The sequence below is a fragment of the Camellia sinensis genome, chromosome 5, assembly GCF_055761805.1.
Source record: "Camellia sinensis isolate YWXY chromosome 5, ASM5576180v1, whole genome shotgun sequence".
NCBI classification, from domain to species: domain Eukaryota; kingdom Viridiplantae; phylum Streptophyta; class Magnoliopsida; order Ericales; family Theaceae; genus Camellia; species Camellia sinensis.
Genome location: NC_138965.1, coordinates 169,104,866 through 169,176,954, shown reverse-complemented (window position 1 = coordinate 169,176,954; position 72,089 = coordinate 169,104,866). Strand labels below are relative to the sequence as shown.

The 72,089-nt window shown below is 35.7% G+C and overlaps 3 protein-coding genes across 3 annotated transcripts; all 3 read right to left on the bottom strand.

Moving 5' to 3' along the window:
• Positions 1–28,566: 28,566 nt before the first annotated feature.
• Positions 28,567–31,670, bottom strand: LOC114310830 (putative xyloglucan endotransglucosylase/hydrolase protein 26). Its single transcript, XM_028256915.2, has 4 exons — positions 31,277–31,670; positions 30,247–30,347; positions 29,726–29,919; positions 28,567–29,069 (listed from the first exon to the last, which is right to left on the bottom strand). The coding sequence occupies exons 1-4, from the start codon at positions 31,446–31,448 to the stop codon at positions 28,661–28,663; spliced, it is 876 nt and encodes a 291-aa protein (XP_028112716.2). The 5' UTR covers positions 31,449–31,670; the 3' UTR covers positions 28,567–28,660.
• A 4,557-nt stretch (positions 31,671–36,227) lies between these two features.
• LOC114310859 (putative aldehyde oxidase Art an 7) lies at positions 36,228–40,620 on the bottom strand. Its single transcript, XM_028256960.2, has 4 exons — positions 39,949–40,620; positions 39,004–39,167; positions 37,617–38,086; positions 36,228–36,919 (listed from the first exon to the last, which is right to left on the bottom strand). The coding sequence occupies exons 1-4, from the start codon at positions 40,618–40,620 to the stop codon at positions 36,228–36,230; spliced, it is 1,998 nt and encodes a 665-aa protein (XP_028112761.2).
• Positions 40,621–64,030: 23,410 nt separating this feature from the next.
• On the bottom strand, positions 64,031–64,854 carry LOC145791860 (uncharacterized). Its single transcript, XM_082872316.1, has 2 exons — positions 64,501–64,854; positions 64,031–64,342 (listed from the first exon to the last, which is right to left on the bottom strand). Exons 1-2 carry the CDS (start codon positions 64,852–64,854, stop codon positions 64,031–64,033), a joined length of 666 nt encoding a protein of 221 aa, XP_082728442.1.
• Positions 64,855–72,089: the final 7,235 nt, after the last annotated feature.

Here is a 72,089-nt window from a genome sequence, read left to right as displayed (position 1 = left end):
TTTATGATGTCAAATCATAATAAAATGACCAAACTACTCCCATTTATTTAAAATATTTACGACTTCACCTATGCAACACATTTTGACCCATGAGGGTAAAATTGTAATTTCACCGTTGGCTAAAAACCAACTTCCCAAATGAAAAAAAAAAGACAAAAAAGCCAACTTTTGGCTTTTGCTACAAACCAAAAAAAATGGCTTTTAGCCAACTTCCCAAAATAGCCCTATATGTACTTGCGTAAGTTCTCACAAATATATGTATATATATATATAAGTTACCTCACAAAATTGTGTAAGTTCTCACAAATATACGTAAATTGTGATTTTTCAAATTTTTATGGGTTAACTTACGTATGTTTATGAAAACTTACGCGATTTTGTGAGATAACTTATATATATTTGTGAAAATTTATGTAAGTGCATATAATATGCACTTGCACACTTAAGAATAATCCTAAATGAATGGTTTTTGAACAAAACTCGAAGTTGATGAACTGGTTTTTTGGTGATCTTGTAGCTACATTCTAAGGTGTGGTGAAAGAAAGATTAGGAGTTCAAATTAATAGAGAACTTAGTGTAATTATGTCAAATTTGTGAGGTTTACTGTATTTTTTTTTTCAAACCTTAAGGAGAGTCACTATAATTTACCCTAATATAAATATTTTCCAAAAAAATAGAAAAAAAAAACTATATAAAAAAAGCCTCATATAGTTTGACATTTACGGCTCGTTTGGAAATTGACATTAGTAGTTTTTTTTTTTTTTTTTTTTAAAAAAAATCGAAAAGATGTGTAAAAAGTAAATAAAAATAATTTGACAACTTCTTGTGATTTTTTGGTTAAAACCTAAGTTGCTAAATAAGGCCTCATAACAAAATAAATTTTTAATTTTGTCAATTCAAATCATAATTTTTTGATTTATTTTCAATTTAAATATCAACTTATTTTCATTACGTAAAACAGATGAAAAAATATTTTAATTATTAAACTCAATGTAAATGTACGTAAAATGTTTAAGATACTCATTTTCGTTTTATTTAATGGCTAAAATATTATTTTTTTCGGTCGGTCTTATTTAACTAAAATAAACAAGTAGTTTAAATTGAAAATAAAAATAAAAAATTAGAATTTAATTTGATAAAATTAAAAAATGAGAGTTTATTTTGTTACAAAAATCAAACTTTTTAAGGGCATTTATTCATAAATCCCTCTTCACCTACGTATATTCCACTTAGTCTAATTTATTTTCTTATGTTCCAATAAGTCCTATAAATGACATAGTTACCGAAATACCTCTACTAATAATAAGGCAAAATGCACATTAATATTCACATTGACAATGTAAATGTTTCGTGATATGAACATTCACACTGTCAAATATAAATGTTCACATTATCAAATTATAAAGGATTCAAAAAATATTTATAAGGGTAAAAGTATTCATAAAATACATTAAAAGTGTTGTTATTAGCACCTACATAATTTTTTTCAACCCCACAATTCTCACTTTTTTTTATATTATAATTATACTCTAAAGTAAAATTACATTAAATGATAACTTTTAACGGAACACCCACCCACCAAATGAAAACAATTAGAATGACACTCTACAATATTGCACACCCAACTGCATCCCCATCTATACGTATTCCTTACTAACCTAAACTGTAATCGTACTCTTCTTCATCACCATCCTGAATCCACATATTCATCTTTAATGTAAAACATTTGAAACCACCTACTTAGTTAACATTTTGTTTGGTGGTTTTAAATGTGTTCGGTATTTCAAATCAGTTAATGATGCAAACAATCTTATTATAGACTCTGCGTTTCTACATTTGTGGTTGTTTTCACCATTCATTATAGAGCAATGGAGGATGATAACAACTCTGATGAGGTTGGCATTGCATTGATAAGTTTTATTTATCTTGCATTTACGATTCTGGGTTGTTTTTGGTTCGGTATTAGTTTGCTGACTATTAAGATTCTATTCAGCAATACAGTGTTGAACATAAACATTTTGTTCGACACTGGAACGTCGAATGATTCCATTTTATAAGATTTTTTCCATATTTTTGTTTTTCTGATGGTTTTTCTCTCTAAAACCCTCTATATCGAAGGTTTTACCTTGAAACATATAAAAATAATAATACGTGATGAGGAGTTGGAGGTTATTTGAGAGAAGAAGAAATAAACCAACAAAAAGATTTCTAATGAGATTTCCAATGAGATATTTGACTAAAATATCGTCGCTTACGGTGATAAGAAGAAAGAGACCATCATTTATGAGAGAATGAAAAGAGAAGGACAGTCGATTCATCTCTCAATCATTTGTTGTTCTCAATTGTCTCTCAATCGTTCATTGTTTACTAAGAGAAAAAGCATAGAGAGTGTGCAAAATTAGGTAGATGTGCACTTGGGTGTGATAATATTATGAATATGGATAAATTGGTATTAAGTGTAATATTCAAAAAAATCTTATTAAAATTTAGGATTTATGGTGGCGGTTTAAAGAAATGATGAGTCTGAAGAAATTAAGTAAGTGGTAATAGCAGTCCTCTATATTAAATATGAGAATTATGATTTGGTGGATCAAATGTCCAAATAATAAGGTTTATTGAAATATAAGTATATGTTATGAACTAATTAAGATGCAAGCACTTGAAAGAGAATTTCTTATTAAACTCTCATAAATTAGTTGTAATCAATGTAACTATGGTACATTTAAAAAAATAAATAAAAAGAGAAAGAAAAGAAAAAAAAATACAATTCTTGCAAAGAATTCTCATCCAAAATGATGTAACAACGACATTTAGTAATTATGCTATTTTAATTTGATTATTTTTATTTTTATTTTTATTTTTTTAATGTTAAGTTCTAATATAGCCACAACATTCTAATATAACTTTGATATATATTTTATTTGTATATCATTATTTCAACCATTAATGGAAAGTGTCAAAAGTGTGGTGAGGTTTTGAGGTTTCTAGGTTTGTATGTAGTATGCAAATTACCATTAAAGAGAAAATAATTGTGTTCACATCCTATTAAGGTTATAATGTTCACATCGCACAAAATAATCATCATGTTTGGGTCTAAAAAGTTGAGTTTTTTTTTTTTTTTGGTGAATTTTTTAATATTTCACATAATTTTTTATTTTTTAGATACAGTTAATTTAAATACGCTTAAAAAGTGTAATATCTGTGAAATTTTTTTTAAAAAAATTTACAAAATAGAAAATATACAAAAGAAAATGAAAATCTAATATATATATATATATATATATTTGTTATATTCAATGAATTTTTCAAAGATTTTTGTATAAATTTTTTATTTTTTAATATATTAAGATTAAGTGAATTTAAAAATTTTAAAAATTGATTAAAATATTTTTAAAAATTATTAAAAATATGAAAATACGAATTGAAAATTTTAAAAATTATTTTGAAAACTGAAAATCAAACTGGTTGAATAACTTTCACCCAAGCACATGGATTGTAATGTTCGTATCACAACTAGGGATGTGAACAAAATTCGACTCCTTTTACATGCGTGTTCCAAGTTCAATACCAAAACGTCTGACAAACTACGCCCCAAAATTGCAGTCCAAAGTTTGGGCTTAGGAAATGATAATATAGTTAAAAGAAGAGAGATGACTTCTATGTGAAGTGGAGCGTATTGTTAGACTCGTAAAGTTTATTATAGGTTTTGTTTTAATAATTTGAACTGTTTAATATGTAAAATTCGTTGAGTATTTTATGTCTGTAGAAAATTACATTGATCAGATATCGGTAGTCCTATGATCGAAACACATTTTTGTTAACAGTTTATTTTTAAAATCATATTTACCATTGACAAAAATATGTTCCAATCAAGGGACTATGAATATCCGATTAATATGATTTTTTGTAGATATAAAGTACTTGACAATCTTTACCCATTTTATGATCCAAATCATCGAAATGGGACCTGTGGTGGATCTCACAGACCCAACAGTATGCTTCAATCCACTATATAAATTAGAGAGAAGCCTCCCCTAAAAAAACATTGCCAAGTTAAAATGGGCTCATATCCCCATGAATAATTTGTTATTCGATTAGATATTTAAAAAGATATAAAGTTACTTTTAAAACTAAAAAAATAATTTATAATTTAAATAAATTTCAAAAATACATATGTGATGTGGAAACATGTTATTGGATAAAGCAGGCAATGCTCTACCATGATTTTTCATAGAATAATGTTAGAGTAATTTTTTAAATGATTGAGATTTAATTTTATAAAAATTGAAAGTATAGTATTAAATTGATGGTACAATACTATTGTTAATAATCATTTTGAAAAAAAAATGTCAAACACTACCCTCCAAGCCCCTACCTGAATACCCTCATTGCGTCTGAAGCTAAAATTGGGTTTGTGAGTCATTATATAGCTGCTTTGTGTTTATTCCTTCCGTCAATTCATATTAAAAAATCAATAATGATTGAGACATTTTTTTTAAACACTCCACAATTTCTTTTTAATCTCAACCATTGATAGTATAAACCTTAAACATACATGAATGAGTCTCATACATACATTAATAATTTTGAAATTGTGAAAATCTCTATAAAAAAAAAAAAAGAAAAAAAAGAGCGTCCAAGTATTTTTCTAAAAAAAATATTCTAAAATCTTACAAAAAAATCAGAATCCAGACATTTATTGCCATTCGTGGAGGAGGACTAGCCGAGGGTGTATGCTCGTCTTTCACATGGGACCGCAATTTCGCAATTTTCATTAGGTCACGTTTGTTGGGTTTTCGCATTTAATTCAGGAGTGGCTGTTGGATATCGGCCAACTGCTTCTATTTATACCACAAAAAAAGTAATTTATTCTATTTTCCTATTTTGGTCTTTTCTAAAAAGTGAATTAAAAATTTCTTTATAACTTTTAATTTATTTAAATCACATTAGCTCTCATATTTTTCCCTTCAATTAGTAGCTAGAATTAATTGGGTGCAAGGCTTTTGGAAACTATGCAAGGAATTTTGGTTAATTTTGGTCAATTTATAATTAGACTCAATACAATGGCCCACCATATGTGGACGGACCCATTCAATGCATTAATTTTAAAACTTCACTGATGTAGGGATGGTAATGAATAATCTATCCTGTGGGTATTTATGGAGACCCAACCCAAATATATGAGTTTCTCCTTTTTTTCTTATTCATTGGGTAGGGTAAGTGATATTCTTTAAATATCCATAGAGGATGGGTTGGGGATGGGTAACCACTAATTTCCCTTTTTTTTTTTTTTTTTTTTTTTTTTTAAGATTTACAACCAAAACTAAATATACATTCAATCTTTTTTCTTTTATTTATTTATTTATTTTTTCAGGTTCACAACTATTTTTTTTTTTAAAGATCCATAACCAAAGCTAAATATACATCTAATTTTTTTTTTTATTTTTAAGGTTCACAACCATTTTTTTTTTTTAATTTTTAAGATTCACAACCAAAGCTAAATATACATTCAATATTTTTTCTTTTATTTTTCTTTTAATTTTTTTTTAAGGTTTAAGGTTCACAACCATTTTTTTTTTTTTTTTTTTTTTTAAGATTCACAACCAAAGCTAAATATACATTCAATCTTATTTTATTTTATTTGGCTCAACAATAAAATCAAATAGACATTAATTAACATTGTTACATTATTCTTGTCAAATTTTATGCATATCTAGAATTTTTTAAATTTATTTAAAAAAATTAAAGACATTGTCTAGTGCAGGTTTCGGTTTGCTTTTCTATGTTATTTTATTTTGTTATGTATTGTAATTTTCAGAATGGCTATTTGTTTTATGTTATCACACAATTTATACAATATATATATATATATATATATATGAATGTATTTGAAAATAAGGAAATTGTAGAGAATCAAACAAGCATGAGTCGTGATTGGTTAGAAAGGATGGGTACAAAGATTTATTTGCTGGAAAAATAAAAAGGGATACAAAGTCTTACTAAATAATTTTTTTTAAAATAAAAGAATTTTTCTTAGTTATGAACAGATTTAACTGAAATCAGGTTGTTTTCCAATGTTATGCTTCATTTATTTAGATAGAAAGTATTTTTTAATGAAAAATATTTTTTATAAAAAAAATTAAAAATATATTTTTTTATATTTGGTGGTGGTAGTGATGGAACGAAGGTGAAAGTAGAGATTGTGACATAGTGGTGGGGTGATGGCGGCAGTGATGATGGTAGTGGCTATGGTGATGGTAGTGTAACAGTGAATGTGAGAATAGTGGTGATGGTGTTGTGAAATTAGTAAAAATTTAATTGAAAAAACATTTTTTGTTTTTTAAAAGAAACAAACAACAAACTTCGTGGGAGGCTAAAGGAAGAAGATGGAGGATGGATTGGGTGTGATAAGACATAGATATCTTAAAATGAGTGGTTCAGATTTGTTAAAGGTATAATTAGATTTTGGATAAATTGAAATGAATGGTTCAAATTTGTTAAGAGAAAGATGGTTTAATGTCTAAAATATCCGTGGCTAAGAGATCAACAAACAATTCCTTATTTATGCCCTGATGCAATTTAATGTGGGTCTTATAACACTTTTTAAAAACAGGTTCTTTCATATTTTATTTCTTCAAACAGACTCTTATAACATTGTAATCAGGTTCTTGTAACATGTACGAGAGAGAGTGAGAGTGAGAGTGAGAGAGAGATGGTTGTAATTTTTTTTTAATCTTCCACGTTCTTCCACATTTTTTTTTTCAATTACTAAAACTTATTTGATTGTCTTAAAATTATATATTTGATTATTATAAAACAAACTTTTTAATTAATTAATTAATGTGTATTTGATTTTGTTGTTGAACCAAATAAAATAAAATAAGATTGAATGTATATTTAGCTTTTGTTGTGAACCTTAAAAAAAATAAATAAATAAATAAGTTGTTAACATTAAATATATTAAAAAAGAAATAAAAAAGATTGAAGGTATATTTAACTAAAACCTTTATTAAAAAAAAAAAAAAAGAGAAGGTTGTTAACATTAAATATATTAAAAAAGAAAGAAAAAAGATTGAAACTATATTTAACTTTTGTTGTGAACCTTAAAAAAAAAAAAAAAAAATTGTTGACATTAAATATATTAAAAAAGAAAGAAAAAATATTGAAGGTATATTAAGTTTTTGTTGTGAACCTTAAAAAAAAAAAAGTGGTTGTTAACATTAAATATAAAAAATAAAAATAGGGATTAAAGTGAGTGGGGGAAAATCCATACCCATTAAGAAATGGGAAGGGTGGTACCCATGAGAAATGGAGAATGGAAAAAATTTATTATAAAAGAATAGAAATGAAAAATTAATATCCATCCCATTGCCCCATTGTCATCCCTACACTGATGGCTTAGCTTAATAGTTCAATACATGGATTTGACTCAGTAATTAGAGACCATCAATTAAAAAAATACATAAATAAATAACTACCTATAATTAAAAATTAAGATTTTTCAGAGTCATTTTTTTTAAAAGTGATTTTAAAGTAATTATTTGTATAGTTGTTACACTCTTAACTTTTTGACTACTATATTTTCAACTTTTATAGAATTAAATATTACTCATCTAAAAGAAAACTACAAAACCACTTTAGATAATTCAGACTCATAACTAAATTCATAATAAAGGCCCATGGTTATTACCCCTTGTTCCCAAAAAAAAAAAATAAATAAATAAAATAAAAAATTGACCTTTAAAACAAATATATATATATATATATATATATATATAAGTTTTTAATTTTGTCAATTAAAATCATATATCATTAAGTGTGTAACAACTTAAAAGTTAATACCTATTATATCACATAATTGTGGATCGAATTGTGTGAGTTTTTTTAGGTCTTAAACATTTTTCAATAATGTGATAAGAGAGTTTGGTCCAATATCGTTGGGTATGTAAGGGGTTGTTTCGGATGTCATAAATAAGTGTACTTTTTAATTTTCTGGACTAAAAAGTTAAGGAAAAAAATATGATTGTTTAGGATAACTTTATGACTTTTAACGAAAAAATATGTATTAAAAAATTATATAAATTAGTGTATAGAAGAAACTTAGGATAGAATAGGTAGTATGGTGGATGTCCTAGCTAGCAGCGTGTGCAGAATAGTGTATAGGAAATGGTTGCGTCCTTTTTGGGCATTGAATTGGACGGTGTTGTTCGGCCCGTGGGGGCCCATCACGGATCCCGTTTTGCTAATAAGAACTGTTCAATGTATAGAACCTGTCCATTACTATATACTTGTAAAAAATCACGTTGATCGGATATCGATAACTATCTGATCAGATTAATTTTTTGTCAACCGTTAACTATAACACTATCTATTTTTTATACAAAACTGATTTGATCATGTAATTAGCGATATCCGATCAACGTGATTTTTTTACAAGCATATAGTACTAAATGATTTTTACACATTGCACAATTCAGATTATCAAAACGGGACTCGTGATGGACCCCTATAGGCCGAACAATACCGTCTTGTTTGCTTCTCTGCCTGTTCCTTTTGTACAAACGGTGGGCAGCTAAAGTACAACTCACGTGACATGTGAGTTATACTTTTTTTTGTAAAATTAATTTTTTATATTTTTTTGATAAATAGTGATAACTTTTTGACTTTTTTGAGATATGTCAAACCATCCCTAATTACAACTTTACATCTATCATGCCATAACAAATTTTGAGTAGTTAGACATATTATTATGGGTTAAATTGTGAAAACTTTTTGAGAGTATTAAACATGTTCCTTGCCTATTATAATTTACAGAAATTGTTCCTTATTTTTTTTCCTAAAACAAACATTCCTATCAAATTAAATAACGTTGCATATTATACAATTTTAATGCTAAATTGTATAATATTTTAGTTAGTATGTTATTATAATATTTTAGTTAGCATGCTATCATAAAAATCATAAAAAAATATTAAAATAAAATTTTAAAATAAGTTTCAATTTTTTCAAAAGTCTTGATAACTAAAACTAATTTCTTTTTTGAAAAATTTCAAAAACAAAATTGAAAAAGCAAATAAACTAGACTTTTTTTTAGAGAGGGAGAAGCACCTAAACTTTTTTAAAAAGCAATTCACTAAAAGCAAAAAAAAAAAAAAAAAAAAAAAACTTTAAAAAAAGTCGTCAAATAAAAAGACGCAACTTTTTAATGTTCTTTTCCTTTTAATCAATCAATTCCCTTCGAATCTTAAATCCAAAGAAGCCAAAAAGAGAAGGAAAAAAAAAAAAATTCATATTACAAAATTAAACTGCAACAGAATCTCACAAAAACAATAAAAAAAAAAAAAACAAACAAAAGTATTGACATAAGTCATCAAACATTTCTATTATTCATAACAAATATATCATTATTGTGATCAATAATTTCAGCCCACAGAACCTCTAAAAATTTAATAAATATATATCAAGATACATAACCATACACACTATATTATACTTCTCTTTAAACTAAACATTAAATGCTTAGTGTTTAACCTAATTATTGAAAGTTCAACATGAAAATTTCTAAACATTAATGCTGTGTTTAGTTGGGGGATTTAGGAAGGGATTTGGAAAGGGAAAGGGAAAAGGTGTGTGAAACTATGTGAAATGTAAGTATATTTTTTTCACATTTCACCTACCTTTTTCATTTCCCTTTCCAAATCCCTTATCAAATTCCTCAACCAAACACAACATAAAGAAATCTGAGAGTGAATTCATTAACCCAGTTAATGAAAATTCATTACTCTAGAACATTAATTAAAATTCCAATTAATGTTTACATTCACTAACTCACTATACACAAGTAAACTGTAAAACATATTCAGTGGTATTACATATATTAATTAGTGTACTAACTAGTGTACTAACACTAGTTATGACATTATTATTGACTTCACTCATTAATTACATTACAAATCTAAAAGCCTCTTAAATTATGTCACATCATCAATTGATATAATAATTAGTGCATATAACATTATTTAAACATATTACATATGATATAAGAAGATGTTAAATATATTTAATGCACGTTTACGTTCATTAAATAAATATATATAGAGAATTTGCTTATATATATATATATTTGGAGAGTTTTATCAATAATATGTTTGATGAATTTTATAATATAAATGGTTCAATTGATTTAATCTACTATTTTATTCACTTTCAAAAAGAATTTTTTTAACATAATAATTTCAAATAATATTTAATTAATTGAAATGAAGGTGGAATGCCATTAAATTGAAATGAAATTATTCTTTGTTAACCTCTGCCAAATAATAACTCCATTATATTATGCTTCCATTAAAACAAACACTACCTTAAAGTTGTTTAAAAAAAAAAAAACCACCAACTAATTCACTAGTATATATATGGGACAAATTACCAATAGATCTTAATAATTAGATTTAATTTCCACCAAGTTCTATTGAAAATATTTCTTAATAAAATTGTCCCCAAAAATAATTTATTGTGACGATTTTTTAGATATGTCGTTAAAAATTGACAATTAGTGATTTTTTTCAACAATATTTATAAATTGTCGCTAAAACTTATAATTAGTGACTTTTTTGAGATAAAATTTTCAAACTGTCACTAAAAGCAAAAAATGGTGACTTTTTTGTGACTTTTTTTTAAACTACTGCTAAAATTTATAATTAGTGACATTTTTTGTAAAATTAACAATTAGTGACATTTTTTGATAATATTTGATGAAAAATACCATTAATTGTCATAGGACTAATTGGACAAAAAGTCCACTTATTATAAATTAATATATGAGATTTGTTTCAATTACATATTATTTCATGTGATTTTAAAATTACATTCAATCCTTCCAAATTTTTAATCGCATAACAAATGACATATTTTATTAATAAATTATCATATCAATTGACACTTTTTAATAATGTCAAAAATATATTTTAATTAACAATTCATGTAATTTTATTGTTGTATAAAAGAGTTACAAAATTTTTTTATTATTAATTTTGTTAAATAAAATTTATGAAAAAGAAACATTTGTAAGGACAATCTATATTTTAAATAATCTTAAAAGATATATTTATAATTTATCATATAATTTATTATTAAAAATTCAAATCCAGTATATCGACAAAAATCATGATTATGACCTCACTACTATTATAAATCCATTTACAATTAAATAAATTTACTATATATTTTAAAAAAAATTTAGCATCCATTTTTAGAGAAATTAAATTTTAAAGTGATAATAAGCTTAATAAATTTACACTTATTACATTCAATTTTAAATACTAAATTACATAGTCAAATAAGCTTAATAAATTACATCTTTGCAGTACAAATTGTGTATATAAATTTTCCATAGTTTTTACTTCGGCGTGCTTTTGATTTGATTTTTCTTTATTTGATATAAGTTTATCAGTGGGATGAATTCCTCTTTCTAAAGTTTCATTTGGCTTCAGTAAATAAAATTTTTTTCTGATAAAAATAAATAAATAAAGCTCGTCCCTCCAGAATTGGCTCAACCGTACATTCCTTAATTCTTCTTTATTGCGCTCCATATTGCGAAAAATTCTTAGGTGTTAGAAGAGTATGTCACATGTCATACGGTGCCTTTAATTAATTACAAATATTATAATCTTATAAATGATCAAATATTTTACATGAGTGTGAGATTCACAAAAGTATAGACTTCACACTCAGATAAAATATTTGATTATTTAGTTAATATAAAATTTATGATCTAAAACATTTACCTTGTATAATAGGTGTGATTTATAATTTAAAAATCGTAATACTATGATATATGTTAGCATACTAATTGATATAGTAATTAATATGTATCACACCACTTTTTATATAAGCATGAGTTGTGTTATAGAACATTAAATTATTATTATTATTTTTTGATCTAACATTAAAGTTTCGTTTGGCAATTGATTTTTGGTTAAAAAAGTTTCAATACAAAAAAATTAACTAAAAAAATCAATGCTAGACGAAGGTTAAATTACATATTTGGGAAGAAAAAAAATAGCCAAATTTAGGCTAAAAATCACAAAAAGACAAAATAGGCTAAAATAGCTAATAAGACAAAATATCACATCAAACCCATAATCATTTCACTTTTTCTCTCACAAACATCACATCCAACCACAAAAAAATCCAATCATCTTCCCAAACACAAAAATTTTAACCTATTTAAAATAGTCAAAAACTAAAATAGCTTACTAAAATAGTCACTTCCCAAACGAGGCCATTATGGAAAGACTACCCGTTTGGTTATGCATGAGTTGTGTCACTTAGCCTATCCACCGCCCCTTTTGATTATGCATGAGTTATGTCACTTAGACTATCCTTTTTAAAATTATATTTTATCGTTGACATAAATGTAATATGATTAGGTGATTATTAATATTCGGTTAATTTAATTTTTTAATAATAAAGTCTAAAATAAATTATTAATATAAATATAATTTAATCAGATGATTATCGATATTCGATCAATATAATTTTTAATAAAAATAAAATACTTAATAAATTTTATACATTAATGATTTAGATTATTGATGGAAACTCCACAGCAGCCACACATAGACATAACAATACCGTCTAATATGATATGGATGGAAAGAAAAATGTTTGAGGGCTACAAAAAGTGTGGCTCAAATAGCTCAAAACTGTTAAAACGACGTCGTTTTGCATCGTTTTTTGCCCAAAACGACGTCGTTTTAACAGTTTTGAGCCATTTGAACCACACTTTTTGTGGCCCTCTACTATTGCTCTGGATGGAAAAGAAACCATCTCCTAAATTAATTACTTAAAGGTCGTACTTTCAAAAGTCTTTTTTTGGTGAATACTACTATCCTTTAGAGCCTGCGTTTGGCAAGATGGGTTTAGTGTTTTTTTTTTGGCTAAAATAGTCGAAAAAAATAAAATAAATTTTTAAATTTAATAAGATAAAACATCACATGTAACCTATAATCATTATATTATTTCTCTCACAAAAAAGTCAAAAAAGTAAAAAAAATGAAAAGTTCTTCCTAAACCAAGCTTTTTAGCTCCAAGCTAAAATAGCAAAAAAGTCAAAAAGCCAACTCACTTTCCAAACGAAGCCAGAATCTCATTTTAAAATTATTTAATTTGTTAATTATATAAATAAAACAATAATTTTTTTTACATAAAAAATATATTTTATATTATTTATTTTTATATTTTCGCACCAGCATTAGTTTCGATACATTTAATTTTATCAAAAAAAAATTAATATAATTATCCTAAAAGTCTGTATAATTTACCATTTTATTAATTGAGTAATGCTAGAGATTCTAAAATTCTACTAAAATTATCAAATGTCTCACATGAGTGAGACTCATATCATATGAATCCCATGTAAGTCTCACACCTATATAAAATATTTCGTAAAAATTTTAATAAAACTTTTAAAATTTCTAACATTTTTGTTATTAATTTGGTGTTAGATTGGTGACATAGGCCTCTCACATAATGTAATAAATTTATTGGGGTAAATTACATTTACTTTCCCTCAGGTTTTTGACAAATACAAAGACTTTCCATGTGGTTTAAATAATTACAATAACCTCTCATACTTTACCTGACAATGTCAAAATTCTCTCAAACCGTGACTGCCGTTAAAAGATCTAACAGAGAGTGCTGATGTCACTCATTATAAATAATGAAATGTCAAAAATACCCTCACTACTTTCTAATTCATCAAAGTTCTACAGCTTCACTGCCTTCTAATTTACCTTCTACTCCTGCAACACCATTGTAGCAACCCATTCACCATTACAGCACCTCCCACAAAATCAAAAATATACATAAAGGTATATATATGTAAGATATTTATGTATATATATATATATATATGCATGTGTACGAGTGAGAGAGATATGTATTGATTCAATTCTCAGTTTTTTTTTTTTTTTTTAATTCAAACAAACATATATATATATATATATACACACATGTGTGTGAGAGAGATATATATTGATTCAATTCTTTGTTTGTTTTTTTTTTCATTCAAACAAACATATATGTATATATATATATATATATATATAAATATACATAAAGGTATATATATATAAGATATTTATGTATACATGTATATATGTGTGTGTGTGTGAGCGAGAGATATATATTAATTTAATTCACTGTTGTTGTTTTTTTTATTATTTATTATTCAATCAAACATATATATATATATATATATATATAAATACATAAAGGTATATATATGTAAGATATTTATGTATATATATGTGTGTGATATATATATTGATTCAATTTTTTGTTTTTCTTTTTAATTCTCTGTTTTTTTTTATTCAGTCAAACATATATAAGATGTGGCCTATAGGATTAAGGCGGGATGGTGTAAGTGGAGAAGTGCGTCTGGGGTATTGTGCGATAAACGAATATCCACTAGACTAAAAGGTAAGTTTTATAGAACGGCTATTAGGCCAGCTATGTTGTATGGGACGGAGTGTTGGGCAACCAAGAAACAACATGTAGATAAGATGAGTGTGGCTGAGATGAGGATGCTAAGGTGGATGTGTGGTAAGACTAGACAGGACAGGATTAGGAATGAGTGTATTCGAGAATGGGTAGGAGTAGCACCGATAGAAGATAAGTTAAGAGAGAATCGTTTAAGATGGTTTGGTCATATTCAACGGAGACCAACAGAGGCAGTAGTGAAAAGATGCGATGCTGTAACGGTAGATGGAAGTGTTAGAGGACGGGGTAGGCCTAAATTAACGTTGACTAGCATTATAAATAGATTTATGAATCTACTTAATTTGACTAATGAAATGACCTTTGATAGGGCCGCGTGGAGAAGAAGGATTCATGTAGTCGACCCCATTTGATGGGACTTAAGGCTTGGTTTGGTTTCAAACATATATATATATATATATATATTACATAAATGACCAAACGCACCACACAAATCTGTCAAACAAGGCACCTCTTTTCTATGCTCTTCTTTCTCTTACTTTTTTTTTTTTTTTTTTATCTGATCACAATCCATATTGCAACCAACTGCCTCAAACTCAGATTGTGACCCAACATTGTTTCCATCACTGCCCACCACCACACTCAAAACCATATATCTAGGATTAGGGTTTTGAAAGAAGAAGAAGAAGAAGAAAAGGAAGAGAAGAAAAGCGGGCGACAAACGATGAAGGAAGAATAAGGAGAAAAGGCGGATGTGGAGGATAGAAACGACAGACGACGGAAAGGAGAAGAGAAAGAAGATGTCCCAATGTCGCCGGCGATGAGGAGCTTCTCTATTTCATCACCTTGTTTTGATCTGACAAGAGAGAACAAAAACGAAAAACAAAGGTTGCGTTTGGAATGATTTCCAAAATATAATTCTACCCACACATTCTAACTTCATGTTTAGATACAACTTTCAAATTGTATTTCCACAACAAAGAGAAAACTCTGTCTCGGGTGCGATTTTCAAATTGGCCTAACTGGTCGTCTCACCGGACGTCCTATCGGTCGTCCCATCGGTCGTCCAGCCGGTTGATCGGAACAGTGCAAATTTTTTATTTTTTTTGCAATTGACGTATGTTAATTTTTATATATTCGAAAAAAATATTTTCTAGATTTTAAATTTTTTTTTTATGTGTTTTAATAGATTTTTGAGTTATATGTTTGGTTATGAGTTGTAAGTTTTTATATCAAATATCATATGTCACATAAAAAATTCCCTACTTAATTCAAAATTCTTTTCAAAACTCTTTTGCCAAACAAATTTTTCATACTCAAATTATAATTCCAAAACTCACAAGCTCAAAATACAACTTCTACTCTCAAATCATAGTTAGAAAGCACTACCAAATGCAACCAATTTTCTTTTTTTTTTTTAAAATGAAAGTTGAATATGGTTGACAATCAAGGGTATTTTTATCTTTTTGCGCTTAAATAAAAGGGTAATATGGTCATTTTATATAGAAAAGTAACGTTGTTTGTGCAAAATTGACGGTTTGGGGGAATCTTGACATTGTCAAGTAAAATAAGGGAGGTTACTATAATTATTCAAACTACATGGGAGGTACCTATATTTGTCAGAAACGTGAGGGAGGTAAATGTAATTTACCCATTTATTGGGGACAAAAATATATCTCTCTTTTTATTTATTTATTTTCTATTTTATTCAATGTACCCTGTCCCTTTGTTGCTGAATCAATCGGTCTCCGTTACTTTCTTACATTAGCGACAATCCTCCATTCTTCTAGCTGTTCCGGAAGAGACCCATGTTGGGTTGGCTATGTTTGGCACATTTCGTTCTTGCTATCTATGTTTATATCACGTAATTAGCTTCAGACTCTGAGCGTGACAGTGATTTTAGGTTTTTGATCGAGTTATTTAATCAAACCCTTGTTTATTTTCGGGATTTAGACACTCTGTTTGGTTGCTGAGAGAATGTGAAAGAAAAGGGAATGAAGATTTTATTGTTTTGACCTCTAGTTTGTGGTTTTACAGCTATCTGCTTTGGTTGCTTGCTTATAGGATTAAGAAAAAGAAAGGACAAGATGTTTTGAAATCTTATTGTGGGGATATATTTTCTGAATACCAACACGTGGCATGGTGACGCCGACGTGTCAGCCGAGGTGCCACGTGTCGTGGTAGTTAGGCCGAGATGATCTCGGAGTTGCCGAGGTTATCTCCAAAGATATCGGAATCCGAGATAAGCGAATAAGGGACAAGAGTCCTAAGACGAAGAGGGGACTTAACCAAGATAAGGATAAAGCTCTTAGGGAGTTTATCTTTATCTCTTAAGGAGTCCAAAGTAAGCACTGAATTGGAGTTCATAGAAGTTATACTTCTAATAGGACTTGGATTGAATATATTATAAAAGAGAGGCACCCCCGTGGGTCTAAGGTATGCAATTTATGTTTTGAGTATTAAGTTTAGCACTTGATTATCTTTGAGAGATATACTGACTTGATCGTCGGAGTGCCCCCGGGTGGAAGAACCACTGCCGGAGCCTTTTCTTTCTGTTACAGGTTACTGAAGCCATCTATTCTGCCTGTGCTCTCCAGTTGATCACTAAGCAGACAGTGTGGTCAGATTTTCACCCACACAATTTGGCGTTGTCTGTGGGAACGAAGGAAGAATAGATGGCCAGTAACGGACAGCAGGAAAAAATTGGGGATGACGCTCCCGCTGGGAGTGGCAGACCAATTGACCTTGACATTGAAGGAGACAACCACAATACAGAAGCCCGTGACCAGGGTCACAGAGAGAAAGGCGTCTTCCAGGAGGGCGACACGTCAAAAAGGACAGACCAAGGAAAGTACTACAATGAAGATAACCTCCAGGTATGGAGGGACAGGTGCCTACGGAGGGATGAGGAAGTGAAAAAATTGGCAAACAAGTTGGCAGACCTTCAGTCAGTCGTCAACTTCATGATGCAGAATAATGTTATGCAGCCACCATACCCGCTGCAAGATACGCCGATGCCAGCAATCAACACCTAGAAGGGTGGAAGAAAAACAATCCCCGAGGTCCCTCAGCATACCAGGAGCGGAAGGCATTCTCACCGGCCTTCCAGGGAAGTCGGACGAGAAGAACCGAGGCAAGAAGAGTCCCGAAGGACGCACCACATGAAGAATCCAGAACCCAAAGAACATCGGCATGTTCAGGGGCAAGCACTCTGCTTTGACACAACCCATGGAGAAAGATCCAAACGGGCCCACCACGAGGCCGAAAGCAGTGTACCAAAAAGACTAAAGTCTAAAGACAGCCGAGCTCTGGGGAGGAGCAAAGAAAACCTGAGGGACTACCTCAAAAGGAGGCAGCAGAATGTTGAAGCCGAGGTAAACTTCCCAGTAAAGCCGAAGACAGCCTTCTCGGTGGAACTGGACAAATTCGAACCACCAAAGAGATTCAGTATGCCGAGGTTTCAAATTTATGATGGTAAGTCAGATCCAAACTTTCATGTTGGACTATACCTGAATTCAATGGCATTATATAGCGGGAACGAGCCGTTGCTCTGCAAGGTATTCCCCTCATCCTTTGGGGAAATTGCATCTGATTGGTTCCATAAATTACCAAAGGGAAACATAAAGACATGGGAAGGCCTGGCCGAGATGTTTGTGGCCAGGTTCGTGACCAACAAGCTGCAACCCCTGAGGGTTGATGCTTTGATGGCTCTAAGAATCACCAAGGAAGAAGGCCTTAGGGCCTATGCAAAGAGGTACTACGAGGTGTTCAACCGAATACCCGAATGCAACCAAGAGGTAGCGGTCGTATCTTTCAAGAACGGCCTGAAAGATGACTGCCCACTACGGAAGTCTTTGGCAAAAACATTGCCAAAAAGCATGGAAGAACTCATGGCAAGAATTGAGAAGTACGCCAAAGCCGAAGAAGATACATCGGGAAACAAAGAGGTAAAGCAAGAAAAGGGAAACGGCTCGCCGAAGAGAGGCCGAGGCAACAATGGGCCGACCAAACAAGAAACAGAGTTGAGAAGTAAACAGGCGGTAACGACGGTATTCCGAATCCCAATCCATAAAGTCCTAGATCAAATTCGAAACCAACCTTATTTCAGGGCTCCAGCAAGAGCACCAGGGGAATTCATGGGAAGGAACGTTGGTAGACGTTGTGCCTACCACAATGAAGAAGGGCACCCAACTCAAGGTTGCAGAGCCTTGAAAGCACACTTGAAGGACCTGGTGAGACAAGGCCTTCTGAGGGACCTGGTCGATGAAGCCAGGACAAGAGAAGAACAGGCAAGGTTGCCTCAAGCACCAGCAGCGCCGCCTCCCCCAGCACAGCTACCACAAGCAGGAGGACCAAGGGTGGTTAATGTGATCCACTCAAAGGTCAACGAAAACGAAGTCAGAGGGGAGACCCAGAGGGTAAGACATTTACAGCATATCTACCAAGTCGGGGAGAAGAGACATCGGCCAGAAGAATGCCAAGGGCCGATGATAGCCTTTACTGAAGCCGACCTGGAATTGGTCCAACATCCACATAATGATGCCTTGGTAGTATCTCTCCAGGTTGGGGAGTGCCAAGTGAAACGCATCCTAATAGATCAAGGCAGCTCTTGTGACATCATGTATGTCAGATGTTACAAGGAGCTGGGCCTTCACCCTGATGACTTAGAACAATCCAGCGGCCCGATGGTTGGCTTTAATGGAACGCCGACATGGCCACTGGGCGCAACAAGCTTGGAAGTACAAGCCGACACTAAGAAGATCAAGACGGAATTTCTGGTAATTGACATACCCTCACCATACAACATCATCTTGGGAAGGCCGTGGTTGCATGCAATGGGGGCAGTTCCCTCAACGTTGCATCAACTACTACGGTTCCCAACAGAGCATGGGATTGAAGAAGTCAGAGGAGATCAACTGCAAGCAAAAAATTGTTCCATGACAGCAATGAAGTCCACCTGTAGTATACGGGAGCCAAGGAAAGCAGAAGTTGAAGATGAGGACATGGAGGTCCTAGAAGACGTCGGGAAAGAACCAGTCGAAAAGAGCGAAGAGGCACTAAAAAAAATTTTCGTCCAAGAGGATGACGAAGAGCGCTTCTTTCTTCTCGGCTCAGGCTTAACTAGAGAAGAAGAAAAAGAACTGGAAGATTTTTTGAGGGCAAACATAGAGGTGTTCGCCTGGACACCTTACGAAATGCCTGGCATTGACCCCGAGGTCACTTGCCACAGACTGAATGTCGACAGGTCGGCAAAACCTGTGATTCAACGAGCCAGAAGACCAACGTTGATGCACGCCGAAGCTGTAGAAGAAGAGATAGACAGACTCCTGGAGGCCATGGCCATCCGAGAAGTTCAGTACCCAACATGGCTGTCCAACACAGTAGTAGTAAAAAAGAAGAATGGCAAATGGAGGGTTTGTGTAGACTTTACCAGCCTCAACAAATCCTGCCCCAAAGACAGCTTTCCTCTGCCCAAGATCGACCAACTGGTAGATGCTACTTCAGGACATGAAAGGATGAGTTTTCTAGATGCATACAGAGGGTACCACCAGATTGCCATGTACCCTCCAGACGAGGAGAAGACCGCGTTCATCACCCCTAAAGGCCTGTACTGTTACAAGGTAATGCCTTTTGGGTTGAAAAACGCAGGAGCAACCTATCAGAGGTTAGTGACAAAAATGTTTAAGCACCTGATTGGCAAAACAGTAGAAGTCTACATCGACGACATGGTCGTGAAGACCAAGGAATCAAAGGGTCATCTTGCCGACCTAAAAGAGGTCTTCGACATACTCAAAAGATATCGGCTCCGACTCAATGCCTCGAAGTGCGCCTTTGGAGTTGGATCAGGTAAATTTTTGGGGTATCTGGTAACAAGAAAGGGCATTGAGGCCAGCCCCGACCAAATCAAGGCCATCCTGGAACTACAGAGCCCGACATCGGCAAAGCAAGTTCAAATGCTTACTGGAAGGGCTGCAGCCCTAAACAGATTCATCAGCAGAAGCTCAGATAAGTGCAGACCCTTCTTCAACCTGGTGAAAAAAGCCACAGACTTCCTATGGACAGAAGAATGTGAAGCCGCCTTAACCGACCTAAAAAAGTACTTGACCACAACTCCGGTTCTTTCCAACCCAGTACCAGGGGAGGAACTGTTTTTGTACTTAGCAGTCTCAGAACACGCAATCAGTGCAGTGCTAATCCGAGAGGAAAAAGGGGAGCAAAAGGCTGTTTATTATGTAAGTAAAACTTTGGCCGACGCAGAAACAAGATACCTACCACTGGAAAAATTAATGCTGGCCTTAGTAATGGCTTCAAAGAAGTTGAACCATTACTTTCAAGCACATAAGATTGTGGTCCTAACAGAGCACCCACTGAAATCCTTGTTGCAACAAGGAGACTTAACAGGAAGGATAGCAAGATGGGCAGTAACCCTGGGCCAGTTTGACCTGGAGTTCAGGCCGAGAACAGCAATAAAGGGTCAAGTTTTGGCCGACTTCGTCGCAGAACTCACACCTGAAACCATCGCACATCAGGCTCCGTCGAGCCAAGATGAGCATTGTCCCAACAAGCAAAAAGAATCCCAGCCAAAGACAAAAAAGCAAGAGAAGGAGAAGCTTAGACCCTGCAGCATCTACATCGGCGATTCATTCAGACTATTCGTCGATGGAAGTTCAAACCGCCAGGGAGCAGGGGCAGGAGTACTGCTGATATCTCTAGATGGAGAAATAGTAGAACAGTTTATCCGTTTGGGGTTCAAAGCCTCAAACAATGAGGTAGAATATGAAGCATTAATTGCAGGGCTAAAGCTGGCAGCAGCAGCAGAAGCAGATGAGGTAATTATTTTTTGTGATTCACAACTCATTGTTAACCAGTCAACAGGAGAATTTGCAGCCAGGGACGAAAGAATGTCGGCATATGCAAAGGAAGTCATCAGATTGGCAGCCCTATTTCAGAATTGCAGATTACTCTAAGTTAGCCGAGATGACAACACCCACGCCGACGCGTTGGCTAACCTGGCCAGTTCAATTCAAACTGAAAAAACAAGGACAATTATGATCGACTACATGTCGGCCCCGAGCATAGATAAACAGAGAACCGAACAAGAAGCAATGTGCGTGGACTTGGGACCAAGCTGGATGGATGCAATCATTGCATTCCTAAAAGAGGGGAAGCTGCCAGAAGACCATAAGGAAGCACATAAAATCAGACTGAAGTCGGCCAGATTCAGTCTAACAACAGAAGGCCATCTCTACAGGAGGTCCTTCACTGGGCCGCTTTTAAGGTGCGTACACCCTTTGCAGGTTGAAGATTTTCTTTACGAAATTCATGAAGGAATTTGTGGAAGCCATGCTGGGGGCAGATCATTAGCCCACATGGCCATTACCCAGGGGTATTGGTGGCCCTACATGCAAAAAGATGCCGAAGCCTATGTAAAGAAGTGCAAACAGTGCCAAAGGTTTGCACCTTTGATACATCAGCCAGCTGCTGACCTGAACCTAGTATCCAGTCCTTGACCGTTTGCCCAATGGGGCATGGATCTGGTTGGACAACTTTCCCAGGCAACTGGGTAGAGAAAATACTTGCTGGTAGCAACAGACTACTTTACAAAATGGATAGAGGCAGAACCTCTTGCCAAAATCCGAGATGTGGACGTCAAGAATTTTATATGGAGAAACATTATCACCAGATTTGGAATTCCAAGAGCAATAGTTGCCGACAACGGAACACAGTTTGACAGCAAACTCATCAAGAACTTTTGTGCAAAATTCAAAATCAAGAATTATTTCTCAACACCAAGTTTTCCTCAAAGCAATGGGCAAGCAGAGGCATCCAACAAAGTAATTCTGGATGGAATAAAGAAGAGGCTGCAGGCAGCAAAAGGAAAGTGGGTAGACGAGTTGCCCAACGTACTTTGGGCATATCGGACTACGCCGAGAAGATCAACAGGAGAATCCCCCTTTGTCATGGCTTATGGCACAGAAGCAGTCATCCCATTGGAGATTGGCATCCCAGGGATCAGAACCCAGGGAGTAGAGAATGACACCAATGACGTACTCTTAGCCCGAGATCTGGATTTGTTGGAAGAACGAAGAGAAAAAGCTACAATTCAGCTTGCAGTATACCAGCAACAGCTTGCCAGAGCTTACAACAAGAAGGTCAATCCAAGAGATTTTCAAGTCGGCGACCTAGTCCTGAGAAAAGTCGTCGGGAACAAGAAGGATCCCAGGGAAGGCAAGCTTGGCCCAAACTGGGAAGGACCCTACAGAATTACTTCAGTATTAGGCAATGGAGCTTATCGGCTTGAGGACAATGAGGGCAAAGCATTGCCCAGACCTTGGAATACTTGTAATTAAAATTTTTCTATCATTAGATGTGCATCATTTTTTGGCCGATATCATCAATAAAGTCTTTTCAGAATTCTTTCAACACATATGATTGATAAAGTTATGCATTGATGTTTATTGAAGACATAATTAATGTGAACCCAAGTCAAACTCAGGTTCACATTGGGGGCAAGGAAAAGGTAGAGATTATTCCTTAATTCACTTGTTAAAATTTGTAGCAATTTACAAGTTGGAATTAAGCTGATTCCTTATCTTCACTTGTTGAAATTTGTAGCAATTTACAAGTTGAAGTTAAGCCGAGATTATTCCTTAATTCACTTGTTGAAATTTGTAGCAATTTACAAGTTGGAATTAAGCTGATTCCTTATCTTCACTTGTTGAAATTTGTAGCAATTTACAAGTTGAAGTTAAGCCGAGATTATTCCTTAATTCACTTGTTGAAATTTGTAGCAATTTACAAGTTGGAATTAAGCTGATTCCTTATCTTCACTTGTTGAAATTTGTAACAATTTACAAGTTGAAGTTAAGCCGAGGTTATTGCTTAAGTTCTCATAGCAATATATGGGTTGCTTAACCCTAAGGAAGATGCTTAAACACTTGTTAAAATTTGTAGCAATTTACAAGTTTATGATCACCCGCTGAGGTATACAAAAATTTACAGGTTAAAGTAAAGGCTAAGTATATTGTTTAAACACTTGTTGAAATTTGTAGCAATTTACAAGTAGGTTAGACCGAGATCACTGTTTAATACTTGTTGAAACTTGAGAAGAAGCTTGCAAAGTTTACATTAAGTAGTATATGTTTTATATCTGTTAAAATTTATGAAAGGTTTGCAGGTCAGTATCTTGCCGAAATAAAAGTTTTGTAGTTATACCCGAGGTATGTAACCCCGAGAAGGTTGCACAAAGGAAGAAAAATGAAAAAGCATGCAAAAATTTCTAAGTATAGAACTATGCAGAAGCAATCAATAGAACATCACAAGACTAAAAACATCCATAGAAAGAACAGTTACAGTTACATATTGAAAAAGCTACGTCGGCCATAAGAAGGAGTTTTGCATTATCCAGAAATTGAAAGAGAGTACAAAGTACAAAGTGCAGAAAAAGAAGGAAAAAGTACAAAAGACATTTTAAATCAAGACTCTTCAGTATTAGCAGCTGCAGGGACTGGGACCTCGGACGATTCTGGTGGAACCTCCTCGGCAACCTTTTCTGCTTCAATTTCAGCATCAATCTTAGCCAGCGTATTGTCCAGATTTCTTTCAGCCAAAAGAAGGTCGGACGATAGTTGCCCGATGGCAATTTCATTGGGTGCCTCCCCAACCTCATCACCCTCCTCATCCAAGGTTAAATCCATGACTTGCTCAGCAGAAGGAGGGGACTTGGCTTCAGCAGCATCTTTGGGTTTCCTCACCAAGGCCTCATCATCATTTTTCCCTTCATCCTCATCCTCGGCATCAGCCTCAGTCTCTTATTCGTCTTCAACCTGACTTGGAGGAGGAAATGGTAAAGGAATAGCATCGGCATTACGAAAGGGCGAGTCAACAGGGAGATCAAGTTTTTTTATCAAGGACATCCAACCAAGGGAAAATCCCCTGTTGCATGCCTGCCTGACTTGAAGTTTATAATCCTCTGTGACGTCGGCCATACCCTAGGCATAGGCCTTTTCATCAGCCTCTTTGACTTCGGCCTCCTTGGTGGCCAAAGCCTGCTGGAGCTCCTTCTCAGCCTGGGCCTTTTTCGCTTCGGCCTCCTTCTTCTCAGCTTCAGCTACTTTTCGAATAGCCTCAGCAGACTCCACTTTCTCTTCAGCCATCTGCTGGGCCTTAGTCGCAGCCTCGGTCTGGTCCTCCAGTTTTCTCATCTTTGATTCAAGAGATTTGATCTCCTTCTTCATGGAAGATGCTTCCCTCTTCATATCAACCAATCTTTGCCGATTTTCAAAAGATTGCATTGAAAATGAATGGGCGTGCTGAATGGCCTGAAGAGAAACAGAAGTGTCAGAAAATATTCTCTGTAAGAAATAGAAGGAGAAATCACAAGTGCAAACAGGAACACTTACTTGAACGGAGTGTTGGAGCATAAGAGCGTAATTCTCATACTCACTGAGCTCAGCATTTCGTTCCAAATCCTTCGGAAGGAGAAGAGCAGTGCTGAGGGCGACACCAACGTTAATATCGTCGGCACTTTCACTGGCTATAATAGGCCTATCCTCCAGAGTTAGATCAGGAGCCCATGGAACGTCGGGCTTCTTGGACGCCGAGGTCGTCGCAGACGATGACCTCGGCTTTTTTGATTGTGTAGACCCTGAGGGTTGGGCCTCAGCAGACCTCTTGGTGGAAGCAAAGGTTGATTTTTTGCTTGCTGCCAGCTGAGAAATAGGCAGAGCATCCTCGACCTCGGTGTCAGTAGCCTTGGCCTTGGGCTGAGCCTTTTTTACTCTCTTCGGCTTTGGTGGGGGCATCGCATGCGTTGGTACAGCATCAGCGTCGGTTGGAAGGTCGGCAAGAAGATCTTGAACGACAGGCCTTGGACGAACCATCTCGGCAGTCTTTACAAGTCTTCGTCGACGTTTACGTTCTGGAATTGGTATTAAGTAGGGGGCCGAAGTGGATGGAAGATCGGCTGGATCAGAGGTGGATCCTTGATTTGTTCGGGATGAAGACGCGGTTACAGTTGTGGCAGTAGGTGGAGAAAGACTCTTTTTCTTCCTTTTTGGGACGTCGGGTAAAGTGGATTTATACATCGGAATGAAGTTCAGCAACATGGGAGCCTTGCGCCTGTGGATAGGAAGACCAAGAAGCTTCTTTAAGTCTTTTCCAGGGAAGAAGGATTGACGGAAGTTCTTTGGTGGTTGATGAAGATCTGCAGGACGAGCAAACAGACTTTAGAAACAGACAAAATTGTAAAGACTTAAATAAAAACAACTAAGTGTTGGCACTGGGCTCTTACCCTTGCCCTCTTTAACTGATCGAGGAAGAGGGTAGAGATGGACATCTTCATCTGGGCCAAATTCCCAATTTCCCGAAGTGATAACAAAGTCATCCCCAGCCCCCTTGTTGGAGTCTGGGAGGTTGGCTACAATTTTGAACTCGGTAGACCTCGGCTTAAGGTAATAAACAAAGCCCCTTTCCTTCAGGTTGAGGGGGCACATTGTATAACAGTACTGAAGGTCGGCCAGGGTGATCCTAAGATTCTCCTGCCTAGCTAAAGCTATAATACCGTTAATCACCCTATAGGAGTTGATAGTAAGTTGCATGGGGTTCATCTTGTAGAAATAAAGAACTTCACGAAACAGGGGATTAAGTGGAAGCCGAAGTCCACATTCAGTGAAAGCTACTATAGGAAAGGGCATCGTATGATCTGTGGGCATAATGGAATCGTCATCCCCAGCTAGTCTGAGGTGAACATCGGATGGGATAGAAAACTCCTGCCGAAAGTATTCGAGTTTTGTTGGGGTATTTACCCTATGCCTCCACATATCCATTACGTCGGCCTAAACAAAGAGGAATGTGTTTCAGAAGATGGGCGTTTTAGAAGGATTGCAAAAACCTCGACAAAGGCCTAGGAAGGGGCTGATAAGGCTTGTTTCAGTTTTCCCTATGGGTGTTTTAGAAGGATTGCAAAAACCTCGACAAAGGCCTAGGAAAGGGCTGATAAGGCTTGTTTCAGTTTTCCCTAAAACTTGAAGGTTCTACACACAAATCCCAAGCCTAAGAACTATAAAGATCAAGATCGAAGGCACAGATCTGGGACAGATACGAAAAACAGAAAACAAAGACGAAGTTTCAGATTCAAGAACAAAGATGGGCTATCAGAAACACGAAGAATACAAAGGGTTAAAGGTCAAGAATTATGGCAAGAAAAGTGTTGAAACAGTGCAAGTGTTCAAAATAAAAGTAAAATCATGAATAGACACATCCAGATAACAGTTCAGCAAATCCAAGGTTTGAACAAAGCAGTAATGGTGAAAGCACATAAAAGAAATTGGGTATAAAGGGAACAGGACCTTACCAGAACAAATGAAGCCGGAAAGAAACACGCCGAGGAAAGATAACGATTGCAGACACGACGAAACGGAGAAAGCTTCGCTAAGGTGAAGGGACAAAAAATCGCAGAAACTTCAAGATAAAACAATGGCGGATTTCAGAAAGTTTAGAGAGAGAGAGCTAGAAAAACGAATGCATAAAGCAAAGGGAAAAAGATGGAAAGGAAAGTTTTATCAAAACTTGAAACGGCGGCAAAAATAGGGCATTTATTACGCCTGGAGCAACGCACGCGTCAGACGGCGCAGACGAATGATAGACAGCTTTCAGGTACGTCACAGACACGCTCCAATAAAGACAAAACACGTGAAAGGAACGGTTAGATATGCATGACAGCTCATGCGCGTGGGAGAGTACGTTCGAAACTTTGTTCTCCGAAGAGAACACATCGATTGGAAGTGGATTATCTCGGCTAAACAGTTTTTGAGCCATTACTCAAAAAAGAAATGTTGAAATATCGATATAGGTTCCATCACCTCAGAATGCCGAGGTAATAGAACCTAGGGGGCAGTTGTGGGGATATATTTTCTGAATACCAACACGTGGCATGGTGACGCCGACGTGTCAGCCGAGGTGCCACGTGTCGTGGTAGTTAGGCCGAGATGATCTCGGAGTTGCCGAGGTTATCTCCAAAGATATCGGAATCCGAGATAAGCGAATAAGGGACAAGAGTCCTAAGACGAAGAGGGGACTTAACCAAGATAAGGATAAAGCTCTTAGGGAGTTTATCTTTATCTCTTAAGGAGTCCAAAGTAAGCACTGAATTTGAGTTCATAGAAGTCATACTTCTAATAGGACTTGGATTGAATATATTATAAAAGAGAGGTACCCCCGTGAGTCTAAGGTATGCAATTTATGTTTTGAGTATTAAGTTTAGCACTTGATTATCTTTGAGAGATATACTGACTTGATCGTCGGAGTGCCCCCGGGTGGAAGAACCACCGCCGGAACCTTTTCTTTCTGTTACAGGTTACTGAAGCCATCTATTCTGCCTGTACTCTCCAGTTGATCACTAAGCAGGCAGTGTGGTCAGATTTTCACCCACACACTTATGTAGTGTTGGCTTTGTTTGCTACATTAATTACTCATTGTTATGGTTGTCTACATTTGTAACAACGTTTTTTAGTTTTTATTTGAGGATAAACACCCTGTTTGGTTGCTGATAAAATGAGAAGCAAAGGGAATGAAATGTTGTTAGCTTGTGCTCTGTTTGTTGCTTTGAAACTATCTGGTTTGGTTGCTTAGAGAATTGGGAATCGGAAAAGGATACCGGTTTTGTAACTTCTGTAAGGTTGGATTTATTTGGTGTATTAGTCATTGTGCTTGGTGTCCTCATTTGTATCACGTGATTCGCTCTGGACTTTCAATTTTGTAACAATGATTTTTGGTTTGTATTGTGAAAATTTGTAATTTCCAATGATCAATTCTTGTCTTTGCTAAAAAGATGTGCTTTTGACTAAATTCTACTGCTGAAAATTGTTAATTTCATGTATCGGCCCTGTTCTACTATATATGGTTCATACTTAGTGAAGACTAGAACCTGAAATACTTGACACACCAATCATATAATTAAAATACAAGAATCAAATAAATATGTGTAATATTCTTCCAAAAAAGTGAAAGAAGAAGAAGACAATAATGATTGAAACACAAAGACACATCAAAGGGCTTATTCTCAGTTGTAAACTTGAAGTATGATAGGATGTAGGGCTGCTAATTGTTCATCTCTCAGAGACGACGGTGGGGTTTATTCCTTTGACTGTTGATGCTCGTGTTAGTATTGTGGTTTGTAACATTCAGGTGGCATCTGCCCATGGAATCGCTTAGTATCTTTGCAGTAGTCGTAAATCATGTAGTTATCTCTGACCCACTTCATCTGACCTTGCTTACCGTAGCTCAATTGGCTGTATGTTGGGGAGGTATACCAGTTGGCAGGCGTCCAGGAGGCACATTGACTAATGCTAAATGACCCATACCACGTGCATGCCCTTGCCCTAAAATTGCGGTATCTTGCTATGAAAGCTGCACTTTTCCAATTGATCTTAACAAGGCCACCTCTTGTCGCCCAGTTATCAGCATTCCATAAGCTTGAGTAAACCTTCATCCCTTGTTCGTTTGGGTAGGGAATTCCCTCACTTTGGTAGTTTTTGAATACTCGAATAGGCAGGCCGTCAATATACCACCTGTAATCATAGTAATGAATGCAGGGGATTAGGAAATGCTTGTCTTGCAAAATTATAGGGACTAGGTTGAACAACATGAGCTTGAACTATATGTGCTCGATAAAAATTTATTGTTTATTGAATTTAGCTACTACTCTAGTTTGGTAGAGTGATTTCGGTTTCACGCTATAGAAAAGGTGAAGATGGTGTTTTATGATGTAAAAAAATTAACTAAAAAGCTTGAACACCAAAAAGAAGGTAGTTGTCGTAGTTGTGTCAAACACAAACACTCGTCGAACACTTATCGAGACGTGTTGGACACTTGTCTAAATGTATCATATTATTTTTTTAGTTTTTTAGACTCAAACACTCTTCGAACACTTGGGATGTCCATCGCTTAAACATACATGAAACTATTATAAGTTTGAACAAAATAATTTAGGATACAATGATAAAAAAATAAAAAAAAATATAAATTTATAGGAATTAGTGATACGATAATTTTTTAAAAATATTTTTGAATTATATATTCATATTTATGACATAATAGATATATAAAATTATATACTTTGTGTGTGTCTCCCATGTGTTATATCTTGCATATTTTGAAAATTGTTGTCTATCTTGTCGTGTGTCTGTCCGTGCTTCTTAGAAAAGCAGGTGTTCCATTAACTTACACAACTGCTGTTGGGTTCCAATGGATGGTGTAGTTGTGGAAATCAGCTGTTGGGTCAAACCAGGGGTGGAATTGCTGTTCTCTGTTTCCAATTCCGAGCGTAAAGATGTTTGTATGGATAATGTAAGGTTGTCCCGATGAGTTTCCCAAGAACTCGAAGTCTATCTCGTCATGCTTGTTCCCAGTCGAGGACAGCTGCGATCAATTAAAAAAGTAGAATTAGCCATTTTTCTTCTGCGATTCAAGTGTGCTTAGTGTTAGGGTCTAGGGCTCTGTTAGGCATGGCATTTGACTTGATCAAGCTGTATTCATGAGCATAGGGTGAGATTAAAACATATATAGGTGTACCTAAGCCACATCATGCATGCATTTATAGAGGTGGAAGACATTGCGACTGTTTGGTTTGTGTTTTTGGAAACAAAAACAATGAAATGTTTGAAAACACCCGTAGTTAGAAAGAAATTGAAAAGGAAACATCCATCTTTTATGGGGTTCGTACGTTGAAGAAACTGTAACACTTACATAATAGGCTGTGACAGTTCCAGCAGAGTTCCCCGGTACCAACTTGATTAGCATTTCAATGCTTCCAAATAGATATGCATTCTTTGTTTGGACACCAGAACCTGAAAACCATAGTAGTCTATTTATAGCTAAATACCAAGACAAGTTTAAAATTTGAATTAATAACTTGAACATGCTTGGAGATTCAAAACCCCTAATTGGGAATAATTCCTCTAGTAAACTTATCGGTTTTCTGGGGTCCTCAAAGTTATTTTAGTCATCATTGATTAAAACTCATCCCGTAAATTTGATTTACAATGTCCACTCCTTTATGGGCATTCATCAGATCTTCTCATGTTTGGACAGATCGCTTGATATGTAACGATTGTAAGGTCATTCCCGAAGACGGTCTAAGATCACAACATAGACTAATAATACTAGATATGTACATTAAAAGGCAAAATTAAACCAGAAAGGTTTAAAAAACTTGCGAATTAGATGATGAAATCTAAAAGGTGAAAAATTAAAATATATTTATGGATAAAATGTTTAAAGAAGCAACGTTGAGTTTTGGGATGCAGCAATGAAAAAAGATTTGAATCTATTTATTGTAACTGAGCAAATAGCCTTGATAGAGCAGAATGACGGAAAATGATTTATGTAGCCAACCCCAGTTGCTTGGAACACAAGGCTTAGTTTGGTTTGATACAGTCTGTTTGTTGTGTTGCTTATTATAACCCAAAGATTGATTGTATGACTTTTATGACCTGATGTATCTTTCGTCCTAAATAGAATGGTTTGATACCTATTATAGCTGTAACAGAATTAACTACTTTGAACTGTCTGTTTCTATGACAAGAATATACAGCATTACTATCTTTCACAGTATGTTCTTACAAGTGAAATAGTTGCAGAAATATGCTACTTTATAAAACATATGTTTTCATTTCCATTTTTTTTGTTATTTGCTGGATATGGAATCAAAACTGACATCAAATAGCGAAAGCATTGATACCCAAAAACATGTAAATCAGTTGTGGACGGTTATTACCTGAAGTTCGATCCAAAACAAGTTGAAGATCGTTGCCATAGTTCCCCATCCAAGAATGCTGAGAACCCCAGTTGAAATACATGCTCTGGCCAAAGTTGGCATCTGCTGATCTTGAATAAAATGCAATTGCTGATATGAATACGGCTAGGAACAGTGCTTGTGAACTTGCCATTTCAACCTCAATGTCAGCAATTCCTCTTATATGCTTTTCCACTCTTACGGAGTTGAAATGGGGTGCTTTTCTTGCTGGTTTTTGATTGCTTTATATAGTTTATATCAGCAAATGCACCTTTCTAACGTGAACTGTATGTCGATCATTTTTTATTTTCCAGGCTGTTTCTCAATATTTTAACGCTTCATGGTTCTTGACATTCTTGCATTATTCTTTTGAGAATTAAGTTTAAATACATGTTACTATATTGAGGAAACATGTCCTAGCCATATTTGATGACCAAGGCCTTGTTAGGTTGCGGTTGTCAAGTGGTTTTTCTTTTTCTTTTAAAATTTTTTTATTATTAAATTTTAATTAGTAAACTTTTTTCAATAGGTTTGTTTACGAGTGCTATAAGACATCGGTTAATAAAACTTAAAATAGTTATATGTATTCTTTATGACACGACACATACTTTCATAAAAAAATATACAACCATTTCAAATATGTTTATTCCAAAGGCACTCATTAACAAAATCCATTTCCAAGTTTGTTTAATATTTTTTGATAAAATTTTAACGTCCTTCTAGTCTAGTAGTAGCTAATTTTTTTTTTAAAATTTTATTTTAAAGGATAAAATTTGTAAAGAACAATGCTATACAAACAAGAATTTTATACAAATCATAAGCCAATGTTATGGCATGCAGTGATTTATAATATATTTTCTTTGTAGGTATGGTACCTAAGATCGAATCTTACTATTACTAGTGTAGTTTTTTTTTTGTTTCTTTTATTGCTCTCCAAACAATTATAAAAAATTTGCTTTGTTGGACTGAAAATTTAGTACTATGATTAGAATTACATAATAGGAATGTTAAAATTATGTTTGGAGGGTGAATGAGAAATGGGAATGAACGTGTGCGAGACTAATGATATTATTATATGAGCAATGCTAGGTATCATGAAAAAACTTTCATGAAAATGATCATGAAAGATCTATGACCTTTGGATTACACTTAAAATAAAACACCACACACTAATCAAGGTAAGCCAATGGTCATAAATTTTTCATGACCAGTTTCATGAAAATTTTTTCATGATCCCTATCTTTTCTCTTATTATATATGCCATTTTCCTATATATAAGAAGACACCACACCAGTTTTAAAAGTTTATGGGGATGTTTGGTTGTTAGTAGACGTGCAGACCTGAAGATATATTTGGTTACACATCCTACAAATCCCAGCTGAGACAGGTTCCTCTTCCCACTTTTTTGTACTTACATGCACTGCACTTCACTGGCTATATTTCTCATCTTCTCTCATTTGTGAAATCCAATCATCACAAATGTTGCTTTCATGGGTTGTACCTCATATGTGTGTATATATATACACACGTGTATCTACATATCCCACATTTCTAAAGGAATTCATTTTTATACCTCAATGCTGTATTGATTTTTTTTTTAAAAACTATTCTAGTTAGGACGGAATTCTCTATTCGTAAAATAATTTCTATCCAGGGATAATTGATGCACTTTGATGTGATTTTTATTTTATTTTATTGGTATCACAAAGAAAGGCGAATAGTTTCGCTATTCTACCTAGATAAGCCCTCCCCCGGCGGCGATATAAAAAAAAAAAAAAAAAAAATTGACAGAAATGAAATGAATCTATCTCATGTACTCATGATGGCAATATTTTTTTTTTGGGGTAAATTACGAGTGCTTAAAAAAAGCATATAGACTCTTTTTGAGACAAAAAAATCTTGAGTCTTTTAGATTAATGTTTGGAAAAAATCCATTAAAAACTAAGCTTTGTGTGCTAATCAAATTTCTCTTTTACTTTCTTTAAATAATTGAATTAGTGATTTGCATACGTTTTATTTTTATATTTTATTATTAGGCTTCTAAATTAAATTTTCGTTCAAATAAGTTCCCCACTTCTCAATTGGTCCATCTTAGCCTTTCCGTTACATTTGTGGCACAAATAATTGAAGATTAAACCTATTAGCTCTGTTTGGTAGAGCTGTAGGAAAGTACTTATAGCTTATACCTAAACAGCTTATAACTTATAATTTTCAGCTTAAGTTGATTTTCAGCTTATTCTTAAAGCATCTCCTGCTCTACTCAAAGAATAAACTGATTTCTGACTTCCACAAAGCTATAAGCTAAACCAAACACATCAAAATAACTTAAATTAAGCTGAAAGCTGAAACAAGCTGTAAATAATTTCTGCCAAACATGCACATTATTTGGGTCGTATCATCTCTTTATGTTTTTGCATGTTTTTCTATAATAAGTCAATAAGTCAAAAAAAAAAAAAAAAATCACTACTCAAAATAGGCGTAAATATATTGTATTGGACCAATCTAGACAATGAATTGATAAAAATTAATCACAACATTGAATTCCAACTCCAAATTAGATCCAAACAAGAAACGATTCTCACGTCATTACTTTTGGTAAATGAATATTGTTTTTACAAAGGATTTGGTTTAAGAGCGTTTGGATTTGATAAGCCTATTTTGAGATCAATTTTAATGATATAAATTATTTACTTTTTAAGACTCATTGAGTATTCATACAAAAAATAAAGATGATTGGATATCGGTAACTATGGCTCTGTTTAGTTTAATTTTAGAATCGTGATTTGAGTGTGAAGTTGTAATTTAAGTGTGGAGTTGTGAGTTAGTTTTGAAAAGAGAAAAATTGTTTGGTTATGAGTTTTGAAAAGAATTAGAGTTTTTGAATATTAAATTTTGAAAAGAGTTTTGAATTTTGAAAAGAGTTTTGAATTGCATTTTGAGTTTTGAGTTTTTAAATTTTGAGTTGTATTTTAAAATTTTTTAGATTTATTTATTTTTAAAATTTAAAAATGCTTAAGAAAATTTTGTTTTCTTATTTTAAATATAATTTTTATTTAAAAACATTTGTATATATTTTAAACTCAAAACATAACTCTACGCTCAAATCATAACCAAACACATAACTTAAAACTCAATTCAAAAATTATTTTCAAAATTTATAACCAAACACATAATTCAAAATTCAATTTAATTTTTTTTTTCAAAACTTATAACCAAACTCTTTTCAAAATTCTATTAAAAAAATTCAAAAAAATAATTTTTATTTTGTTCTTTAAAATTATTTTTAACTATATATTTTTTTGAAAAATATTTTTTTTTATTTTTTATTTTTTCAATTTTTTTTGTTATTTAAAATTAAAATCATATATTTAAAATAATTCTTTTTAAATTTTTAAATATTTAAAAAAATGAAACTCAAATATTTGAAAAAAATACAATGCAAAATTGTATGAAGTACAGTGCACATTAAAAAAAATACGATTTAAAATATTTTTCAAAATTCATAATCAAACAATTTTTTTCTTTTCAAAACTTAACTTGAAACTCATAACTCAAAATATAACTCCATAATTAAATCATGATTCTAAAAAATAATAAAAAAAAAATTCATTTTTAAAATAGAATTTTAAAAAGATTTTGGCTATGAGTTTTGAATTATGTGTTTGGTTATGAGTTTTGAAAATAATTTTTTAATTGAGTTTTGAATTGTGTATTTGATTATGAATTTTGAAAAGAGTTTTGATTTTTTTTTATTAGAATAACAATTTGAAAATAGAACCAAATGAGACCTATATGTTTGAATTATATTTGTTTTTAAAAAATAGACAATAAATATAATTTCAAAAATAACAATTCATTTTTTTTAATACAAATGTTATTCAAACATATAATTACCGATATTCAATTATTTTAATTTTTTACATGGATATCCTATTAAAAAATTCTTAAAAAGTGATCAGTTTGGATTACGAAAATCGATTCTAAAATGAGCTTATCAAACACAAATACTCTTTAAAATTAAAATGACCAATTTAAGAGAAGTCCGTCCTTTTTAAAAATTCATAATTAGACCCACACAAAAATCTCCTACCCAATATTTAATTTAAAAAATTGTCGATGTAAGATCATCTCCAACGGCATTTTACCTATCTAAACATTACTATAAAGTATACATTTTATTTTGCTTATCAGCTGTTTCATGTTTCTACTCCAACAATGTTCTGTATTTTAGCTATCAGCAATACTAGGTATCATGAAAAACTTTTCTTGAAAATAATCATAAAATTTTTGTGACCCTTGGATTACACTTAGAACAAAGCACCACACACTAATCAAGGTAATCCAAGAATTATAACTCTTTCATAATTATTTTCATGAAATTTTTTTTATGATCTCTAACTTTTCTTTTTAGCTATTCATTAAAATACTATTAACTTTATAAAATGACACATCATCAATAAAGATGGAGGGAAATGATCCTAATGATTAAATATATTTTGCCTAGTCTTAAAGACTAACTACATGTAACTAGTGAATATAAGTTGAATTAAAATACCTAATCATATATAATTAAAAAAAAAGTCATATTAAATATTTTGACTAACAAGTGTTGTATGTCGAACTGTTTCTATCCATAGTTAAATGGAAGAGACGCATTTTCATCCGTATAATGTTTATATCATCTAATTGTAAGTATTAAGAAATGTTACAAAATTAATCGATCCAAGGCCTCCCTCAAACAACATTTGAAAGAACTCAATTGCATCAACACATTTATTGTCGTACAACTTCGAACAAAACAAATCAAATAAATAAATAAATAAATAAAAAACAGAAAGGAAAAAAAATCCTCGTGTTTTTACCTTTATTTATTTATTTATTTATTTTATTTAAAGTAAGTGTAAGTGATATGTCCTAGTGAACCCCAAATCATCTACTGAATTTGAACCCAAATTCCGCGACTGGGCACGCCACGATGAACGACGAAGAGAAGATAGTAGCCAGGCGGCGCAACCGCACCCGAGGGCGGCGCAACCACCGTGAGCTGGCCGTTGACAACATCAACCGCATCCAAAACCAACATTCTTTGGTTCTGCGAGTAGCCGTGGGTGGTGAATGGCGGTGCTAGCATGGTGACTTTGATATCCTCAGGCTCAACCTCATCATTAAGCTTAATCACCACATTGAATCTCTGCCCATAACTCAATTTATTATCAGATGCAGCTTCAGTGATCTCTGGTCGATGAGCATCCAAAGCTGGATCTAAGTAATATGGTGTGAATTTCTCGACTCTCAATTCGGTTGGGTACTTGACTTTGGGGCCAACTTTGTATAAATACATAGGGTTCGTGTTGCTTCCGGCGACTAAGATCTTGCCGTCGGGCAACACTGCAGAGGAGGAGTGGTACATGCGAGGAATTGTGCTGGGGTTCATGGCCTTGAATCGCTGTCCGAGTGGCTTATCTGGACTGTAAACATGTGGTGTTAGGATAGGTGTTTCGGCCATGTTCCACCCGGCGACTCCGTCCATTGCACCGTTGAGAATGAGCAAGTCCGAGTTGGGGAGGATAAGCATGTCTCCCATCACTCGTCGGGCTGGCAGTTGATCGACCTCCCACTTGGCACCTGCATGGACGACGATGACGATAGAAATTTTAAAAAGGAAGTACAAAGTATAATATCAATTTTTTATTGACGTAAAAAGTAAAAATGATAGAAAAAAGATGTAGTAATAGAAAATTTAAAATATGAAAATTGTATAAGGTAAGAAATGATTAGAACATCTCCAACGGTAGTAGGCATTTTACCTATCTAAATATTATTATAAAGTATATATTTATTTTACCTATCAACTGTTTTATGTTTTTACTCCAACCATGCTCTTTATTTTAGCTATTTATCCAAATACTATTAATTTTATAGAATGCCACGTCAACAATAAAGATGGAGGGAAACGATCTTAATGATTGAATACATTTTACCTAGCGTTGAAGGCTAGCTATATGTAGCTAGTGAATATGAGTTGAGCCAAAATGCCTAATCATATGCCTAGTGCATTGGAATTGAAAAAAGTGAATCACACTAGGCATTTTAACTAACAAGTATTATATGTCTAGTGTATTGGAGATGCTCTTAGTAAGTGAGGGGTTGTTTTATTATATTTTAAGTAAGTGTATTTTTTGATTTTTTATAAAATATGAGTTAGATATGAATTAAGTTTGAAGTGATTTAATAAAAAAGTGATATCACATAAATCAGATGACATAACTTAAATAGGATAATCACTTTTTAACTTGACTTTCTTCCGTATGCATGCACATACCTGGTTTTGTGGCAACAATCCGATTGCAATCTTGCAAGGCGGGAATAAAGCGGCCTTTCCCAGCGATCTCCATGCCATCGGGCTTGGCACCACCGCAAACCAAGACCTCGGCGTCGAGTAAGTCGGGGGTGTCGCCGGAGATTTTCAAGGGGAGGAGGGCGGACATGGCGGAGGCAGGGTAGTTGCGAGAGCCGTTGGGAAGAACGGGGAGTTCGCGGATGATCTTGCCTGATTTGGGATCCATGATGATGGAGCGGTTGTTGGCCAGGAGGAAGACTGTGGTGTCCGGGAGAAGGTAGGCAAAGGGGTAGAGATTGTTCTCGTATTTATCGGTGGTTTCTTTGAGGAATGGGAAGTCAATCTTCTTGGACTGGTAATTGAGTGTGGTTTGTACGATTTCGTAGCTGAATTCTCTTCTTCCACCGAAAAGGATGAAGCTACCATCTTCTAACTTCTCTTGAGTTGAATACCTAAAATCATATGTTTATAGATTTTTTGTACAAAATTTATAATACCCATTACCCAGTTTTTTCACTGCAAATGAATAAATCACAAGATAACAAATAATTTTAATTGTGCATATAAATTCTGTTTCTTGTATTTAGCATATTTATAGCTGTCATTTTCCCAACTTTTACATTTTACCTTTTTATTTAGAGAGAACATTCACCATGTTCTTGTTTATTTTTGATAAAAACAAAGAAATTTTGGTTCAATTTTCAAAACTTTATGATAATAAGTAAGTTTTAAGTAAACAAATTATAAAACTCAACCAAACTGATAGCAAATGTTTGATAAATGTGTATTCAAAAATTTAATTTTGAAAATAAGTGAGAAAGGAGAGGTGGTTTCCGGTAAGATGTTGCTAGCAATTGAAAGTTTTGGTTGATTTTTTGCTCATCAACTTGAGGGTACTAGCAAATGATAGGGGGCACATTTTTAGGCCAACATAGTTGGGATAATCTTGCTTATTATGATAGTTTTTGCACTTGCTTATCTTTATTGATGATCTTGTTTTGTACTGTGTACTATATTTTTTATCAATAAAATTTTTATTTGCTGATAAAAAGAAAAATAAAAGTTTTGGCAAAAAAACTTATGGCCAAAAACCAACCCACCCGTTGGTTTAAAAAAAAAGTTTTTAAACATTGAAAAATTTTAGTATTTATTTCACCAAAAAAATAAATAAATAGTATTTTGCTGGTCTATCACAACCACTATTATTTCGATGATCTGATTGTTCATTTTGTTCGTTTATATATATATAGATTATTCATAAAAAAATCAAATTAATTTAATAAATATAGTCATATTCATCATGTATGTTTGTGTTTAAAAAATTAGACAATCTCATTTTAAAATTACATTGGTCGTCGAGGGGATTTACCATCTTGAAAAGCCAGCGAGTAAAGCAGGGTTTTCTACCCAGTCGCAACCATCGCATGTACCCATTTGTCTGACGGCCCTTCCACCGTCTTGAAACCCTCCTGTGTTTATTAAGGTTCCATCTGCTGCCAGACCTCCGGATGAGCACCATGCATTTGTTAAAACCTGTTACAAAAATAAAAATAAAAATAAAATAACACATCGAGTTTGATATTTAAGTATAAGATTCATTATGATTTTGATCCATCATTAAAATTTAAATCTATACCATAAATTTCATATTTAGAGATAAAATATCATTACCTTAATCTAGATACTTAGTTGTAAGAAAAGATTTCTATTTTATTATATTATCCAATGATTTTAAAAGAGTCATATGAACTGAATTGGTTAAAAAATAAAATAAAAAACAAAATAATGAAAATCTTTTATTACAATTACATAATGGAGAGGATTTTGTACGTTTTAAAAATAAGAGATTGTGCCTGTGGGGCCCATTATGATTTTCGTTTTGATAATCTGAATCGTTCAATGTGTATAACTCGTCAAGCATATTATATTTCTAAAAAATCACGTTGATCGGATATCGGATATCTGATCAATGTGATTTTTTCCAAGTATAAAGCACTTAACGAGTTTTACACGTTGAAAAATTCAAATCATTGAAACGGAATCCGTGGTGAGCCCTACGAACTCAACAATATGCTTATGTGGATGACTGGAGAGAAATTTCTCTCTAAAAATAAAACAAACACAATAAACATGTAAATTTTTTTATATTATTGGATATTGACTGATATATAGCTCTATTATCAATATTGATGCATAATTCCATACTGATATTTAAATCAAGACTTGTATGCATATTTTTACGGTTTTACGTAAATAAATGCATGGTTTTTGCATGAAATGAATGCTAAGAGGTTCAAGTTGAAAAAAACCATACCTTAAGGGTCCGAACTTTAGAAGTCTCAATGTCATATTCAACAGCATGAGCCCAACAGTCATATTCGTCGGTCTTGTTGGGTACGGGGCGACAGTTTCCGGCAGGCTGCAACTGAATGTTGGATGGTCCGAGGCTGGTGGCATCAAACATGATAACTTTGTTGTTTGGAAGCAACTGTAGTTGCATGCTCGACACACCAGAATTCGGATTGTCTATCTTCCACTCTCCGAGGTATTTTGTCTCGAAATTCGGTTTCTTGACTCCATTGCCTCCCTTATTGACTCCACTGCCTTCATTACCTCCATTTTTGCCTCCCTTTGGAAGTTGCTTTTGCTCTTGCTCTTGCTCTTGCTCATCTCCATTGTTGGTATCGCCGGGGAGTTGTCCTCCTCCATTGTTGTCATCACTGGGGAGTTGTCCTCCTAAATTGTTGTTATCAATGGGAAGTCCTCCTCCATATCCTCCTCCATTGTTGTTATCAATGGGAAGTCCTCCTCCATATCCTCCTCCATTGTTGTTATCACTGGGGAGTCCTCCTCCATATCCTCTGCCTGTAATCACCGCATCTAAATTGTCATCGGTGGGGTCTGGATCTTCGATAAAGAAAGGGTATGCTGTTGCCGAAAAAAATAGGAGAGAGATAAGGAAAAGGGACTTGAGCAAGGTTGCCATTGAAGCTTTTTTCTCCAATGGCCTCTTGCTCTTTATTTGCTGCTTTATTTGGTCTGGCTCTCAACGCCCCTCCTTTTATAGTAATAATGGTTTGGTTAAGAGAATTTTTAGAAAAACCAATTATGAAAAAGTCTAATTTGGCTAACATACTAAAATTGTGCCTAAGGAGAAGCTATCTATCTGGAGTTCCTCAAATACTGCGTAGCCATGTGTTTGCTTAACAATAAGGAACATATCATTTTTAAAAAATTAATAAGAATTAGAATAAAACGAACACTTGAACAAAACATATCATTACATTTTTTTATTTTTTATTTTTCAAGAAGGGCAATGCTGTAGAAGAAAAAAAAAAAAAAAATTTCCCAGATTTTTTGTTGAGCATGACATGGTTAAATCGAGACCTTCTATTTTAAAGCAAAATACTAATCAAAATAGTTTTTACTCCTAACACTACAACAAAATGTACCTTTGGCAACTAAAAGATTTTTGGTCGCCAAAAGTATAATTTTTGGTGACTAAAAATTAATTTTGTTGGCATTGGTTCAAGATCTCACTACTAAAATATTTTAGTCGATAAAAATTTATTATTGGCGATTAATTTCAAATTTAGTCGGTAAAATTTCAACTTTTAGCGACTAAACAGGATATTAGTCGCCGTTAGTATAGATTTTAGGCCATAAAAAATAAATTTAATCGGGATTTTATTGCTGTTTCCCGACTAAAATATAAATTAGTCGCGAAAGAGGACGTTTGGTGACTAAGATTTTCATCACTGTTGAGTGATATTTGGCTACAAAAGCAGTTAGTCGGCATAATTCATTCCTTTCTCGACCAAAGTCAAATTAGTCACTAAATGTTGAAATTTCAACGCGTGCCAATTCTTTTATTGTTGCGCGCGCGTCGATCTCTGTAAGGCAACACAACTTCACAACAATGTATGACACACAGACCTCACCAAACCTCACAAAAATCACCCCTCTCATCGTAGCCTATTATACGGAGTAACATTGCGACGACCACCGCCACCGCCATCGCCATCGCCATCGCCATTGCCACTGGCGCAAATCACCATCGTCACAGCCGCACATCACAGGTTCGTTCTCTCTCTCTCTCTCTCTTTCTCTCGCGGTCTGTCTGTGTGTCCGTCTCTTGCTCGAGCTCTCTCATAGAGTTTGTTTGTCTATCTGTCTCTTTCTCCCTTTCTCTATTTCCCTCTTTTCTAACATTATTGCTGCAGGGTTTATTTAAATATGTGGCTGTAATTGATTAAAAATTTCAAAGATGATGTTTAATATGTGTGTGTCTCTGTATATATAATGCTTTGTACATGTATTGCAGGCTTCTTTCTCTCTTGCTTGACCTCTCTCACTCACAGTCTCTGTCAATCTCTGTCGCGCTCTCTCTCTCTCCCTCCCTTTCTCAATTTTTTCATTTTCTGACATCGTTGCTTTAGGGTTTTTTTCAAAATTTAGAGGTTGTTTAGGATAAACTAAATAAGTACACTTTTTGATTTTTTATGAAATATGGGTTGGGTATGGGTTGGGTTTGAAGTGATGTGGTAGAGAAGTGATGTGACTTAAATAAGATGATGTGACTTCAATAGGATAGTGACTTTTTGACTTTTTTTGCTTATGCCAAACCATGCCTTAATGTATGTGTCTATAATTTATTAAAAATTACAAAGATGATGTTTAATATATGAACAAATCATATGAATTTTTATGATTTTGTCATTTAAAGTTAAAGATTTATCTTCATATATTCAATAAAGTTACTATCATGTCATTTTGGATAAATTTTTTGCATTAATTTTGTTGAATTCTGATTGTGATTGATGGTGTCAGATCATCATAGCCAAAAAAAAAGATGACCTCAAGGAGAGTCACTTAGCTGTATTATGGTGGTTCAATGAAGAATGATATGCATTCCCATAAGAGGAGTGTTTGATGTAGGTAACTTTTTTTTGTTTCTTTGTTATATTTTTACATTGGGCTGTCCGGAGTTCTTTTACCCTTAATGGTATTGATTTCCTTCTCAAGATGTAGCTCTTTCCATTGCACAAGTTCTTCTAACTTCAATAAATTCTTTTCTTTACTGATCCGAAAAAGAAGAAGAAGAACAAGCAGAAGTGAAATGTTTGAACCTTGTTTACTTGAAATTTTTTCACCTTATATTATATTTAAAGTTTGTTTGGTTATTGACTTGATCAATTTGAAACTTTTGTTGAGACCCCTAACTTTTGTAAACCCTATTAGGTCCCTTACTTTTAAATTATTTCTTTGAAATCACTAAACTTCTTAATTAATTACAATTTTAACCCTAGGATCAAAATACATACACAAACTGAAACCCGCAAACCCTAATCGATTTCGGAAACTTGGAAATAATTTCAAATACTCTAATTGACTCCCTAAATATGAAATTACCACTTGAAAACCCTAGGTTTTTTTTCGGTCTTTATCACGTTCGTCGGTTGATCGCGTTTTTGTTCGAAATAAGAAATTCAAACCAAATTAGATTCTCTAACTCTAGCTTAGTTAAATTCTATTCTAAAATAAATGTACCAATTCATAAATTAAGGCCTTAGCCCTCATATTTTACTTAAATCACAAATTGACCCCAAGTTAGTACCATTGTATATATATATATATTTGTACCTCTTATTCATCAAATCTTTTTGTACACAATATTTATGGAATTTGTATACAAAATAAATAGGAAAATCTCCCCAAATCTTGAGCACGTGGCTAGCCATCATACCTCCTAGGCTATAATCATCGTACTTTAGTACAAACAAATCCCTTGAAATCTTGGAGCAATAATGACCTTGGTATCTATAAATATTTGCTATGAGTGTACTTCTAACTAGAAGGTATTTAAATTAGCCCTAAACCTAACTAGATCATAATTAAATACACAAATAAGGTTCCAATACATGAGTTTAATTTCAAACCCTCACTTCTTTTATACTATAGTACCATCAAATCAATTTGTGGATCTATCTATATACATTGGGAATATGTCCATAGTACTCAAAAATTGAATAAAATATTTCCCATTTCTCTTCCCCATGGCCGGCCAACCTAGGAGAGTGTGAGGGACCAATTTTCAAGACTTGTAATTATGACATTTTAGAAGCAAAGTACCAAGTACAAGGGTTATGTTCCCAACCTAGTTTCATTCCAACTAGAGGCCAACTAAATCTTGTCTAATCACATAATTAAGTCCCCTAATCACTCCCTATTCCATTAAACTCTAAGTAAATCCAAACTTTTCAAACCAATTCCAACTAATGGGCCTTTGTGTCGTTTCACACCAAATTTGCCTATATATACAACCACCCACTTAGCATAGCATACACAAACAACACACACACACACACACACACACACACACCTACATTCGGCCTAGAGGAGAGAAAGGAGAGCAAGAGAAAAGTCTTGAGAGGGAGAGGAAGGAAGAGGAGGGCAATCTTGTTCAACTTGGCCTAGCCTAGCAAGTAAGCCACAACACAACTCTTTTTTTTTTTTTTCCTTTTTCAAATACATGCTCTTAGAAGTTTTAAACATTCATTTCAAATTTGTTTTGATAGTATTCCCATGTTAAAAATGAAACGAGTTGAGCCTTGATTCTACCATTCTTGTATTTCTCTTAATCGGTATAAGACTACCTTTTTCCATATCAAACTTTCAAATTTTTCAAAGGCACACCTTCACCTTAAATTTCTGAGTTTAATACATATTATTTATCATGTTTTCATCACAAGAGAAGTGAAAAATTTCCCCTAGCCGACCTCTTTTCTTATCAACTTTCTATTTTCAAGAACTATGTCAAAAAAATCTATTTTACAGTCAACTTTCAAAAATTTTAGAAAAATGCATAAAAATCTTCTGGACCTTCATTTTATGTAAACATCTTCCTTAAGGAGTTATCTTTCAACTAAAATTAGTTTCATTGAAAATGAGTGAGCGGTTTGTGAGAAATCTGATTTTCGTAACGATCGATGAATCTGGACAGCGCTGGAGCATTTCTTAAATAACTAAAAATCTAGAAAAGCTATCACATTTTCGAAACATGTTCTGAAAACTAGATTGAAATCTCTACGAACCATACGAAGGCTAGGTGCGGGAAATATCTGAAATAGCCCTTTTGATTTTAATCTTTAAATGATATTGAATCTGAAAATTTAGTTTTGCATGAGTGTTTTATACTCTTGTGTTCATGAATATACTTATTAGTTTATGATCATGTCTTGGTATGATATTGCATGTGTTATGGTTATGTTCCTTATCTTCTTCATTTTAATGATGCTCATGCTTATATGGATATTACTATCTTATTGAGTTTGTTCTAACTTGACTTAAAACATTGATCCAAACGGAAAACTTAATTGGGATGGTATTGGGTTTTCGATCACTTGAATAAAGAAGAGATGATAATATGTTATGTATGGATTGATGGGATGTGCTCCTTAATTGAAGTTTATGTCTTGTGCAAGCAATTGTCGCGTAAACCCTAGAATGGAATGGACGTATTCGGACTCTTTGCGATGGTTTGATTGGTGAGATAAGGTTGGGTCCGGATGGGACATTCAGGATGATAAAACTTTTTTGAAAGGATAAGGTTGGATTCAGGAGATAAAACCTTTTTCTTTTCGCTGTCCCTTTTGAGGCCCTGCGGTTGGTGCTATGCGGTATATAACCGTTGGTAGGCATCCGAGGTTAGTTCTGCAACAAAGTAGCAAAAGGGGGAGTTCCGAATAGTCCGGTGTCCAATTCTTGTGGTTGGGAGGATGAAATCTCTTTGGGGGATTTCTAGAATACTAACCACTAACATTATAACCTTTGTTATCTATTTGAATGACATGTTCCTTTTCTCTATTACTGAAATTGTTGTTATTGACTTGAATATCATGCTTCACTACTTGCTTGCTATAAATGTGATGATGTATTGGATTGGGAAAAATGGACGGGGTGTGTGTGCGTTTACTGGACATTCAAAGCTCATGGCGTTTCATGCCAGGTATTGAAGATTATTAGACCGGTCGAAGGCAAAGCTGAAGCATTTGAGGACATACGGCTATCCTAGGAGGATTAGAAACTAGTTTGTAAACGTGTTTTGAGATTGTAAGTGATAGATCCCATGTTGTATTTAAGACATGATTTTGTAACTTGTATATATATAACATTTGTAACCTATCCTTATACTCCGTCAACTCATGTAGGCCTTGTGTTAGTACCTTGTCAAGATTTGTCAAAAAGGTAGCTTTGCTATCTAAGGTGGTTGGACTTTGAAGGGAGGCTATTTTGACTCCTTCGACCTTCCTGGGGTCTTTCTTGGTTATTAGCCAAATGACTCATTAGTGACGTTTTCTACTCTTGTAATCTTAGATAAACCCTGTATTTAACGGTTAATATATTATTTGATGTTTCCGATTTTTGGGGCGTCACACTTTTTCACTTTAATTTTGTGTGTAAAGTTTGCTTGTTTAGAGTATTAATAAGTTTTCTTCATTTTGGATAATGCTAATTTTCTTTTGTACGCCACCAGTATTGCAGTCCCAAACTTTCATTTTTCCCAATTGATTTTCGGAGTTGCCTGATGCAGCAACTCTTCTATTTCCTCTTTTTTCACTTTCCTTTCTTCTCGTCCTTTATTTTTTTCCCCCTTCTTTCATTTCTTTTTCTTTTACTACGCAGCAAAGCAACTCCATGTTGCTGTTTCTGTTGCAACAGTCCTTCCCCATTCTCCACCACCATAGTGGCCAACCAACTCTCTATGCCCCTTCATCCTATCACCATGCACCGAGAATGAAAGAAAAAAAAAATACTCCTCTGTAGTATTACATTAGGAATTCAAATATTTTAATACCATTGTATACTTTTCACTACTTTAATACTTTGTCAAATTAGAAATAAGAGATAGTATCACATTCCTTTCCCATTGATGATCAACATTGTTCTTCCTAGTGTTTTCTCTCACATATTTATATTATTTTACTAAAATGCGTTGCTTTTACTATATTTGTTTCAGTTCCCTTGAATTGTAGTGAGTACATGTATTTTCCAAAACTTTTTTTTTATCTGGCAAATTTTCTGACCAACTTGTCTTTTCTCACACCATAAACCACTACCTTTTTATCAGGATCTTTTGATTTATGTCATGTTGATAAGATTAGGCTAAAAAGTAGCTCTTCAGATTAAATTGGTTTGGGAAAGTATAATACACTAGTTTATAAAAAATTCATGATTAAAAGGGAAAGTATAGTACACTAGTTTTTCATCATATTAGGATCTTAACATAATCAAATGTATAAAAGTTGGTGAATTTAGCAATTCCATTTTTTTAGGAAATGCAATGGATTTTTTATAATTATAATTATATATATTTTTTCTTATTATGTGTGTGTGTATATATAATGCTTTGTCTACATATGCAGGTGAATCAATCAGTAGAATTATTGCCACTGAACATCAGCTGGATCATTCAATATACACTACATAAGGTACCGAGTTTGTATCCTGAAATTTGTTATGAAGTGGGTATATTTTTGTTTTAATATTATTTATTATCTCTTTATATTTTTTATGGGTTTGGTGATGACAAATAACTATTAACTTATGTGATGTTGCCCCCATTGCGATCATTGGATATAAAATGCTTACTGTTGCTTTGTTGCATAAAATTGAATAGCGTGATTGGTGTTTACCTAGTTGCTAAAATATGAATTCGGTTCGATCTTACAATAATTACAAACTTTTTAACGTTTCCTAGAATTATGACATTAGTGCATTCTGCAAACATCAAAACTATACAACCAAAAGATTTGATGTAGCTTGGTTTCCATGGATACTATTCAAATTGTAGAAATTCCTAGCCTTGAATTATAGATTTTCTTCTCAATGTCATGTTCCCAATTTTGCCTTGCGTTAATTTGATTGCTACATAGTAGGTTATTTTATTTATTTATTTTGTATTAAGGGCTACTCTTAATCTTCTTCCTTGTGTAATTTTATTATGCATTCTAAATTCCTTCTCTCATTGTTCATTTTTTAAAATTAACTATTAGTTTTTATCTGGTTTTTTGTGTTCTTTTATCATAAAGACAATATTGCATCTATTGTGGGCAACCTAATTGCACCTACTGTTGGTTTTAATTCTATTGAGTTTTGTTTTTCTTTGGGGGTGGTTTTAAGTATTTGTAGTATTTAGTAAAAAATAAAATAGAGAACAATCGTGTCAACCATTCTCAGTCTTGGGTTTTCTTTGATAAACTTGTAATAGATAGTCCATCACCTACACAACCAAACTTCATATTACACTCTTAACAATCACACTCTTATTTTTGCTTAGTTGACTACTACAAAAATTGGAATGATAAAGCATTGGGAATGCTATTTCGTTAGTTTCTTTTCCAGATTTGGCTTTAGTGATGTAGAATGGACTTTGACATATGAGTGTAATTTGGAGCACAATTTATTGACTATGGGTTTTGGTTAAAATATTTTAATACTTTATTTGGCACATTTTTTTGGTGAAGAAATAAAAATCTCTCACAACTTCATAGGCTAGTTGATAAAAGAAGGATTCAAACATCCTACGTTTCCTTTAGGCTTTTTTCAGGTTTTGAAATGTTTCTTTTAGATTTCTTCTATTTCCCTCCTCAGTAGTCCCCCCTATTATTAGTGGTATCAACCTTCTCCACCATCTCACTTGTAAACAAGCTCCCTCTATTATTTTTTGAGAATAATTTATAACATTCTTTTCACATGGCAACTCTTCATTAGAAGTGAATTTGCTATTACCAAAATCTCCCATTTCACAAGTGTGGGTGTTGATTTTCGACCACACAACTAAACAGGGAACTCAGCTGAAGAGCACTGGTAGAATAGATTAAGCCCGAACAACCTGTCACAGAAAAATAAGAATCCGGCGGTGGTTCGTCCACCCAGGGGTACTCCGACGATCAAGTCAGTAATCAAATATCTCTCAAAGATAGCAAATTGTGCTTAAACTCAAAAAAAGAACTTACTACTCACAGTATATCACACCTCCCTGAGACCCACGGGGGTACCCTGCTTTTATAGCCAGCACTGACCTAATCCCTGAAGAAGCCTCACTTCAGTGGACTCAGGCTCAATGCTCATTCTGGACTCTCAGTTAGATAGGGATAAACTCCCTAAGAGCTTTATCTTCATCCAGACTGAGAACCTTCTCTATTCTAGGACTCTTATCCCTTATCTGCTTATCTCGGATTCCGGTATCTCCGTAGATAATCTCGGCTTAGTCGAGATCACCTGGCATCAGGACCATGCCACGTGGCACCTGGACTGATATTTCGGCGTCACCTTGGCCACGTGCTGTCATTCACAAAATATGTCCCTACAAGTGCCCCTAGGTTTTATTACCTTGGCAACCTGAGGTAATGGAATCTACATCGCTTGTTCATATATTAGGTCGGTTAAAATTCATTCTTCCCTTCAACTGAGATCATGACTCGTCAGTTTCAAGTACCCAAGACTCAACCGTCTACCTTTATCAAGGATTAAGAACCAAGTTCTCAGTTCTTCACATATCTCAATCAAGATCGTTTCAATGGCCGGGATCATGGCCTCGTCGATTCAAGAATCCCAAAAGTTCTAACTACGCATGAGTTGTCACGTACAGTCGTCCCAACCGTTTCTTCCATGTATCCCTTCCTCATTGGTTCGTACCTGACACACACTACTAGGTCGCGTCGCTTCTGCGCATGCCACCTGACAAGCATGTCGTCCAAGGCACCTCATTATGTTTTGCGACCTTTTCGTATTTTGACAAAACTCTTCATTCTCTCTCCGTCTTTTCACTTTTGCAATTCATAATTTCCCTCGTCTCTCAGACTCTCTCTCTCTAACATTTCTCTTCCAAACCTCCATTTTCAAGTTCTCAAGCTCTGCAACCACTCCATTCACCGCTTCTGGCGAAGTATTCATTACTCTGCTTTCACGATCGTCACCGTCCGACTTCGATGAGCATCTCTCTGGCGTCATTTCCTTGGTTTTACTTGGTAAGTCTCTTATTTCTTCTCTTCAATTTCAGTCTTTCACTATTCTTGAATATGATATTGTGGATGTTTGGAAAGTTGCTATTTTAGTAGGCTATTTTAGTTTTTGGTTATTTTAGGAGGCTAAAATTTTTGTATTTGGGAAGATAGTTAGATTTTTTTTTTTTGTAGTTGGATGTGATGTTTGTGAGAGAAAAAGTGAGATGATTATGGGTTTGATGTGACATTTTATTTTATTGGCTATTTTAGCCTATTTTGTCTTTTAGTGCTATTTTAGCCAAAAAAGCTAAAAAAAAGCTCTTCCCAAACACCCCCATTGTTATGCAACTACTTATATGTCTCTTGTTGTTCGATCTCCTTATTCATCCTCTAATTCTGTTTGCCCTATTTAAAACATTGCACCTTAGTTCTTGTTCTTGAATCTGCTTTGTCGTTTTTCGTGATTTTGGCTTTATATTGTATCAGTTAACTGCTCTTGTGTTGCCGTTAAATTTGTACTTTCATCGTTTTCTAAATATTTCTTTGGATTTGTTTGTTGCCATTGAATTCATTCTCAAAGTTGTAATTTTTTGTTACTTTCATGTTATATTCATCATGAATCATTTATTGTTTCTTGAATTTTTGGTGTGTTTCGAGATGCATCACTAAAATGTCAATTGTGTTTGCTTGTTATGATTTCTGCACAATGTTCTGCACACACTCACTCGGTGTTCGTGAATTCCTGTCGCTTTCTTGAGTCTGAATCATGTTCTTTTATATTTTTCTTTGCCTTGTTTTCCAGATTCTTGCCCTTGCACCTTTGTTTTCGTGCTTAGTTTTTAGGTTTGGGATTTGCCTAGAAACCAAACACTTAGGAAAAACTGAAACAAACTCTCCTTAGATCTTCAAAAACCCTAGCTCCAGTGCTTGTTTAGGATTTAGCCGAGGTCTGTAGAACAATACTAGTCACTTTCTCCCGAAATCTTGCTCCAACTTCACTAAGCCAACACCATGGGTATGTTTAGGTGGAGGGCAGACACCGAAGAAAAACTCGTGCATTTTAGGCCAGAGTTCTCTATCCCAACTGATGTCCATTTGAGGTTAGCTGGGGAGGAGGACTCTATCATGCCTGATGGAAACTCCATGCTCGTCCCCGTTGTTGCATTAATTGAGTGTGAACTTCAGTTTCCCCTAGATACTCTCTTTCGAGAAATCCTTTACTATTACAAACTCAACCCTATGCAACTTGCCATAAACTCATATAGGGTTATCAATGGCATAATTGAACTAGCACACTGAGAAAAGGCTAGGATCACATTAGCCAACATCTAATTCTGTTATACCATGTGTGGCCTCAAGTTTAAAAAAGGCTACAAATATTATCTTAAACCCAGATCCACAGCCTTCGAACTAATAGCCGACCTCTCAGACTCCAACAAGGGTGTTGGAGATGATTACTTCATCTTCTCGGGCAACTGAGAGTTTGCACCTGATGACGATCTTCATCTCTATCCTCTGCGCCGAACAGTTTTTAAAGAGGGTGATGGTAAGAACGGAGTCATCCCATAACTCTCCCTGTTTAATATTCAACAACTCATCTGTTGACATTAATGTTTGTTTTTTTGTTTTCGCAGCTTTTCCACAGCTACCAAAGGGATTCTAGCAGTCTTATGCCCCAAGCCACGGTTTAAATAAGCTTTTGGATCTCCCTGTCCAGAAACGCAAAGCCCCCCTTCTGCTGAACTGCATACCTATATACAAGTCGGCCCTGCTCGACATCCTTAGGAGAAGCCGAACTCCACTATCTGCCTCAACCCCTCTAGCCACCTCTTCACGAAGGGCTGACTAGGTTTCTTCTTCAGATCCAGTAGAGTTGCCATCTATATCTGCCCCCCAGTTGATTCTACTCTTCTAATGCCAACGCCGACGCCAACGTTAAGCTTCACCGAACGTTCCTACCGGTAGAACCTGAAGTTGCAAATGACAAGATTTTGAGGAATCAGCACACGACCTAGAAAACCCTCCAATCGCCTTGCCAGCAATCCATTTTGGCGTCAGAGTCATCGTCGGTGCAACAGCTGATGAGATGGGCCGCAACAAAGCCGTTGTAGAGGACCTCCTGGCCGACTTACTAGGAGTGGTTACTGTTCAATCTTCTCCATCAGAGTCCCAACCCAAGCCAAAACCAAAGAGGGTGAAAAGGGCTAAGGCAAAGGCCCCAGTTACCCAAGTGGGCACCGAAGACACCGTATCGATCTCAAAACTTGCCAAGATTGAGAAGAGTTCTTCTACTGCCAAGAAAAGGCCTGTCGAGGTTAAGTCATCCGACACTTCTTGGTCAAAGAAGCCAAGGTCCGAGGATGGTACAAGCCCAGCTACTTTCAAAGTTAATGAGCCATGGGCCCCTGCAATCATGGTTGGGGATCGACTTATGAAGGTTGGTGAAAGTGCCATCGACAGCATTGAGGTCGGCGCTGCTCTCTCCATCGCCTTGCTACTTCCAACTGATCTCAATCGCATGGCTGAGATCATGATTATGAAAATTTTGCATTGATAATGCAACATTCAATTCTTGTAAATACCTGACATTTGTATCATTTTTGTTTTCCTACAAACACTCAACACTATGAAATTTTACTAGTTTGCTTGTTTCCTTGCAGGCCATCTAGTACGCCCGTTCTTTTGCCACAAAAGTCGAGGCTTTCAAATAAGAGCTGGTGCACAAGACTCAAGAAACTGCTGGCTTCCTCTCCTCTCTAAACAATACCGAGGCCAAGATCAAAGTTTTGTTAGATCAAGCCAAGGCAGCCAGACGAGCCCAAGACTAGGCTGAGGAAAAAGCCGAGGTGGCCGAGGCTGTGGCTGAGGTATTTAAGTCCGAGATCAAGGATGTCGAGGCCAAAACTACAGAGGCCAAAGCGGAGCTCTAAGAAGCCCTGGCTACAAAAAAGGCCGAGATCAAGGCAGCCGATAAGAAAGCATTTTCAGAGGGACAGGCTACCGTCTGTGATGCATATAAAGAACAAGTTAACCAAGCCTGTAATCGAGGTTTTCACCTCGGATGCACTGTAGCCCTCAACAAATTATCTGTCCCCATGGACTCTGACCTCTAAGATATTAACAAACTCCAAGTGTCTTTCCCTCTGACTCCAAAAGAGTTAGACGGTGAGGCCGACGAGGAAGAAACCGACACAGAGAATACCGAAGAAAATAAGGGGGTTGCTGTTGGGGCCAAGTCTCTAACACTAAATGATCAAGTCCTGGACTTGACGCATGATGAGGAGGAAGACTTGGTTTCCAAGGGTGCCTCTCCCAAACAAACAACTTCTAAAGCTGAGGTCCAGGCAGTTGAGAAAAGCTTGGTCTAGACCTTGCTGGAAGTTGACACCAAGATAACGGCAGAAAATGAAGCTACATTGCCAACCGAGGTCGACACAATGCCAACAGCCAAGGTTGAGCAATCTGAGATCAATGCCCATGTTTCCAACACTTAGGATTTTTTTTCTTTACTTTGAACTTTTCTTTTGAACAGTTGTAATATTTTGTTTGAACAATGTTAGCTTTATATTTGGCAGATGTGCCCCTTTTGTCTTTGTAAATGAACAAGTTCTCTTTGAACGCATGCCTTCCTTTCTTTTGAATGTTCTCTTTATTTTGTGGTTTCCATTTCTTGCACGTTTCTACACTTAGAATATTATTGCAACTTCTTCTAAGTACACCTTAACTATGTAATCACTTTGAGTAGAGTACCTCGGATATAAACCTTGACTGTTTGTCTCAGCCAACAATTAGAATACCTTGGTAAACACTTAAAAATATTTCGAAATATTTTTACAAGTGCTGTTTCTTAGAACTTATTCAGTCCAGTATTGCTTCTTTACTTCCACTTGCTGTCTTCTATCAAGACTTTACCCTTCCAACCTTTCCAAGCTTGACAACCTGGTTGGTCATCTCGGGTAATATGTAGCTCGGATACTTCTTTCCTCATTACCTTGGCTAACTTTAACTAGTAAATTGTTTTGAAATTTCAACAAGTGTCAGGCCCATTCTAACTTGTAATTTTTTCTAAAAATTTTAGCAAGTGCCAAGCTCTTAAGTTTATTTATCATTCTTGCTCCATGCCCCCCTAATGTGAACCTAAGTTCCACCTAAGTTCACATTACTCGTTTATAGCCTTTCGCCAAAGTTAGATTCAAACAAAGACTAGTCAAAGTGTTTGACCTTGGTTTCTCTGTTAATCTAACTGAAGCGAACTTAGTTCCATTCTGAGTTTAACTCTGCCAACATGGCAAGTTTAGGTTAATTCAACTTAGTTCAACTCTATTATATGCAAGTATAATTCAACTCTGCCATATAATAAGTCTAAGTTACTCGTCATGTTTCATTCAAAAAACATTGCCAACTTAGTTCAACTCTATTAAATGCAAGTATAATTCAACTATGCTATATAATAAGTCTAAGTTACTCGTCATGTTTCATTCAGAAACATTGCCAACTTAGTTTAACTCTATTATATGCAAGTATAATTCAACTGTGCCATATAATAAGTCTAAGTTATTCGTCATGTTTCAATCGGAAACATCGTCATAGGACTAGTTAGTCTTATCGCACAAATTCTAAATTCATAAAAATCAAACTAGTACTTTATTATTACTTTGGCTAATAAAATCATGATAGAAACTTCCAAAAAAAAAAAAAAAAACTACTGATAAAAAAAACTTCAAATTGCAAGTGTTCTAGGGTCTTGGCAACTCCTTGCTATTATTGTTCTCAAGCCGATATGCCCATTGTCGATAGTCGATATGCCCATTGTCGGCAACCGAAATGATTCTATAAGGCCCCTCCCAATTTGGGTCAAGCTTGCCGTCTCTAGGATTCTTCTTATTGCCGACAACTTTCCTTAGGACGAGGTCCCCAACTTTGAACTCTCTTGGGTTGACCTTCTTGTTGTAAGCCCTAGTAAGCTGCTGCTGGTACGCCCCCAGCCGAATTACTGCTCTCTCTCTCTTCTCTCCTCCAACAGGTCCAGATCTTGGGCTAGAAATGCCTCGTTAGTCCCATTCTCTACTCCCTGGGTTCTGATTCTAGGGATGCCGACTTTCAGTGGGATAACTGCTTCAGTGCCATAAGCCATGGCCAAAGGAGACTCCCCTGTTAATCTTTTCAGCGTAGTTCGATATGCCCAGAGCACATTAGGTAACTCCTCCACCCACTTCCCTTTTGTTGTTTCCAGCCTCTTCTTGATCCCATCCAAGACAGTCTTATTAGATGCTTCTGCCTGACCATTGCTCTGAGGGAAACTTGGAGTGGAGTAGTAATTCTTGATTTTGTACTTTGTACAGAAACTTTTGATTAGCTTACTGTCAAATTGTATATCATTATCTATTATTATTGCCCTTGGGATCCCAAACCTGGTGATGATGTTCTTCCATATGAAGTTCTTCACATCAATATCTCAAATCTTCACCAGGGGTTCAGCCTCTACCGATTTCGTGAAGTAGTTAGTTACTACCAACAGAAACTTCCTTCACCCAGTTGCTTGGGGTTGTTGTCCAACAAGATCCATGGCCCACTGGGCAAACGGCCAAGGGCTGGATACTGGGTTCAAATCTGTTGCTGGTTGATGTATCAAAAGTGCAAACCTTTGACACTTCTCGTACTTTTTGGCGTAGGTTTCAACATCCTTCTGCATGTAGGGCCACCAATACCACTGAGTGATGGCCCTATGAGCAAGTGATCTGCTCCCAGCATGGCTTCCACAGGTTCCTTCATGAATCTTATACAAAAAGTCCTCAACCTGGGAAGGCTGTACACATCTCAAAAGGGGTCTAGTGAAGGATCTCCTGTAGAGATAGCCATCTCCTGTCAAGCTGAACCTGGCTTATGTGCCTTTTTTCGGTCTTCTGGTAGCTTGCCATCCCTGAGGAACATCACTGTTGCATCCATCCAACTTGGACCCATTTCCACACACATCGCTTCGTACTTTGTGATCTGGGGCTCCACACTTGGGCCTGACAAATAATCAACCATTATGGTCCTTGCCTCACCTGATTTCTTTGCACTAGCCAAGTTTGCCAAGGTGTCGGCGTGACTGTTTCATCTCGGCTAACTTGCTGTAGCTGGCAATATTGGAACAAGGAGAGCAATCTGATAACCTCTTTAACATAGGCTATTATTCGTTTATCTTAGGTGCATACTCGCTTGTTGCTTGATTCACAAAAGTTGGGAGTCACAGAAGATTACCACCTCATCGGCCTCCATGGCTGCTGCCAACTTCAACCTTGCAATCAGTGCCTCATACTCTGTCTCATTGTTTGAGGCCTTGAATCCTAAATGAATAGACTGTTCTATCATTCGCTCATTTGGCAATACTAACACTACTCCTACCCCTGCTCCTTTACGATTTGAGCTTCCATCAACAAACAAGAGGAATGAATCACTGATGTAAATGTCACATGGTTTTGGCTTTTCTTCTGCCTTTTTTGGCTTTGCCGACGTAGGGTTCTTTGGTCCTAGCTGGGTTTCCTCTAGTTCTTCTGGACACCCTAAGCTGCGGCTTGCTAGAGCCCGACATGGGATGGCACCAGGTGTGAACTCAGCCATAAAGTCAGCCAAAACCTGACCCTTGATTGCTGTTCTGGGCCTAAATTCCAAGTCATATTGGCCCAGAATTACTGCCCATCTAGCCGCGGCTCCCTAGAGCCCACCATGGGATGGCACCAAGTGTGAACTCAACTATAAAGTCAGCCAAAACTTGACCCTTGATTGCTGTTCTGGGCCTAAATTCCAAGTCATATTGGCCCAGAATTACTGCCCATCTAGCTACTCTTCCTGTCAGATCTCCATGCTGTAATAGGGACTTCGGAGGATGCTCTGTTAGCACCACAATCTTGTGGGCTTGGAAGTAGTGATTTAACTTTTTAGAAACCATCACTAGGGCTAATGCCAGTTTCTCCAGGGGCAAGTATCTAGTTTCTGCCCCTACTAGAGTCTTACTTACATAGTATACTGCCTTTTATTCTCCTTCATCCTCTCGGATTATTACCGCGCTTACTGCGTGTTTTGAAACTGCCAAGTATAGGAACAATTCTTCTCTAGTTATTGGATTTGACAGAACTGGAGCTGTTGTTAGATACTTTTTCAAGTCAGCCAAGGCTACTTCGCACTCTTCCGTCCACAAAAAATTTGTGGCCTTCTTTAACAAACTAAAAAATGGTTTACACTTTTCAAAACTTCGGCTGATAAACCTGTTTAGTGCTTACCGCTTTGCTGGTCAAAATCTGGACTTGCTTGGTTGACGTCGGGCTCTTTAAGTTAAGAATGGACTTGATTTGATCTGGGCTTGCCTTAATGCCCCTTCTGGTAACCAAGTATCCTAAGAACTTACCAGACCCGACTGCAAATGTGCATTTCAAAGCATTGAGTTGAAGCCAATAAGTTCTCAAGATATCAAAAACTGCCTTTAAGTCAGCCAAATGATTCCCAGGTTCTTTGGTTTTTCCGACCATGTTATCAATGTACACTTCTACTATTTTGCCATTCAGATGTCTGAACATCTTGGTCACCAACCTCTGGTAGGTTGTTCCTACATTTTTCAATCCAAAAGGCATCACTTTGTAGCAATATAGCTCTTTTGGGGTGATAAATGTAGTCTTCTCCTCGTCAAAGGGATACATTACTATCTGGTGGTATCCCCTATAAGCATCTAGGAAGCTCATCCTCCCATGCCCTGAAGTAGCATCCACCAGCTGATCAATTTTAGGTAGAGGGAAGCTGTCTTTAGGACAAGCCTTATTCAGGCTGGTGAAGTTTACGCAGACCCTCCATTTCTCATTCTTCTTTTTCACAACTACTGTGTTGGACAGCCAGGTTGGGTAGTTTACGTCCCGAATAGCCTTGGCATCCAACAGCTTGTCTATTTCCTCCTTTACTACCTCCACATGAATCAACATCTAGTGAACCCCCTTGTGCCAGGTATGGCTTCGAACATGGAATTTGGAAACATCCTCATGCCATTCTCTTGTGTTGGCCCAGATCCACCAATTTGTATGGCTTCACTGTTAAGTAATGAGGCATTTTGATTTATCATAGGCCTTGAAAGAGGCTTATATCAAGACTGAGGTGATGACCTTTCATAATTTTGATTATTAGTTTGACCATTAATGTGTCCATTACTTTGCATAGGCTATTTGTCTCTAGCCAATCTTTGCTGAGGAACATTTGAAATTTCCTTTATATGCCTTGTGTTACTTGGTTGATGGGTATTCATCTGATCCATAAAAGATATTGCCTATCTTTCCATTGTGTTCATTAACTGCTGTCCCATGGCATTTACTAGGCCTCCCCCCGGATTCATTGGCTGAGTAGATGGAACAGTGGATGGTCTAATTCCATGGTCTCGTCCACTATTCTGGACACGTGGTGCATGTTTTGCATTACTGGTCTGTTCGATCATAGGTTCTGATGAGATAGGTGCTTCCATAGGATGTGTTATCACATTATCCTCTGGATCAAGTACCTCTACCTCTCCTTCCACACCTTCTTCTAGGCGGTCATTTTCTCCTTATCTCCTACATTTAGCCATTTCAAATAGTCCCATTGGGCGTGCCAAAAATATATGTTGGCTTTTTTGGCTTTTGAAGATTAGTATTGTAATTTTAAGCGTACCAGAAAGGATCAATCAGTCCTTATAGAAGATTAATTGCCAACCAATTATCAGATGATTGTGTTTCAGTTCTTTCAGCCTCAATGAAGAGGACTTTTACTGGTGGCTTGTTTAGAAGAATTTAATAAACAATAATTAAATGATGAACAATTGCAGCATTCCATTAAGTAAAAATGAAAAAATTTACAATGATCTGATCTAGCCTCATAGAGGTTTATAGCAACAAGCTACTCGAAACTACTCCTATGAATAAAGTGCAATACAAGAATTTGAAGTGCAGAAATGTAAAGAATAGGAAATGCAAAAACTGGAAGGAAAATAAAATAGATAAAAACTGGTTTCTGGATCTGAGTCGGGTCCTTCTTTTTGAGGCCTTCTTTGCTATTTATACTTCTCAATGATAACTATTGAAATGAGCTTCTAACCGTTGAAACATCCCTCCATGATCGCTGATCATGCTTTCTCACAGTTAGCTCCACTACGCTATGTCTACAATTAGGCTTCTCTCCTGATTTTGAATTTGAACCTTGTGAGTAACCGTTAAGCCACATCACTTTATATCCCTCGATCATTCCAGTGTTATGCAGACCTATTATTACCAGTATGGGTTGACATGTGTCTGACTATGGGTGATGATTTATATTACCTTCCTAAATTTCCCTTCTCATACCACGTGTTGAATCGTGATTGGCTTGTACAATTTATACAGCCAACAGGAGGAGGGCAAATATGTTGAATCAAAGAAACTAAGAGCAGAACAAAGTAAAGAAATTTCTTTAAAGACAGAAGAAATCAAAAAAAGAAGCATTAGTGAGTTCTCAAATACAAGACCCCTAGGAAGAGGTTAATTTAGGGAAAGGTTCTACACATCAACCCATCTACATTAGTGCTTGGCTAAGTGCTCCTGATAGGGACCAGCTGTTGATGGTCTTAAAGAGATATAAAGATTGTTTTGCATAGTCCTATAATGAATTGCCAGGATTGGATAGGTCATTAGTAGAGCATAGGCTCCCTATGAAGCCTAATTTCAAACCATACAAGCAAAAATCAAGAAAGATGAGTCCTAAAGTGATTCAGAAGGTCAAGGAGGAAATTCTTAGGCTCCTTAAGGCATGCTTTATTAGAACAACCAGATATGTTGAATGGCTATCCAATATTGTACCTATAGTTAAGAAGAATGGTAAAATGAGGGTATACATCGATTTTAGAAACCTGAATTTAACAACTCTAAAAGATGAGTACCCTATGCCCAGAGTAGACTTATTGGTGGATAATTCAGCAGGGCACAAAATTTTATCAATGATGGATGGACACTCTGGTTATAACCAAATCTACATTGCAGAAGAGGATATCCATAAGATAGCATTCAGATGTCCTGGGAACATTGGCACCTTCGAATGGATTAAGATGCCATTTGGCCTAAAGAATGGTGGGGCTACATATCAAAGGGCTATAAACACTATCTTTCATGATCTCATTGGGGGATATTTAGAGTGTTACATTGTAGTGAAGTCCCAATCCATAGAGCAACATTTGTTTCACTTGGAAGCAGCTTTTGAAAGAATGAGAAGGTTCAAGTTGAAGCTTAATCCTCTCAAATGTGCTTTTGGCGTATCAGCTGGAAACTTCTTGGGCTATGTAGTATACAAGAAGGGAATACAGATTGATCAAAATAAAGCTAAAGCTATCATTAAAGCCAAGCCTCCATCAGGTAAGAAAGAAGTACAAAAATTCCTTGGACATGTTAATTTTCTTCGAAGATTTATTTCTAATACTGCAGGAAAAACTAAAGTATTTTCTTCCATATTAAGATTGAAAGATGAAGAGGAGTTCGTGTGGACAACAGAGCATCAAATTGCTTTTGAAGGAATCAAAGCCTATTTGGCCAAGCCTCAAATACTGATGCCACCAAAGGGTGATAAGCCCCTGAAGTTGTACATTGCTGCAGTAGAAGATTCACTGGGAGTTTTCTTAGCCCAGGACAATGAAGAAGGCAAAGAACAAGTAGTTTATTACCTTAGTAGGTTCTTAAATTCTTGTGGATATAAATATTCAGCTGTAGAAAAGTTGTGCTTTGCATTGTATTTTGCTGCAATGAAACTAAGATATTATCTTTTGCCTACAACTGTCTTGGTAATTGCAATCACATATTTAGTTCAATATATGTTGTCTAGACCTATGTTGAGAGGAAGAATTGACAAATGGATACTAACTTTATCAGAATTTCATCTAGAATATGTCCCCTAAAAAGTAGTAAAAGGACAAGTTTTAGCTAATTTCTTGGCAGATCATCCATGTCAGGCAGAAAGCCAAGAGATAATGGATCTTGGTATGGTTAGTATTGAACCATGGTAAATGTGGTTTGATGGATCAAAAGTCAACAGAATGAATTGGTGTGGTGATTAAGTCACCACATGGGGTAGAAACCACACATGGTTTCAGAGTGGATGCAGTTACTTGTTCCAATAATCAAGCTGAATATGAAGCTTTAATAATGGGACTGGAAATACTCATTGGGTTACAAGTTCATGCAGTTGATATATTTAGAGATTCTCAATTGGTGGTTAACCAAGTGAAAAGAATTTTCAAATGTCAAAGTGCAAGCATGTTGCCATACTATGTTGTTGCATTACATTTGCTTTCTCAATTCCACCTTTAACCAAAAGAAATGTGGTGTTAGAAGTCAATCATAATGACTTACAAGAACAAGATTGGAGGACCCAATAATGCGGTACCTAACTGGTCCATCTTTGAAAGCCATCAGAAAAATCAAATTACAATCTATGCAATACATAATATATTGTAATGCTCTTTACAAATGGGGAGCAGATGGATTATTATTGGAATGTTTAGAGCCAAAAGAGGCACTGACAGCCATGGCTGAGGTTTATGAAGGCATTTGTGGTGCTCATCAACCTAGTATGAAAATGAGATGGTTGCTTCGAAGACATTCCTACTATTGGCCAACCATCCTTAAAGATTGCATAGAATATGCTAGAGGTTGCCAGGCATGCCAAAAGCATGGCATGATAAGACATGTACCAATAACTGATCTGCATGCGGTTGTGAAGCCTTGGCCGTTTAGAGGATGGGCTATGGGCCTGATAGAAAAAATACATCCACCCTCTTTGAAGCATCATTGTTTCATCTTAGTGGCCACAGATTACTTCACTAAGTGGGTCGAAGCTAAACCATATAAGGATATAGACCAGACTGAAGTTATTGGATTCATTAAAGATCTAACCCACAAGTTTGGCATCCCACAGACCATAACTGTTGATAATGAGACTGTATTTGATGGGAAAATGGTAAAGTTTTTTGTGACAGAGTTTGGAATTAGCCTTGTTAATTCTACCCCATATTATGCACAAGCAAATGGTCAGACAGAATCATCCAATAAATCCTTGAAAAAAAGGAATATAGAGAGTTGTGGAAGAAAATCCCAGGGATTGGCATAACTTATTATTGGATATATTATGGGCTTATAGGACTTCTCCAAGATCAAGTACAAGAGTTACTCCTTATGCCTTGGTATATGGGCATGATGCAGTGTTACTTGTAAAAATTAACATTAAGTCCTTGAGGGTGAGATGCCAGGATCAGTTAGCTTCTGAGCAGTACCATCAGAGTATGTGCTTGGAGTTAGAGAATGTGAATGAAGCTAGAATTTTGGCATTAAATAGCATTCTTTTTCAAAAGAAAAAAGCAGCCAAAAATTATAATAAGAAAGTCAAGCACATTAGCTTTGATGAAAGTGATTTGGTATGGAAGACAATACTCCCAATAGGGATTAAAAGCCATAAGTTTGGCAAATGGTCACTTAATTGGGAAGAACCATATCAAGTTCATAGAGTTTTTCCACGGAGAGCATATCATTTGAGAAATTTGAATAGATATGTACACCCAAAGACAATTAATGGTAGATATTTGAAGCCTTACTATCCAACTGTGTCGGAAACATAAGGAGTATAATAAGTGTTGAACAAAAGAAGCATGAAAACACTCAAATAATAAATAAAGACTTTATTTCATAAGGAGTTGAATACATGCAGCCATAGATTGACCCAAAAGTTAGTACAATGTTTCAGTTGTTCCTTTACAATTGACTCTCTACTCTTAAGAGATGTGAACAACTGGATGGCCATAGTCATCTGCTGTTTTTAATCAGTTAGTCTTTGGTTGGTAATTTGCAGCTTGGTGGCAGTTCGATCCAAAGCTTGGTTGATTACTGATAACTCTTCTTCTAGTTGAGCTTTTTTCTCCAAAAGTTGGGCTCGAAATTGGGAGATAGAGGAATATTGTTCTTTCAATTCAGACACTTCAGCATGTACCTGAGAAACAAATTTCTGGTCTCTCAGTAATTTCTCCTCTGTAACTTTGGCAACGTGACAGATGTTGATATAAAAGTCAATAGTAGCTGCTACCTGAGATAAATGACTTGAAATAGCCATGCTGGATTGCTCAATAACCTTGCAATACTGAAGGAAAACATTCTTGATAATAGGGATTTGCAAAGCTTCGAAGGGGGTCGGCGAGAACAATATCAGTAACTCCAAACAGCTATCCAAATCCAGTGAAGGCAAGGAAATCCTACTGTTGGTGAAAGATCTCTAAAAAATTTCCAAGAGAGAATCAGCCAGAACCAATGGCTCAGTTTTATTGCCAGCTGTTGGAATGGTAGAAGGCATATCAAAAAGGCTAGCTAGTCTAGCTTCGAAAATGTTCACCTCTTCTAGTGACATGGTTGGTACAGAAAGAACTCTGATAGAAGAAAGCGATGGCTGCGTAGGGATAAGAGAGAAAAATGAAGTATCTCTAGCAGTTTTCATAATCTTGGCTACCAGTAGGTCAAGAGAAGAGGGACTGGAACCAGATAGGGTTAGTGGACAAGAAACTGGTGAGCTACCAGTGTCTTCTCTAAGGGAATCAACTGTCACTGGAGATGAAGTAATAACCGGGATTTCCTCAAAAGGGGAAGAGGCAGCAATGTTTGAAGGAAGAATAAATTAAGCTGAGCCAAAGGATAGAAGAGGAAGGTATGGAGTTAGGCCAAAAGATAGGGATACAGGAATGCTTTGTCTTAAAAAGGGTATGAAAAATGTAGAACTAGGGAGTGGGAGTATGGCTTGAATAGGCTCCACACTTCGAGGTATTGCTTCTAATAGTCTTTCAACTTTAGATGAAATTGAAGAAGTCCTTATTGAAGGAGAATGCAGAGTAGTTGTTGCTGCAAAAGAAGAAATACGAAGCAATGTTAAATTTCAGTATTAAGAGCTTGAGAAAAGAATTGGGAGTGAGTATCAAGAACTTGAGAAAGGAAATTAGAGATACAAAAGGAAGCGCCTACTGAATGACAGGTTTAGCCAACCTGTCTACATTGAGCCTATGGCAAGTGACCTCGGGGTCAATGCGAGGCATCACAGATGGTGTCCAGTCAAATGCTTCTATGTTGGCTCGTAAGAAAGCCTCTAACTCTCTTTCCTTCTCCTTGGCCAAGCCTAAGCTGAGAAAGAAGAAACACTCTTCATCCCCTTTTTGGATTAGAATTTTCTTCAAGGTTTCCTCGCTCTTCTCGGTCGGTTCTTTGCTAACATCATCTAGGACTTCCATGTCCTCGTCTTCGATTTCCACTTTTTCTACTTCTTGTACATTGTAGATGAATTTCATTACTGCCATGGAGCAATTCTTTGCCTTCACTTGATCCTTCTGACTTCTTCAATCCCCTATTCAGTTGGAAATCGTAACAATTGGTGCAGTGTTGAGGGAACAACCCTCATTGTATGCAGCCACGATCTTCCCAATATAGCATTGTAAGGGGAGAGGGTATCAATTATCGTAAATTCTGTGCTAACATTCTTGGTGCCTGCCTGCATCTCCAAATTTATTGCTCCCAGAGGCCATGTTGGCGTTCTACTAAACTCGACCATTGGGTTGTCCGACTGCTCCAAATCATCTTGGTGAAGGCCAAGCTCCTTGTAACATCTGACATACATAATGTCATAAGAGCTACCTTGGTCAATCAGAATACACCTTACCTGGCATTCACCAATCGTAAGGGTCATTACCAGAGCATCGTTGTGTGGATGTTGCCCCATATCTAGGTCCTCCTAGTAAAGGACACCATTGGTCCTTGGTACTCGTTTGTCTTGGGCCACTTTTGCTGGACCTAACACATATGCTGTAAGTTGCTCACCTTTTGGGTTTCTCCTCGCATATCATTCTCATTAACCTTCGAGTAGATCACATTGATCACCCGAGGTTCTGCTTGTTGTAGTGGTGGTGCCACTGGTGCTGGGGGAAACCTTGCATGCTTTTTTCTTGTTTTGGCCTTATCTACTAGGTCCCTCAAGTGACCCTGTCTGACCAGATCTTCCAAGTGTGTCTTCAGGGCTCTACACCCCTGAGTTAGGTACCCATCCTCATTGTAGTAAGCGCAGTGCTTCCCAAGGCTTCTTTCCATGAACTCACCAGGAATCTTCTTCGACACTCTATAATACGGCTGGTTCCTGATCCTTTCTAGAACTTTATAAATCGGGATTCGGAACATAGTGGTGACTGCTTGTACAGCCCTCAATCTTGTTTCTTGCCTTTTAAAACTAGTATTATCTCGGCCTCACTTCGGCGAGCCGTTTCTCTTCTCTTGCTACGGCGCCTTCGTTTCCAGCGTATCCTTTTTTGCTCTGGCATATTTCTCGATCCATGCCATGAGCTCCTCCATACTCTTTGGTAGAGTTTTTGCCAGTGACTTCTGAAGCGTGCATTCATCCTCCAGGCCGTTCTTAAAAGACATGACCGCCAACTCCTGGTTGCATCCCGATATTCGGTTGAACACCTCATAATACCTTTTGGTTGTATCTTGGTATTCTGTTGCATCCCGGTATTCGTCCACCTGGAGACACTCCGACGATCAAGTCAGTAATCAAATATCTTTCAAAGATAGCAAATTATGCTTAAACTCACAAGAAAGAACTTACTGCTCACAGTATATGACACCTCCCTGAGACCCATGAGAGTACTCTACTTTTATAGCCAGCACTGACCTAATCCTTGTAGAAGCCTCACTTCAGTGGACTTAGGCTCAATGCTCATCCTGAACTCTCAGCTAGATAGGGATAAACTCCATAAGAGCTTTATCTTTATCTAGCCTGAGATCCTCTCCTATTCTAGGATGCTTGTCCGTTATCTACTTATCTCAGATTTTGGTATCTCCGCAGATAACCTCGACCTAGCCGAGATCACCTCGGCATCAGAACCATGCCACGTGGCACCTCGGCTGACATTTCGGCGTCACCTTGGCCACGTGCTGTCATTCACAAAATATATCCCCATAATAAGATATGAGGATTTCAAAGACAATAGATACAGAAAAGGTGGAGGATCTTGTCCCCGTATCTTAGTTTATATCAGTTATGGAAACTTACACATTATCTCTCCATTTTTTTCCTTCACCACTTCCCACTTTGTCGGATTTTGTCTCTTCACCTCTCCACAAAGTGGCGGAGGACCTTGTGCCATTTCTTGGTTTATACTTGTTAAAGAAACTTTCATACCGGCTTTCCTCTTTTTCTTCTTCACCATTTTCTACTTTGTTTATTTGTTGTCCATATTCCTATGTTAATCTTTGCTTGATTTGTAGGGTTCAAAAGATGGACAGGAGTTGGATGATGATAAAAGATAGGTTGAAAAGTAAAGAGTATCAACAAGGTGTCAAGTCGTTTATTACTTTTCTACACAGAATTTAGGCCCACATGATGATATTCGTTGTCCGTGTATTGATTGCTTGAATGACACAAAACATAGTCGGCAAGTTGTATGGTTGCACTTCATTCGAAGAAGAATCGCATGTTTTTATAAAACTTGGGTGCACCACGGGGAACATGTTCCAATGCGTCATGCTCAGCTGAGTGTGTCAAACGATAATGGTCAACGAGATGGAGTTACAAATTTTGACAATGACGATAATTTGAGCCAGTTGCCTATTATATTGGAAGAGATTTACACGAGTAGCCTCATGGATGATCAGATCGATGAAGAACTTAATAGCTCAGAGAGAGACGGTTTATTGAAGTTCATTAGGTTGTTTGATGATGCTCAACGCAAAGTTTACCCGGAGTGTGAAAGGTTCTCTATGTTGTCCTTCGTTATTAAGATGCTTTACATTAAGGTGTATAATAAATGGAGCAACAAATCTTTCGATATGGTTATGCAAGTTTTCAAAGACATTCTACCAAAGTGTGATGAAACTGTTCCATGGGCCCTTTATGAAGCAAAAAAGTTCTTACATGCATTGGGTTTGGGATATGAGGCCATTCATGCATGCAAGAATGATTGTATTTTATTTTGGAAGAACAATGCAAAACTGGAGAATTGCCCTACATATAAGGAGTGTAGATACAAGTTGAACAATGAGAGTGGTAAAAAGATTCCTCATAAAATATTGAGGTACTTTCCTTTGATACCGAGGTTGAAGAGATTGTATATGTCGGAAAAAACCACCGTAGATATGAGATGGCACAAAGACAAGCGTGTGGATGATGAAATATTAAGGCATCCAGCCGATGGTTAGGCTTGGAAGGACTTTGATATGCAGCATCCTACATTTTCTATGGAACCCCGAAATGTAAGGTTAGGGCTTGCCACGGATGGTTTCAATCTGTTTGGAAATACGAGCACATCGTACAGCATGTGACCTGTAATCTTAATGCCTTACAATCTTCCCCTGTGGAAGAGTATGAAAGAGCCATTTATGATGATGTCATTGCTTATTCCTGGTCCATCCGCACCTGCAAGAGATATCGATGTTTACTTGCAACCATTAGTAGAGGAGTTAATGAATTTGTGGGAGTATGGTGTGCAAACATATGATGCCTCAAACGATCAAATATTTATAATGCACTCAGCAGTCATGTGGACTATCAACGACTTCCCCGTATGTGGTACCATGTCTGGTTGGACTACAAAAGGTTACTTGGCTTGCCCTAATTGTAATATGGATGCATCATCTCAAAGTCTGCCAAGTAAGATAGGGTATATGGGTGCCCACCGCTACTTGCCTGAGAACCATATTTGGCGAAGGAGTAAGCTCTTTAACAGTCAAATTGAGAATTGTTCCAAATCTGTGGAGTTATTGAGAGAACAAATACTGCAGTAAATTGATATTGGGACATACATGCCGTATGGAAAGCATCCACACAACCGAAAAGACAAAGGAATGAAAATCCAACTTCCAATTGGACAAAAAGAAGCATTATGTTCGACCTACCCTATTGGAAAATGCTAAAGCTTCGACACAACCTTGATGTCATGCACATAGAGAAGAACATATGTGACAATCTGGTTGGGACACTATTAAGCATAGATGGCAAGAACAAGGACACGGATAAAGCACGCTTGGATTTGGAGGACATGTGAATACGAAAGGAGGTACACTTGAAGAGGCGTTCCAATGGCTCATTCGAGAAGCCTTCGGCATCATACACATTGTCCCCGGTAGAGAGACAAGATTTTTGTGATTTCTTGAAATTGATTAAGTACCCTAATGGCTATGCAACAAATATATCCAATTGTGTCACCGCTTATGGTGGAAAATTAGCTGGCCTCAAAACTCATGATTGTCATGTCCTTCTACAACGACTACTTCCAATTGAGATGCGTGGATACCTTTCCAATGAGATTGGGACCACACTTTTTGAGTTGGGAACTTTTTTCAAACAGTTATGCTCAAAGACATTAAGGGTGACTGATTTGGAGAAATTAGAGGAACAAATTGTACTCATACTTTGTAAGCTTGAGAAGATTTTCCCTTCTGCATTTTTTGATGTCATGGTCTACTTGGCAATTCATTTGCCTCACGAGGCTATGGTTGGAGGGCCTGTGCAATATCAATGGATGTATCCCATTTAGAGGTAATACCACGAGTCCCCGATCATATTCATTTAAATATAGTACAAAATGTAAATATTGATATTCAAATCATATTGCCATATAGGATGCTCGAATGTCTAAAAGGATTTGTTAGCAATAAAGTTCGGTCAGAAGGTTTCATTGTGGAGGTGTACGTTTCCAAAGAGTGTATGACCTTTTATTCAATGTATTTGGATGGAGTGGAAACAGTGTTTAATTGGGAAGAAACGAACTATGACAGGGGTGACAATGGCACGGGGTTGGCGGTTTTCACTCAAACTATTCGTCCGTTTGGTCTACTCGCAAGGGCAATCGATGTGTCTCTAGCCGACCGCGAAATGGCTCATTGGTTTGTCCTACACAACACCTTAGAAGTAGAAGAATATCTTGAGTATGACTCGAACCTTTTGACGTACTATATGTGAGCTATATGCTTTTTTTTTTAGTAATCATTCTTCAAATTACTTATGAATTATATTGTATTAACTAGGGAACAAAAGATGTTGTTGCAACAACAATATGGAAGTACATGCGACATTGACAAGAGACAATGCAAATAATTTCCTAAATGGTTCAAAGATCACGTAAGCTAAAATTCCTTATAGTATAGTTTACACATGAAGTTAAGTTATGTCAAAAATAGCATAATTTTTTTTTTATTTAGATGAACCAATTGCGGAAGAACAAGTCACCCGAAGCAACCGATGAGATGTGGGCATTAGCAAATGGTCCTAATGGCTTAGTGAACACATATTCGGGATGCATTTGTAATGGCGTTCAATTCCATACTCTTGACCGTGACAACCGTCGTAAGAGTCAAAATAGTGGATTGGTAATGGAAGGGGACCATGAAGGCCAATTGATAAAGTTCGACTATATTTGTAAAGTTTGGGAAATGACATATTTGTTTAGGCATCGTGTTGTTTTATTCCAATGTGAATGGTATAACACCGGTAATAGCAGAACTTTGCGAGTCGAACCACATTTGACTACTATTGATGTAAGAAGTCGATGGTACAAAGATGACCCGTTTGTGTTACCAAGTTAAGTTCAACAAGTTTTCTACGTTTGTGATACGAAGTTAGGTGCCAATTAGAGAGTAGTAGAAAAGTTCCAACATCGAAGAATTTGGAATGTGCCAGAGTTGGATGACAATGTTGCACCAACTGAGGCTATGGATGATGATGTGGTTTTGCTTCGAGATGATGTTGACGTTGAAATTATTCCAATAGAAGTTTTGAAGTCTGACAACCGTGTACAACCTGAGGTTGTTATGGGTGATGACTTCATCTGGGATGATGAAGTTGAACCAACAACGGATAGCGATGATGAAGAAGAAGATGAGCTTGGAAGTGATTTTGATATAGATATAGACATAGAGTCTTGATGTATGGGTTCTAAATTTGAATGTGTGTTCTTGGTAGTCCTTCTTATTTTGTTTTTTTGCCCTTCTCTCGTTGATGTAATGGGTAAAAGGATGAGACTACTTTTTTTCTTTATCTTTTATGTAGTGCGATGAGACCTCATGTTTTTCATATTCGAGATGTAGTTGTAATATTTTCTGCAATGTTGAACCTCTTAAATTGATGCACCTCTTCATTTGAAATTGTTGCTTGCCATTGGTTTATGTATAACACCTTTCTTTGACAAGCATGATGAAGTATTTTTCCTACTATGTTACATGGTAATTTTGTGAATGATTTAGCTTCTGTTACTAATCCATATTGCTGAAATTCTGTAATCCATATTGCTCAAATTCTATATATTGAGATAGTTCGAGATTTGGATGGGTGTGTCTGTAAGAAATTTCTCAATCATAGTAAATTCTTCTTTTCCATGGATGTAGCTAGGCATTTGTCAAGCATTGGCATGGACTCTGGCTCTTTTGTGTAAATCTCTTTTCTTAGGGATTGGCTCATGTGTAACTCTCTCTTCTTATCTATTGGTTCTTGTGTGTAACTTTCTTTTCTCAGCAATGTGGATGCTATGTCCATTTATTTGTGTAGTAGCATCATTCTGCTGCATACTTCAGAATATTCCAGTCTTTTAGTTTGCTTAGGGTATTGTGGTTCTAGAGTTCTATTATCGTTAGAATTTAAGGAATCAAGAAAACTTCCATTACTTCATTTTGTATTAAAATTGTAATCTTAGTATTGCTGCATTGGTGTTATTTCATTTTATTAGAACCCAAGGACCAATCTTTGATGGTTTGTTTATGCAGTTTGATTTAAAAACCTCTATGTTCATTGGGATCGAAGTAAAGTTTGGTCAAAAGATTGTGGCTGGAACTAACATTCTTTACAAACCAGTCTCAAGTTAGATTCTAGATGTAGAATTAAATAAATTTATAGGAGTGTGATAGTCTTATGTCAATGATAAGGTTGGTGAAGAGCTGGGTAGTGATCTATTGCACCTTTGCAAAAATGAGTTTGAATTGGTGGAAAGGAATGGAATTAGAAGTTATCGAGAATTATAAATTTAAAATCTATCATACATGATCCAGTACAGTGTTTATTAAAGTTAATATATCAATCCCAACAAAATGGATAAGATTGCTTTTGTTCTTTATCTTTTAAAATCTTTCATGTTTTTCCTATTGTATTACATGGTAATTTTGTGAATGATTTAGCTTCTGTTAATAATCCATATTGCTGAAATTCTGTAAATAATTTTGTGTACATGATGTTTTAATGTATATCATATTTGCAAATATATTGTAGCTAGCAGCATGGTTCCTGGTATGAAGATCTCACGGCATAAGAAACCAGCAAGTGGCAACAATGCATCAGCCTTAGCGCCATCTGCACATCACATTGCCACCCCGCTCACCTTTTTCGATGAGACGCAGCAGCCAGATGACGCACTAACAGTCGTGGAAGAGACACAAGCTCCTAGTGTAGGTAAGACCATTGTACTCAATTATTGTCAATTATACGTTTGGGACACTATTTCCAATTTGAATGTGTGACTTGTTGCCTTTTCTTTACTAGGGAAAACTAGGTTAACTCGTGTATGCGGACCTATCCTAGGCAAAGGAGTGCAAAAAAAAAAATAGTAGCAGAAAATGGGAGAAACTGCATGTCTATGTCAATCACCTATTGAATGCAATGACTAGAGGAATGCCATCCCAACAGTAAATGAGTTGGGATTGCAAATTAGGCGGTTGTGCCCTTTCAAGGGCGTGAAGTCATGGAAGAAAATTGATCAAAGTATCAAAGATGTTGTTGTACAAGCTGTGCTAGTAATTATTGACCTTGAACTAAATGTCTTCACTACTTATATTTGTAATTGCTGCACTTACTTTATGTAATACTTCGCATATTTGTGCTTGTAGGACAAATTTGATATTGGTGAGGATTTTCATACTAGAACAAGCTCAAGAAATCGTTGATAGAAAGGCGTATCTCCTGTACAAGGATTGGAGGTACAACCTAAAGTAATACTTCCTCGAACTTGAAGAAAAGGGTGTTGATGACCCCTATAGTCATCTGCCTATAGGAGTTTGCTTGGACGATTGGAAACATATGATTGACGTGGCTTGGAAAGATGAATCTCATTTGGTACGAAACATTTATAAACCACTCTATTGCCTTAAAATTGTATTATGCCTTGATATGTAATAATAGTTGAATCCCTACATTTTGTTAGAACGATCACAAGTCGGTAAAGCAAATAGGAGTATGCTTCCATACAATCATACAAGTGGAAGTCGATAATTTCCAATAGCAATGTCAAACATGGTAAGAATTTGTTCATTTGAAAAATATATGAATCACTCATGTAACCAAAAGTCATGGTTAATACTTTAATGAATTAATTTTGTTATTTTAAATTAATAGGTAGGTGAGAATGAAGAGTTTGATTTTTTGAAATTTTAGG

Bases quoted from the DNA above. Each gene is read 5' to 3' on its own strand.
- LOC114310830 (XM_028256915.2), bottom strand. From the start codon at position 31,448: ATGGCAAGTTCACAAGCACTGTTCCTAGCCGTATTCATATCAGCAATT. The intron at 29,920-30,246 runs GTAAGTGTTACA...AATTGATCGCAG, and splicing joins GAACTGTCACAGCCTATTAT to CTGTCCTCGACTGGGAACAA. The intron at 29,070-29,725 runs GTAAGTTAATGG...CTATGATTACAG, and splicing joins TGGAACCCAACAGCAGTTGT to GTGGTATATTGACGGCCTGC.
- LOC114310859 (XM_028256960.2), bottom strand. From the start codon at position 40,620: ATGGCAACCTTGCTCAAGTCCCTTTTCCTTATCTCTCTCCTATTTTTT. The intron at 38,087-39,003 runs GTAAATCCCCTC...ATATGATTTTAG, and splicing joins CTCGCTGGCTTTTCAAGATG to GTATTCAACTCAAGAGAAGT. The intron at 36,920-37,616 runs GTATGTGCATGC...TCGTCCATGCAG, and splicing joins GATTGTTGCCACAAAACCAG to GTGCCAAGTGGGAGGTCGAT.
- LOC145791860 (XM_082872316.1), bottom strand. From the start codon at position 64,854: ATGTTCCGAATCCCGATTTATAAAGTTCTAGAAAGGATCAGGAACCAG. The intron at 64,343-64,500 runs GTGAGCAACTTA...GGTGAATGCCAG, and splicing joins TGCGAGGAGAAACCCAAAAG to GTAAGGTGTATTCTGATTGA.